Below are 72,089 nucleotides of genomic sequence, written 5' to 3'. Positions count from 1 at the left end.
TGTGCGTGCGCGCGTGACGTGCGTGCAGCACTGTTGTGTGTGTGCGCGTGACGTGAGCGCAGCACTGTTGTGTGTGGTGTGTGTGCGCGCAGCACTGTTGTGTGTGGTGCGCGCACGTGATGTGCGTACAGCACTGTTGTGTGTGGTGTATGTGCGCACGCGTGACGTGCGCGCAGCACTGTCGTGTGTGGCGTGCGTGACGTGCGCGCAGCACTGTCGTGTGTGGCGTGCGTGACATGCGCGCAGCACTGTCGTGTGTGGCGTGCATGCGTGACGTGCGCGCAGCCCTGTCGTGTGTGTGGGGTGCGTGACGTACGCGCAGCACTGTTGTGTGTGTGGCGTGCGTGACGTGCGCGCAGCACTGTCTTGTGTGTGGCGTGCGTGACGTGCGCGCAGCACTGTCGTGTGTGTGGCGTGCGTGACGTGCGCGCAGCACTGTCGTGTGTGTGGCGTGCGTGACGTGCGCGCAGCACTGTCGTGTGTGTGGCGTGCGTGACGTGCGCGCAGCACTGTCGTGTATGTGGCGTGCGTGACGTGCGCGCAGCACTGTTGTGTGTGGCGTGCGTGACGTGCACGCAGCACTGTCGTGTGTGGCGTGCGCGGCGTGCGCACAGCATTGTCGTGTGTGGCGTGCGTGACGTGTGCGCAGTACTGTCGTGTGTGGCGTGCGTGACGTGCTCACTACTGTCGTGTGTGGCGTGCGTGACGTGCGCGCAGCACTGTCGTGTGTGGCGTGCGTGATGTGCGCGCAGCACTGTCGTGTGTGGCGTGCATGCGTGCACATGACGTGCGTGCAGCACTGTTGTGTGTGGTGTGTGTGCGCGCGCGTGACGTGCGCGCAGAACTGTTGTGTGTGATGTGTGCACGCGTGTGACATGCGCGCAGAACTGTTGTGTTTGTTGTGCACGCGTGTGACGTGCGTGCAGCACTGTTGTGTGTGGTGTGTGTGCGCGTGACGTGCGCTCAGCACTGTTCTGTGTGTGCGCGCGCATGACGTGCGCGCAGCACTGTTGTGCGTGGTGTGCGTGCGCGCGTGACGTGCGCGCAGCACTGTCGTGTGTGGTGTGTGTGCGCGTGACGTGCGCACAGCACTGTTGTGTGTGGTGTGTATGCGCGAAGCACTGTTGTGTGTGGTGTGCGCACGTGATGTGCGTACAGCACTGTTGTGTGTGGTGTGTGTGCGCACGCGTGACGTGCGCGCAGCACTGTTGTGTGTGGTGTGTGTGTGTGCGCGCGTGACGTGCGCACAGCACTGTTGTGTGTGGTGTGTGTGCGCGCGCGCAGCACTGTTGTGTGTGGTGTCTGAGACATGCGCGCAGCACTGTTGTTTGTGGTGTGTGTACGCGCGCGCAGCAATGTTGTTTGTGGTGTGTGCGTGACGCTCAGCACTGTTGTGTGTGTGCGCGCGCGTGACGTGGGCGCAGCACTGATGTGTATTGTGTGTGCGTGACGTGCGCACAGCACTGTTGTGTGTGGTGTGTGTGGGTGTGACGTGCGCGCAGCACTGTTGTGTGTGTCGGTGTGTGTGTGAGAGATGTGTGTGAGATGTGCGCGCAGCACTGTTGTGTGTGTGTGTGTGTGTGTGTGTGGTGTGCGCGCAGCACTGTTGTGTATGGTGTGTGTGTGAGACGTGCGCGCAGCACTGTTGTGTGTGGTGTGTGTGACGTGCACTGTTGTGGGCAGACCCCAGTAACATTTCTGTAGCAAAAGTATAGGCGAACCCCTCAACATTTCTGTAGCAAGAGTATAGGCGAACACCTCAAACCATTCAGTAGAAAAAGTATAGGCAGAATGCAGTACCATTTCTGTAGCCACAGTATAGGCGCACCCCAGTAACATGTCTGTAGCAAAAGTATAGGAGGACCCCAGTGACTTTTCTGTAGCAAGAGTTTAGGTGAACCCCTCAAACCATTCAGTAGAAAAGGTATAGGCAGACCCCAGTAACATTTCTGTAGCAAGAGTATAGGCGGACCCCAGTAACATTTCTGTAGCAAGTGTATATGCGGACCTCAGTAACATTTCTGTAGCAAAAGTATAGGCAAACCCCTCCAACCATTCAGTAGAAACTGTATAGGCAGACCCCAGAAACATTTCTGCAACAAAAGTATAGGTGAACCCCTGTAGCATTTCTGTAGCAAGAGGATAGGCGAACCCCTCACACATTCAGTAGAAAAAGTATAGGCAGACCTCAGTAACATTTCTGTAGCAAAAGTATAGGCAGACCCCAGTAATATTTCTCTAGCAAGAGTATAGGCAATCCCCTCAAACCATTCATTAGAAAAGGTATAGGCAGAGCCCAGTAACATTTCTGTAGCAAAGGTATAAGCAAACCCCTCAAACCACTTAGTAGAAACTGTATAAGCTGACCCCAGTTACATTTTAGTACTCAAAGTATAAGCGGACCGCAGTATTATATCTGTACCAAGAGTAAAGCCGTACCCCTTTAACATTTCTGTAGCAAAAGTATAGGTAGACCCTAATAACATTTCTGTATCAAAAGTCTATGTGGACCCCAGTAACATTTCTGTAGCAAGAATATAGGCGGACCCCAGTAACATTTCTGTAGCAAGAGTATAGGTGGACCTCAGTAACATTTCTGAAGCAGGAGTATAGGCGAACCCCTCAAACCATTCAGTAGAAAAGGTATAGGCAGACCCCAGTAACATTTCGGTAGCAAAAGTATAGGCAGACCCCAGTAACCTTTCTGTAGCAAGAGTATAGGCGAACCCTTGTACCATTTCTGTAGCAAAAGTATAGGCGGACCCCAGTAACATTTCTGCAGCAAGAGTATAGGTGAACCCTTCAAACTATTCAGTAGAAAAGGTATAGGCAGACCCCAGTTACATTTCCGTAGCAAAAGTATAAGCAGACCGCAGTAACATTTCTGTAGCAAGAGTATGGGCGAACCCCAGTAACATTTCTGTAGCAAAAGTATAGGCGAACCCCTCAAACCAGTCAGTAAAAAAGGTATCGGCAGACCCCAGTAAAATTTCTGTAGCAAGAGTATAGGCAGACCCAAGAAACATTTCTGTAGCAAGAGTATAGGCGAACCCCTGTAACATTTCTGTAGCAAGAGTATAGGCGAACCCCTCAAACCATTTATTAGAAAAGGTATAGGCAGACCCCAGTAACATTTCTGTAGCAAAAGTATAGGCGAACCCCTGTAACATTTCTGTAGCAAAAGTATAGGCGAACCCCTCAAACCATTTAGTAGAAACTGTATAGGCGGACACCAGTAACATTTCAGTAGCCAAAGTATAGGCAGACCACAGTATTATTTCTGTACCAAGAGTATAGGCGGACCCCTGTAACATTTCTGTAGCAAAAGTATAGGCAGACCCCAATAACATTTCTGTATCAAAAGTCTAGGTGGACCCCAGAAACATTTCTGTTGCAAGAGTATAGGCGAACCCCTCAAACCATTCAGTAGAAAAGGTATAGGCAGACCCCAGTAACATTTCTGTAGAAAAAGTATAGGCGGACCCCAGTAACATTTCTGTAGCAGAAGTATAGGCGGACCCCAGTAACATTTCTGTAGCAAAAGTATAGGCGAACCCCTGTAACATTTCTGTAGCAAGAGTATAGGCGAACCCCTCAAACCATTTATTAGAAAAGGTATAGGCAGACCCCAGTAACATTTCTGTAGCAAAAGTAAGCATTTCTGCAGGCGGAGCACTCGGGGATTTTTTCCTGGGGCCTTCGCAGCTGACACATTCTACCCCTCTTCTACCCTCTATCTTTGCTTACCCCCTCCCACTCAGCGGTATTCAAGTTCCTCTCGCTCCTCTCTGGCTCCCACACGTACTGAGATCCCTCCAGCCAACAAACCTGGTCAAGAATTTGAACGTCTGTGTATTCAGGGATTGAATTGCTCACTTTCTTTTCTCTATCCTAGACTCGCAGGTTCAGCTACTGACACGTGAGACCGACGTCAACATGACATCCATTCGCTTTACATCATTCAACGTTCGAGGTCTAAATTCTCCGCGCAAGAGACACAGTGTGGCCCATCTCATAAAAAAATGTAACTAAAATCTTATTACTACAAGAGACACACTTTAAAAAGGATAGACAATTTCACCTCTCAGGGTTGGGGTTTCACCAATATTACCACAACACACATCCAAACACAGCCGCCAAAGGAGTAACCACAGTGTTTCACAAGTCGCTCCCATTTAAGCTTGACATGCAATTTCAGGATGGGGAGGGAAGAGTACTCTTTTTGAGGGGCTCTATCAATAATCTTAAACTTACAATCGCTAACCTCTATGCCCCAAACTCAGAACAGATTCCTTGGTTGATGAAACAGCTAGAAATTCTCAAACAATTTGCTATAGGACACATCATATTAGGTGGGGATCAGAACATTACCCTGAACCCTTTGCTGGACTCCTCAACAGGCCGCTCCCAGATATCACAGACAAAACTGAAAAGACTACATCGTTCGATGCAGGAGTTGGGGGTCCTGGATGCTTGGCGATCCTTACACCCCTCCTCCAGGGATTACTCCCATTTCTTCCAAGTCCATTCCTCCTTCCAGAGGATTGATTATTTCCTCGTCTCTCCAGCTTACTACCTCACCTGAAAAAAGCAAATATAGACTCTGTCACTGTCTCGGACCACGCCCCAAGACACCTAGATGTTAATTTACCACATCTTACCCCTGGGGAGTGGAGATGGAGGCTGAATGACTCCCTCTTCGACTCCCTAGATGAAAGGTCCAAAATAGGAGATCTCTTAGAGGAGTATTTTAAAAACAATTCTGACGGGAGTGTAGGACTGCCAACGGTGTGGGAGGCCCACAAAGCTTTTGTAAGGGGCCTGCTGATAGCACTTGGCTCGAGGGTAAAGAAGCAAAATCAGAAGGAAATTGACAAACTGCTAACCCAAATTGCTAAACTCGAATACGCCACAAAACAGTCACAGACTAAAAAGAACCTAGACGAGCTAACTACTTTGAGGCACCTGCTAAAATCCCGCCTAACAGACAAATTCAACAAAAAACATATGTACCTTAAGCAGGCTGCCTATGCCCACGGGAACTGAGGCAGTAAACTTATGACCTCGCTCCTTAAAAAGACCAGGAACAGAAACGCTATCCTCGCCATAAGAACACAGTCCGGGTCTCAAGCCTCATCCACGTTAGACATAACAAAGGAGTTCCAACTCTTCTACTCAAAGCTATATAATCTCAGAGAAACAGAGCACCCACCCTCCCAGCTGAACACTAAGGACAAAATAGATGCATTTCTAAGATCCCTAAAATTACCGGAGTTGGACAAAACGGAGGCAGCATCTCTACTGTCCCCGATCACTGAAAAGGAGATAGAGGAAGTAGTGAGCTCGTTCCCGCAGGGCAAAAGCCCAGGACCTGATAGTCTATCGCTAACCTATTACAAAGCCTTCAAAACGCAATTGCTCCCTAGACTTACCGAAACATTCAATGCACTCATAAAAGGAGCCGATTTACCCAGGCAAGCTCAAGGGGCCCACATCACCCTCATCATGAAGGGGGGTAAGGATCCCATACAGTGTAGTAGCTATAGGCCCATATCACTTATCAACTTAGATGTAAAGATCTGGGCCAAACTCTTAGCTAGAAGAATGGGTGAATTTGTCCCAGCATTGATAGACCCAGAACAGGCTGGCTTTGTTCGGGGCAGAGAGGGGAGGGGGAACTGCCTCAGGCTACTTCATGCAGCCAACTACGCCCAAATCCGTAAAATCCCTATGGCCTTCGTAAGCACTGATGCGGAGAAGGCTTTTGATAGGGTAGACTGGGCCTTCATGGAGAGAGCCTTGCTTTGCTTCAAATTCCCACCGGCCTTCATCGCAGCCATACTCACTCTGTATTCAAACCCACACGCTAGACTAAAAATAAATGACTCGCTCCCAACACCTTTCGAGATCAGAAATGGGACACGTCAGGGATGCCCCCTCTCCCCAATATTATTTATTCTCACTATAGAACCTCTTTTACAATGGGTAAGACAAGACCCGGTTATAAAGGTCCTGAGTGTTTATTCGCGCACTATGTTGGCTGCTGCATTCGCAGACGACGTTATGTTCATTATCACCAAGCCAGAGATGAGCCTGCCGAGATTAGTTTCAATCCTGCGAGACTTTGGCTCCTTATCAAACTTCAAAGTTAACTTTGATAAGTCCACGGTCCTCAACATCTCAATCCCGGAGAATTGCTGTGGACCACTGAGAGCCAGCTCCCCTTTCTCTTGGCCCGAGACAGCGGTAGATTATCTATATATATTAGAGATGAGCGAGCACCAAAATGCTCGGGTGCTCGTTACTCGGGACGAACTTTTCGCGATGCTCGAGGGTTCGTTTTGAGTAACGAACCCCATTGAAGTCAATGGGCGACCCGAGCATTTTTGTATTTCGCCGATGCTCGCTAAGGTTTCCTTGTGTGAAAATCTGGGCAATTCAAGAAAGTGATGGGAACGACACAGCAACGGATAGGGCAGGCGAGGGGATACATGTTGGGCTGCATCTCAAGTTCACAGGTCCCACTATTAAGCCAAAATAGCGGCAAGAGTGCCCCCCCCTCCCAAAAACTTTTACTTCTGAAAAGCCCTCATTAGCATGGCATACCTTAGCTAAGCACCACACTACCTCCAACAAAGCACAATCACTGCCTGCATGACACTCCACTGCCACTTCTCCTGGCTTACATGCTGCCCAACCGCCCCCCTCCCCCCCACAGCGCACACCACAGTGTCTCTGCGCAGCCTTCAGCTGCGCTAATGCCACACCACCCTCATGTCTATTTAGAAGTGCGTCTGCCATGAGGAGGAACCGCAGGCACACACTGCACAGGTTGACACGGCTAGGCAGCGACCCTCTTTAAAAGGGGCAGGGTGATAGCCCACAATGCTGTACAGAAGCAATGAGAAATAGAATCCTGTGCCACCGCCATCAGGAGCTGCACACGTGGGCATAGCAATGGGGAACCTATGTGCCACCCACTATTCATTCTGTCAAGGTGTCTCTGCATGCCCCAGTCAGACCGGGCTTTTTAATTCATAGACACAGGCAGGTACAACTCCCTATTGTGAAGTCCCTGTCGACCGACAGCATGGGTGGCTCCCTGGAACCCACCGGCGGTACATAAAAATATCCCATTGCAGTGCCCAACACAGCTGAGGTAGTAATGTCGTGCTTAATGCAGGTGGGCTTCGGCCCACACTGCATGCCCCAGTCAGACTGGGGTTCTTTACAAGTGGAAACAGATGCATTTATAATTCCCTGTGGACCCACAGCATGGGTGGGTGCCAGGAAGCCACCGGCGGTACATAGAAATATCCCATTGCAGTGCCCAACACAGCTGAGGTAGTAATGTCGTGCTTAATGCAGGTGGGCTTCGGCCCACACTGCATGCCCCAGTCGGACTGGGGTTCTTTACAAGTGGAAACAGATGCATTTATAATTCCCTGTGGACCCACAGCATGGGTGGCTCCCTGGAACCCACCGGCGGTACATAAAAATATCCCATTACATTGCCCAACACAGCGGATGTAACGTCAGCTGTAATGCAGGTGGGCTAAAAATTAATTTGATTACACTGTAGGCGAGGGCCCACAAAAATTGCTGTATCAACAGTACTAATGTACATCAGAAAAATTGGCCCTGGCCAACCAAGAGGGCAGGTGAAACCCATTAATCGCTTTGGTTAATGTGGCTTAAGTGGTAACTAGGCCTGGAGGCAGCCCAGTTTAACGAAAAATTGGTTCAAGTTAAAGTTTCAACGCTTTTAATAGCATTGAAACATATAAAAATTGTTTAGAAAAATTAGATGAGTGAGCCTTGTGGCCCTAAGAAAAATTGCCCGTTCAGCGTGATTACGTGAGGTTTCAGGAGGAGGAGCAGGAGGAGGAGGAGGAATATTAGACACAGATTGATGAAGCAGAAATGTCCCCGTTTTGGATGGTGAGAGAGAACGTAGCTTCCATCCGCGGGTGCAGCCTACGTATTGCTTACGTATCGCTGCTGTCCGCTGGTGGAGAAGAGAAGTCTGGGGAAATCCAGGCTTTGTTCATCTTGATGAGTGTTAGCCTGTCGGCACTGTCGGTTGACAGGCGGGTACGCTTATCTGTGATGATTCCCCCAGCCGCACTAAACACCCTCTCCGACAAGACGCTAGCCGCAGGACAAGCAAGCACCTCCAGGGCATACAGCGCTAGTTCAGGCCACGTGTCCAGCTTCGACACCCAGTAGTTGTAGGTGGCAGAGGCGTCACGGAGGACGGTCGTGCGATCCGCTACGTACTCCCTCACCATCCTTTTACAGTGCTCCCGCCAACTCAGCCTTGACTGGGGAGCGGTGACACAGTCTTGGTGGGGAGCCATAAAGCTGTCCAGGCCCTTAAAGACTGTTGCACTGCCTGGGCTGTACATGCTGCTCGATCTCCGCACCTCCCCTGCTACCTGGCCCTCAGAACTGCGCCTTCTGCCACTAGCGCTGTCGGATGGGAATTTTACCATCAGCTTGTCCGCCAGGGTCCTGTGGTATAGCAACACTCTCGAACCCCTTTCCTCTTCGGGAATGAGACTGGGAAGGTTCTCCTTATAGCGTGGGTCGAGCAGTGTGTACACCCAGTAATCTGTAGTGGCCAGAATGCGTGCAACGCGAGGGTCACGAGAAAGGCATCCTAACATGAAGTCAGCCATGTGTGCCAGGGTACCTGTACGCAACACATGGCTGTCTTCACTAGGAAGATCACTTTACGGATCCTCCTCCTCCTCATCCTCCTCAGGCCATACACGCTGAAAGGATGACAGGCAAGCAGCAGGGGCACCGTCAGCAGTGGGCCAAGCTGTCTCTTTCCCCTCCTCCTCATCCTCCTCATGCTCCTCCTCCTCCTGAATGCGCTGAGATATAGACAGGAGGGTGCTCTGACTATCCAGCGACATACTGTCTTCCCCCGCCTCCGTTTCCGAGCACAAAGCATCTGCCTTTATGGTTTGCAGAGAACTTCTCAAGATGCATAGCAGAGGAATGGTGACGCTAATGATTGCAGCATCGCCGCTCACCACCTGGGTAGACTGCTCAAAGTTTCCAAGGACCTGGCAGATGTCTGCCAACCAGGCCCACTCTTCTGAAAATAATTGAGGAGGCTGACTCCCACTGCGCCGCCCATGTTGGAGTTGGTATTCCACGATAGCTCTACGCTGCTCATAGAGCCTGGCCAACATGTGGAGCGTAGAGTTCCACCGTGTGGGCACGTCGCACAGCAGTCGGTGCACTGGCAGATTAAAGCGATGTTGCAGGGTGCGCAGGGTGGCAGCGTCCGTGTGGGACTTGCGGAAATGTGCGCAGAGCCGGCGCACCTTTACGAGCAGGTCTGACAAGCGTGGGTAGCTTTTCAGAAAGCGCTGAACCACCAAATTAAAGATGTGGGCCAGGCATGACACATGCGTGAGGCTGCCGAGCTGCAGAGCTGCCACCAGGTTACGGCCGTTGTCACACACGACCATGCCCGGTTGGAGGCTCAGCGGCGCAAGCCAGCGGTCGGTCTGCTCTGTCAGACCCTGCAGCAGTTCGTGGGCCGTGTGCCTCCTATCTCCTAAGCTGAGTAGTTTCAGCACGGCCTGCTGACGCTTGCCCACCACTGTGCTGCCACGCCGCGCGACACCGACTGCTGGCGACGTCCTGCTGCTGCTGACACATCTAGATTGCGAGACAGAGGTTGAGGAGGAGGAGGAGGAGGAGGGTGCTTTAGTGGAGGAAGCATACACCGCCGAACATACCACCACCGAGCTGGGGCCCGCAATTCTGGGGGTGGGTAGGACGTGAGCGGTCCCAGGCTCTGACTCTGTCCCAGCCTCCACTAAATTCACCCAATGTGCCGTCAGGGAGATGTAGTGGCCCTGCCCGCCTGTGCTTGTCCACGTGTCCGTAGTTAAGTGGACCTTGCCACTAACCGCATTGGTGAGGGCGCGTACAATGTTGCGGGAGACGTGGTCGTGCAGGGCTGGGACGGCACATCGGGAAAAGTAGTGGCGACTGGGAACTGAGTAGCGCGGGGCCGCCGCCATCATAGCTTTGAAAGCCTCCGTTCCCACAACCCTATACGGCAGCATCTCAAGGCTGATAAATTTGGCTATGTGGACGGTTAACGATTGAGCGTGCGGGTGCATGGCGGCGTACTTGCGCTTGCGCTCCAACACTTGCGCTAGCGACGGCTGGGCTGTGCGGTGCGAGACATTGGTGGATGGGGCCGAGGACAGCGGAGGTGAGGGTGTGGGTGCAGGCCATGAGACGGTAGTGCCTGTGTCCTGAGAGGGGGGTTGTATCTCAGTGGCAGGTTGGGGCACAGGGGGAGAGGCAGCGGTGCAAACCGGAGGCGGTGAACGGCCCTCGTCCCACCTTGTGGGGTGCTTGGCCATCATATGTCTGCGCATGCTGGTGGTGGTGAGGCTGTTGGTGGTGGCTCCCCGGCTGATCTTGGCGCGACAAAGGTTGCACACCACTGTTCGTCGGTCGTCAGGCGTCTCTGTGAAAAACTGCCAGACCTTAGAGCACCTCGGCCTCTGCAGGGTGGCATGGCGCGAGGGGGCGCTTTGGGAAACAGTTGGTGGATTATTCGGTCTGGCCCTGCCTCTACCCCTGGCCACCGCACTGCCTCTTGCAACCTGCCCTGCTGCTGCCCGTGCCTCCCCCTCTGAAGACCTGTCCTGTGTAGGCGTTGCACACCAGGTGGGGTCAGTCACCTCATCGTCCTGCTGCTCTTCCTCCGAATCCTCTCTGCGCTCCTTCCTCGGACTTACTGCCCTTACTACTACCTCACTGCAAGACAACTGTGTCTCATTGTCATCGTCCTCCTCACCCACAGAAAGTTCTTGAGACAGTTGGCGGAAGTCCCCAGCCTCATCCCCTGGACCCCGGGAACTTTCCAATGGTTGTGCATCAGTGACGATAAACTCCTCTGGTGGGAGAGGAACCACTGCTGCCCAATCTGAGCAGGGGCCCGAGAACAGTTCCTGGGAGTCTTCCCGCTCCTGAGCATGTGTCATTGTAGTGGAGTGAGGAGGCTGGGAGGAAGGAGGAGCAGCAGACAGAGGATTCGGATTTGCAGCAGTGGACGGCGCAGAACTGTGGCTGGACGATAGGTTGCTCGAAGCACTTTCTGCCATCCAGGACAGGACCTGCTCACACTGCTCATTTTCTAATAAAGGTCTCCCCCGTGGACCCATTAATTGGGCGATGAATGTGGGAACGCCAGAAACGTGCCTCTCTCCTAATCGCGCAGCAGTCGGCTGCGACACACCTGGATCAGGAGCTCGGCCTGTGCCCACACCCTCACTTGGCCCTCCGCGTCCTCGGCTGCGTCCACGTCCTCTAGGCCTACCCCTACCCCTCAGCATGCTGTATTACCAGTGATTTGATTTCAGAGGCAGGAAATAAATTGGCGCAAGCCTGCAGGCCAAATATCATTTTTTAACTTTTTTTAAAAAGGAAAGGCCCACTGCCTCTAGTGAATGAATAATAAGTTTAATAACTGTGTTGCGGCCCTGCAAAAGTGTCACAGAACTTTACTGTTGCAGAGTTATTAACTGTGGCAGAGCAGGTATTTCCCAGGCAGGAAAGAAATTGGCGCAAGGCTGCACTCAACCGTAGCTGGTTGCGTCTGATTTTTTTACGTTCTCCACGCAGCACACACGTACACAGAGCCCTGGCGGCTGTCAGAGGCAGGGCAAATATAATTTTTTCCCTTTTGTTTAAAAGGAAAGGCCCACTGTGCCTATTCAATGACTAATATAACTGTGTTGCGGCCCTGCAAAAGTGTCACAGAACTTTACTGTTGCAGAGTTATTTTCTGTGGCAGAGCAGGTATTTCCCAGGCAGAAAAGAAATTGGCGCAAGGCTGCACTCAACCGTAGCTGGTTGCGTCTGATTTTTTTATGTTCTCAACGCAGCACACACGTACACAGAGCCCTTAGGACTAACAGAGGCAGGGCAAATATACTTTTTTCCCTTTTGTTTAAAAGGAAAGGCCCACTGTGCCTATTCAATGACTAATAACTGTGTTGTGGCCCTGCCTACACAATTCTGTGCCTGTAGTATCAATGCAGGGTGCAATGCTCTGCACCGCCGATTTTGAGAAAAAAAAAAAAAAGCAACACAGCAAACAGCAGCCTGCACAGTACTCCACACAGTTAAATGTGGCCCTAGAAAGGACCGTTGAGGTTCTTGAAGGCTACACTCACTCCTAACACTCTCCCTGCCTAAGCACCACTTCTGTCCCTAATGCCGGGTGCAATGCTCTGCACTGCCGATTTTGAGAAGAAAAAAAAATTTATCCACTGCTAACAGCAGCCTGCACACACGTAGATGTGGCCCTAAGAAGGACCGTTGGGGTTCTTGAAGCCTACACTCACTACAAACACTCTCCCTACAGCAACTCCAATAGAACAGCACTGTCCCTCAGCTAACTCACAAGGCATGTGTGGCAAGCCGCGGGAGGGGCCGACTTTTATACTCGGGTGACATCTGATTGCCCCAGCCACTCACAGCAGGGGGGTGGTATAGGGCTTGAACGTCACAGGGGGAAGTTGTAATGCCTTCCCTGTCTTTCAATTGGCCAGAAAAGCGCACTAACGACTCAGAGAGGAAACTGAAAGTAACCCGAACACCGCGTGGTGCTCGTTACGAGTAACGAGCATCCCGAACACGCTAATATTCGCCCGAGCATCAAGCTCGGACGAGTACGTTCGCTCATCTCTAATATATATATAAAATTGAATATATGCGTGTCTGTCTGTCTGTCTGTCTGTGTGTCTGTTTGTCCTTTATGCGCTACTACACCATTCATCCGATCGCCATGAAACTTTGGGAACTTGTTGAGTACACTCCTGGGAAGATAATAGGCATAGTAAAACTATCCTACGATAAATGGTGCACGTGCGAGCGTCGTCGACAGTTACGCCCCCCCCCCCCCCACGTAGATCGTTTGATTTCCATCACTGCCAAAAATTCTCTCACTTCGCAATGTCGTAGAAACATCAAATTTGGCACGAGCATTGATTATGTCATAAATAGGAAAAGTTAATGGGTCCCAACTCAATTATTCAATTCTAAGCGCCAAAGAATTAGCGTCCAAATTTTACGTACGGAATCTGATTTTCTCGCTTCCCAATGTCATAGAAACTTGAAATTTGGCACGAGCATTGATTATGTCATAAATAGGAAAAGTTAGTAGGTCCCAAATCAATTATTCAATTCTAAGCACCAAAGAATTAGCGTCCAAATTTTACGTACGGAATCTAATTTTCTCACTTCCCAAGGTCATAGAAACTTGAAATTTGGCACGAGCATTGATTATGTCATAAATAGGAAAAGTTCAAGTGTCCCAACTCGATTATTCAATTCTAAGCGCCAAAGAATTAGCGTCCAAATTTTACGTACGGAATCTAATTCTCTCACTTCCCAATGTAATAGAAACTTGAAATTTGGCACGAGCTTTGATTATGTCATAAATAGGAAAAGCTAATGGGTCCCAACTCGATTATTCAATTCTAAGCGCCAAAGAATTAGCGTCCAAATTTTACGTACGGAATCTAATTTTCTCACTTTCTGATGTCATAGAAACTTGAAATTTGGCACGAGCATTGATTATGTCATAAATAGGAAAAGCTAATGGGTCCCAACTCAATCATTCAATTCTAAGCGCCAAAGAATTAGCGTCCAAATTTTACGTACGGAATCTAATTTTCTCACTTCCCAATGTAATTTGGCACGAGCATTGATTATATCATTAATAGGAAAAGCTAATGGGTCCCAACTCGATTATTCAATTCTAAGCGTCAAAGAATTAGCGTCCAAATTTTACGTACGGAATCTAATTTTCTCACTTTCTGATGTCATAGAAACTTGAAATTTGGCACGAGCATTGATTATGTCATAAATAGGAAAAGCTAATGGGCCCCAACTCGATTATTCAATTCTAAGCACCAAAGAATTAGCGTCCAAATTTTACGTACGGAATCTAATTTTCTCACTTTCTGATGTCATAGAAACTTGAAATTTGGCAGAAGCATTGATTATGTCATAAATAGGAAAAGTTCAAGGGTCCCAACTTGATTATTCAATTCTAAGCACCAAAGAATTAGCGTCCAAATTTTACGTACGGAATCTAATTTTTACACTTCCCAATGTCATAGAAACTTGAAATTTGGCACGAGCATTGATTATGTCATAAATAGGAAAAGCTAATGGGTCCCAACTCGATTATTCAATTATAAGCGCCAAAGAATTAGCGTCCAAATTTTACGTACGGAATCTAATTTTCTCACTTCCCAATGTCATAGAAACTTGAAATTTGGCACGAGCATGGATTATGTCATAAATAGGAAAAGCTAATGGGTCCCAACTTGATTATTCAATTCTAAGCACCAAAGAATTAGTGTCTGTTTTTCCTTTATGCATTACTACACTAGATTTATAAAAACGAATGTATGTCTGTCTGTCTTCGCAGCAACGCGCGACGGGTAAGCTAGTCTAGGAATAAAATTAACCAAAAAAATTGGGGAACTTTTCTCATACAATTTCCACCCATTAAACGCTCAAATTAAGACCCTGCTACGAAAATATGATCTACCATGCTTCTCATGGTTTGGACGAAAAAACATCTTGAAATCATATGTGTTCCCTATAGCCCTCTACAAACTGCGCATGATTCCAATACACCTACCACTTTCTTTCTTTAAATCTTTCTGAATAGTCTTCACAGGTTTTGTGTGGAGACAGAAGAGACCCAGACTGGCACACAGCCTAATGATCAAGAGGAGATCGGAGGGGGGGATGGACTTGCCGAGCATCCAGGACTACTACAAATCTATCCAACTTGGGTATTGGATGGATCTGACTCATCCCTCCAGAGACTCGCTGTTACATGATCTCGCAAGGGACTCACATGAGGAATCTCTCTGGGAGGACCTCTGGTTCCCAAAGAGGAGCGCATATTGTGCAAAGGGTTTCAATATCCTTATTAAGGGCCCTTGTGAAACCTGGGACAAGATCAAAGACTCACTGGCCCCAACCCCCTCCCCATTGACACCTATTCGCAGTCTGAGCAGATTACTAGAAATCCCCCTAGACCCTGCTCCTTAAGTTTGTGGAAGCAGCTCCAGGGAAGAAGAGCGGGTGATATCCAGACTCTGGCACACCAAACGCCGGAGGAAATCTTAAACACATTGGCCCCCAATAGTACATTATCATTCCTGCAACTAGCCCACATGAAAAAAGTTGTAAGCGAATTTCTAACCAAATATACATCCTCCAGACCAAAGACAAATTTTGAAAATGCTCTAGTGGAGGATAAACCCAGCGCCAGAAAAATTTCTAACATTAGGAGTAATTTTATAGCCCCACCATTATTTACCAAACCAAACTTCTTAATATCCTGGGAAAAGGAATTAAAGATCACACTGTCCACGGCAGATATTAAACTAATCCTAATATTGGCATATGGCCTGTCCCTATGTGTCTTAATGCAGGAAAGCCACCACAAATTATTAGTCAGGTGGTACAAAACCCCTAATGGCTTCATGCTTATAAACTAGCCCCCCACAACAGGTGCTGGAGATGCAATGCAGCTATAGGCTCATACCTACACATCTGGTGGGAATGCCCGGGTATCGCCCAATTCTGGAAGGAAGTAGAAAGAGACTTGAGAGTCTTTTCACCTAATCTTGCAATCTTGCCGGACACAGTCTTCCTATGGAAACCATCACCAAACTTCCATCCTTATAGAAACAAACTAATAGCATTCTCAATAGATGCAGCCAAAGCACTGATCCCCCTAAATTTGCTCCAACAAAACCCACCCTCCCTGCTTCAGTGGAGAGAAAAAGTCGACATGATCTGCAACTTGGAAGAATTAACAAGCTGGTCAAGGGGCACCCATGAAGATTTTCTCCTAACATGGTACCCCTGGAGGGAGGCAAGGAGGAAACATTAAGATCCTTCCCGCTTGCCCTATAACCTAGATATAAGATGACAAATTTACCCTGGGCAGTAGGATGACGGAGACTGCGGCTGGACGGGAACTGCGGCTGGATTGGACCTCGGACGTTGACGAAAGGAGTACAATATCTCCCCATTGCGAGATGGGTTTCGGGATGGAGGAGAGAGAGTGATCTCTATGAAATAAGAGCAATAGCCTTAACCCTCCCCATACTCCCAACTCAACCCCACCATCCCCCCTCCTCCCCCCCTCCCCTCCCCATTTTATTCCAAATAAGTTACTCGGTTTTCTCAATGTCATTCTCAGCAATTTGACAAGTTATAATGTTAGATCCCACTTCAAGACACACTGTTTAATTCTAATGACAATGCTGAGGCTAAAGGTTTCTCCCTAATTGCATCCACCAAGGCTTCGTAATAAATAGTTGAGCGTTCCCGAGGTGAATTTCATCGGGAAACAGCGGGTATCCTCCGGGTTGAGAGCTCATGGCCCTATTTTCCACAGGAGGATAGTTAATCTTGGTCAGTGTCCCCTAAAAACTAGGGAGTCTCGCCATGGAGCGCCTTGGGAGAAACCTTGGGCACATTATTTTGCGGTTTAGGCTGAGAACAATTTATTGCCTGTAATGTATATTACTTGAAAATTATAATGAAAAACACAATAAAAATTTGATTAAAAAAAAAAAGAATTAAAGTACCTTCGTGGTTGGAGAAGTTAATCATGCAGGATTCTACTGCGTCTGGGCTGCTAATGGCCACTATAGGATTTCTGCCACATTTTATGCGGTGGTAATCCGCAGCATTGTCCCGCAGCTATTAGGTTCTATTGAACCTAATAGCTCAATGTTTACGCTGCAGAATTCCACTGCGTAAAAATAAAACACGGCATGCTCTATTTGCCACGTGAATATGCGCGGCCGTCTTTCATTGTAGTCAATGAAAGCAGTCCGTCATGCTATATCATGTGAATACGCGTCCCCGCCCACCGCATCATCCAGCTGTCACGCGCTGTACTGCGCATTCGTATAGCTGATCCATAGTAGTGAGTGTGGGGTTTTGGTGGGCTGGGCACCATGGCGGACTCTGCTGCCATATTCCGCTGGTGAAGTCCGTCACGGCCGTGGGCATGAGACCCTACCTTAAGCAATTTTGATGTTAAACTCCTTATCTTGCATATTCAGTGTTTTTGTTTCTTTTGACCAATGTTAGTAAATTAATTATAATAGATTTGAATTACTGTAATTGAATGTGTGCCCCTATAAAAATTGATGCCTGTCAATCAATAAACAGGTTACTTTGATCATGCCAAGTGTTGTTGAGGTGGGAGTTAATCTTTTTTCCTCAACTTACCTCTAAGGCCTTAGTCAGTCGGGCGATTTTGCGCGCGATTTGCGCATGCGCCTGCGTCCGGCGATTTTATAAAACCATTGCTTTGCAATGGTATCGGACACATGAGCGCTTTTTATGCGCTTGTCCGATAAATTATAGAACAAAAAATCGCAGATCGCACCTATCTGCGATCTGCGATTCCTGTTCTCTTCTCTATATGCGCTCAATGGGGCCGGCGGCAGCAGCGCCGACCCCATTGAGAACATATAGAAGACAAATCATTCTTCTCTGCCACAGCTGTAACAGCTGTGACAGAGAAGAACGATGTTTGACCATTGAATTCAATGGAGCGGCAATACAGCCGCTCCATTGAAAGCAATGGGCTGCCGGCGTGCGCGGGGTGAATTGTCGGGAAGGGGTTAAATATATAAACCCTTCCCTGCAATTCATTCTAAAATGTGTTAAAATAAAAAAAAATTGTATACTCACCTTTCCGCTGCAGCCGGAGTCCAGCCGCGGCCGCTGTCAGTTCTCCTGAACTGCTTCTTGGCACTATTCAGCCGGCGGGGCTTTAAAATCCCCGCCTGCTGAATGATCTGCCTCTGATTGGTCACAGCCCTGACCAATCAGAGGCTGAAAACACTCACACACCCATTCATGAATTCATGAATGGGTGAGTGACTGCTGCCTCTCAGCGCTGAGCCAATCAGGGGCAGGTCTGACTCACATCCATTCATGAATTCATGAATGGGTGTGAGTGAGGCATGCCTCTGATTGGCTCAGCGCTGAGCCAATCAGGGGGCAGGTCTGACTCACACCCCCTTCACACCCACTGCAGGACGGCCACGCGGAGCTCCGGCTGCCGAGAGAAGGTGAGTATACAATTTTTTTTTATTTTAACACATTTTAGGATGGATTGCAGGGAAGGGCTTATATATTTAAGCCCTTACCGACAATTCATCCCGGGCTCGCCCGCAGCGCATTGCTTTCAATGGAGACGGCTGTATTGCCGTCTCCATTGAATGCAATGCGCTGGACAGCTCCGGCCCGTTTCTAATGAAACGCGGCTAGGAGCAGATTTTCGGGCGATTTGCGGGCGACTTGCGCGCACCGGTCACGCGATTTGCGGATGCGCATCCGTCATGCGATCCGCAAATCGCGCGAAAAATCGCCCGTCTGACTAAGGCCTAACTAAGAATCTGGACCCCAAAAGCATATTGTATAGCAAATATAGATTTTTTTTTCATTAACACATGGGATACTGAGTACAGTTCTAAACATCAGTACTCAGGATAGACATTGGAGTGCTTGAGGAAGTTCAAAGAAGTGCAACTAGATTAAGAAACAGAATGGAAGGATTAGAATACACAGAGAAGCTATTAAAGTTGGGACTATTCACCCTAGAAAAAAGACGGGTAAGGGGCAACCAAATTAGTATGTATAAATACAATAGGGGACAATACAAGGATCTCTTCCAGGATCTGTTTATACCTAGGACTATGATGGTAACAAGAGCATCCTCTATGTTTAGAAGAAAGAAGTTTTCGTCACTAACACAGAAGGGAATTCTTTACTGTAAGAACAGTGAGACTATGGAACTCTCTGCTGAGGACATGGTGATGGCAAAAAGCGACAGATAAGTTTAAGAGGGAACTGATAGTGGGTCTTCTGACTGCTGGACTTGGAGTCAGGAAGGAACCTTCTCTGAAGAGTATTGATCTAGAGAATATTCGCACTGCCACTATGAAGAACATTGGCCTCTTCTTATTGGTTTTTTTTTGCCTTTCTCTAGGTCAACATGGGGGAGTTAAGTGTGGGGGGGGGGGGGGGCGCAGAGGTGGAAACATGCTGAACTCGATGGATATTTGTTCTTTTCAACCTAAGAGCTTATTCACATAGGCATATATCGATCGGGTTTTCATGCCTGGCCGATATACGCTGCCCCTCTCTGCAAGGGGAGGAGGTGGAATAGGCCAGGTGCTAGTGCACTGAGGTCCCACCTCCTACCACTGTTTGCAATGGGAGGGTGCGGCACGGGACGGAAATTAAATAACACCAGAATTGTGTTCTTTTGCTCACCCCATCTCAAAGAAAAAAGAAAATGTAATAAAATGTTGTATGTACTCCAAAAATTGAACTAATAGAAACTATAGGACATCCGTCAAAAAATTAGCCCTTGTAGAAAGTATGTTGACAGAAAAATTAAAAAAAAGTATGGCTTCCAGACAATGGCGACAGAAAATTAAAACAAATGAAATATCTTTAGAAAAAATAAAACTACAGCACAAAGAAAAAAAAACTATAAAAAATTTGATATCGCAGTAATCCTACTGACCCATAGCAAAACGTTATCATGCCATTTTTGTTGCAGCATATACACTGTAGAAGCAAGATGCGCCTAAAGATGGCGTGATTTTATTTTCCCCATTTTATCACTTAGAATTTTTTAAAAATTCTCTGTACATCATAGGTACAGTAAATAGTATCTGTGAAAAATACAACTCGTCCTGCAAAAAACAAGCCCTTAGGCTGCATTCCCACGAACGTATATCGGCTCGGTTTTCACGCCGAGCCGATATACGTTGTCCTCGTGTGCAGGGGGGGAGGATGGAAGAGCCAGGAGCAGAAACTGAGCTCCCGTCCCCTCTCTGCCTCCTCTCCACCCCTCTGCACTATTTGCAATGAGAGGAGGTGGGGCAGAGGTGGGGGCTAAGTTTTGAGAATTAGCCCCGCCCTGTCCCGCCTCTCCCCATTGGAAATCGTGCAGAGGGGCGGAGAGGAGGCAGAGAGGGGGCGGGAGCTCAGTTCCTGCTCCTGGCTCTTCCATCCTCCCCCCCCCCTGCACACGAGGACGACGTATATCGGCTCGGCGTGAAAACCGAGCCGATATACGTTCGTGGGAATGCACCCTTAGACATATATGTCGATGGATAAATAAAAGAGTTATGATTTTTTTTAAGAGGGAAAGAGAAAAAAAAAAAGACCATGGAAAAAAAAAAGTCCATGTCCTTAAGGTGTTAAATACAAAATTCTAATCGTTATGCATTTATCCTCCCAATTATATACACACACATGTATTAGTGAGCTAGTGTTATCTTGGTAAGGCTAATCTCATATGGGCAATTGCAATATCGGGCTGTGAAACTCGGGTTGATATCACGCTCACGGAAGTGCAATTTCCCCCAGGATGTCAGGTGTTTGTGTTAAAAATGACAAGCATCACTTCAGGGACAGCCGTGGCAGAAGAACAGCAAGTGTTTCCCTTGTTTTCAATGGGAAACCTTGCATTGCACGTGCGTTCCTCGCATGCAGTGCAATTCTTTTCCGGACTCCATTGACAATGGGCTATGCATTCCAAGGAAACAACTGAAGATGAAACATGCTGTTGCAGGAAAAAAAATATCGCTAATGTATTTGACCCCATTCAAGAGAATCGGGTTCATATTCGTGCAAAATTCATGCGACTTATAATGTACAAATCTTGCACAATTTTGTGTAAAAGCGGCCTTAGAGTGCATTCAGACGACCATATATCGGCTGGGTTTTCACGCCCAGCCGATATACGGCGTCTCTCTCTGCAGGAGGAGGAGGCTGGAAGAGCCGGGAGCAGTGCTCTGATCTCCCGCCCACCTCTCTGCCTCCTCTCCACCCCCTGCACTATTTTCAATAAAGAGTGGCGGGACGGGGTATGCTAATTCCCGGAACTTAGCCCCGCCCCGTTCTACCTCCTCTCATTGCAAATAGGGCAGAGGGGCGGAGAGTGGGTGGAGAGGAGGCAGAAAGGGGGCTGGAGCTCAGAGCACTGCTCCTTGTTCTTCCAGCCTCCTCCCCTTGCAGAGAGAGACGCCGTATATCGGCTGGGCGTGAAAACCCAGCTGACATACGGTTGTCTGAATGCACCGTTAGTTATACCTTTCTATCTGAACCTCCTGGCCTCTTTGTCTTCAGATAGTCATATGATCTCACTTCTGACCTGCTCAGATTTGCTTTGAGTTCTGCTGTCTGAGGGTGACTACCCACTACAGTTCTTTTTCACTGTGAAATTCGCAGCGTTTTTTTTTCTCCAGGGGTCTATGGGACTTGTAATGTTAAAATTTCACGGTAAATTGTGATTTTGCCGCGATGCGTTTTTAACATTAGAAAGCCCCATAGACACCTGGAAAAAAAATGCAGCAAATTCGCAAACGCTAGTGGGTAGTCACCCTGAAACTAGTCAATTTTGGAGTTTGTGTGATGCCATTACCACAGAAACTGCTAAGATGGTGCATTATCGTCTATCACAGTAACTGAGCATGATCACATAGATCCCACCACACAGTTATAGCGGAGGGTGCTTGAAGAAAGGCAGCAATATATGGTGCAAAAATAAACATCCAGCAGGATGTAACTTTATTACTTCATTGGCATAAAAACAGGCGATGTTTCGACTCTGGAGTCTTTATCTTTTGGATTGTTCTAGAGATCATAACTAAAGATGAGCGAGTATACTCGGTAAAGGCAATTGCAGGGGAGAGCGGAGCGGAACGCAGGGGAGATCTCTCCCTCCCTCTCTCCTCCCCGCTCCCTCCTGCTGACTGCCGCTACTCACCGCTCCCCCGCGCCGCCACCTGAACATTTCATCTCGAGCTGGCAGGTACTCGGTAAAGGCAATGCTCGCTCGAGCAATTGCCTTTACCGAGTATACTCGCTCATCTGTAATCATAACTCATCCTCCTGACTGTATACCTATGGTCTGTAGCTTATTAAGACGAATAAAGAAGGCATTGATAATTAAACTGTTCCCCCAGAAGGCACAGATAGTATAGCCTTAGCTAATGCTGTTCTGTTGCATCATGTGATTAATTTGAAACTGCGAGCAAAAAAATCTCATCATCACGATTGTGCCTGATAAGCATCAGATTGGGGGCTGCACTGTATGGAAGTGACTGCAATATGCAGAGAAGACCAGAGTCAAAATTGAAAACTCTTGCACTTAGGTTCCCTGATGAAGCTACACATGTGGTTGTTTGTTTGTTTTTTATGTGGCACGTAAATGGATGAATATTTTGATTTTTTTTTTCACCTTAGGCTGGGTTCACACAGGGCGGATTTGCCGCTGAAATTCCGCGTGGAATTTCGCCGCGGCAAATCCGCCCGCGGCCACTAATCTCGGGATTAGCCAGCCATGTGGATGAGATTTCTCAGAAATCTCGTCCACACGGGACGGCCAATCCGCTGCGGTAAGTCCGGCCGAAACCGCGGCTGCGGCGGCCGCAGCCGCGGTTTCAGAATATGCAGTATGTCTGTTTATCTTTTCTTTCCGCCGCGGCCGCGCTCTCCTCTATGGGAGTGCCGGCCGCGGCGGAAAAGCGAGCGGCCGGGCTGCTTCAAAGCCGCCGCGGGTTTTTCCGCAGCGGTTCTCCCGGCGGAGATCTTGCGGTTTCGGCTGCGGCCAAACCACGGGATTTCTGACGGGAATACGCCCCATGTGAAGCCAGCCTTATTATCCCTTGCTCTGTTTTTCTAGCTTTCTTCATATGGCTCAGCACATCACATTGTCCTCTACTAGCACATATATAATTCTACAGGCATGTAAAGGCCACTTGGCATTATTTATATGTATGTAGCCTTATGAATGGGTTATGAAATGTAAAGTTTGGTTTGTCATCTCTTTGCTGATTACAATCCTCATGTCTTTTCTTCTAGAGGCATGATGGGATATGTCACCCAATTCCTTTAAACAATCAGGGATGTGTTGAATAAAATGCACCACACTCTTCCAAACTGTCCTCCAAACAGGACTAAAGGCCCATTTAGACAACGATTATCGCTCAAAATTCGTTCAAAAGCAGTCTTGAGCGATAATCGTTGTGTCTAACTGCACTGACATTGTGCAGTTTTTGTTAACCCATTGCTGATCATTGTCTTTCATACTCCACATGGAGCGCACAGCTGCATCTCAGCTAAGTGCTCCTGGAGCAGCCAGGGTATGGTGAACACAGCTGTCCGATAATCATTGTGTATAACAGCCGGGCGCCTCGAGCAGAGAACAGCTGGATGCAGAAGACAAGCGGCCATGCTTGTCTTCTGTATCCCCCGCTCGGAGCGCCTAGTGATTGATCAACGCTTGAGTGATCACCTTGCGCTGTAATGGCACACTTAGGGGAACTGCTGTGTACGTGCAAACAGACTCAACAGGTTAGATTTTTAAGGGCATTTTCCAGTAAAGTACTGAGACCTGTTTTAATCATAACTCTGGTCTACCTCTGCTTCCCTGTAAGTTGTAATAACTATATGAAGTAAAATGCTCAATGGACCTCAGAATAACCATTTAATATTATAATTCTTTTATTCTTATTTTTGACTTTTCAGACACAACCCAATCATATATTATAAACTTGCTAACATTTTGCATATATGTTTACACGTAAGAGCATGCAGGTACAGTATAGGCCAATCTCTAAAAAAAAAAAATGTACTGAAGAATTTGGCTTTAGTTTGGTTTACGGGCATGAATAAAATAGTGAGTTTGATAATCGGAAACATCCATCCATGTTTTATCAGTACGCGGTGTGTACACGGCTTTTTCAATTTGATAACCAGCTTCATTAAGAGCCCTTTCCAGATCTTCCTTTTCCGCAACCATTGAGGTAAAACACTTTTTACCAACATGATAATAAGTAGAATTCAGTCCACTTAAGAGTAAAAGGTGACCTCCAGGCTTGATCAAGTCCTGGAAATTTTTTAGAACCTCACAGAATGAGTTTGTGTCCTTACATGCAACTTCAAGACAGAGGCAAGACAGGAGGCAATCAACTGGTGGGACAACAACAGGATCATAAGGGTTTCTTTTTAGAGCGTCACATTTCAGGACTTCTTTCACCTTGCTGCGGAGTTTCTCAGCTTTTTTCTCCCAATCCTCCCTTAAAACACACAAGAATCAAATGTTAGATTATTTAGATATAGCTTTTGTACTCTAACTAACCTGTCTGAATGCACAACTTGATGTTCATTAGCGTAGATGGACTATAACAGCAGTGCAGTTACTGTCTAAGGCTGGATTCACACGATCGTATATCGGCTCGGTTTTCACGCCGAGCCGATATACGTCATCTCTCTTTGCAGGGGGGGGGAGGCTGGAAGAGCCAGGAGCAGTGCTCTGAGCTCCCGCCCCCTCTCTGCCTCCTCTCCGTCCCTCTGCACTATTTGCAATGGGCAGAGGCGAGTGGGGGGTGGGGCTAATTCGTGGAACTTAGCCCCGCCCCACCTCCTTTCATTGCAAATAGTGCAGAGGGGCGGAGAGAAGGCAGAGAGGGGGTGGGAGCTCAGTTCCTGCTCCTGGCTCTTCCATCCTCCCCCCCTGCAGATGAGGACGACGTACATCGGCTCCGCGTGAAAACCGAGCCGATATACATTTGTGTGAATCCAGCCTAAGAGAAACAAAAAGGGAAGACACCAATGCTCATTCGGATTGCTGAGCAGTGAAAAAGAAGCATCACTTGGTCAGACAAATCCAGATTTCTGTAGCTCCATGCTCAAGGGAGGGTCAGAATTTTGTTCAAACAGCATAATTTGATGAACCCTTCCTATCAGTTCTTAAGAGCATGTCAGCACTTCCATATAATTTGTGGCAACTACAAGAAGCTTCCTGTCCGTATGGGCCAATATTCCTGTTGAACGATTTTAATGTTCAAAGTAAAGAAAATTTACCAGAAAAGTAACAAACAAGTCAGAAAGTATTGGATGATAAAAACACAAGCAACGTTAGAGTTTAGTAAAAAAAACAGGTATTGGAAAAAAAAAAAACAAACATTCAAAAGTCCTTTGGAGGGCCAGTTAAAATGTTTCATAACCTGAGAAAAAGAAAAAATGAAAATAGAAAAAAATCCAAAGAGGGTTAAAGGGGGAATGGAAAGAAGGGGTAGGGGGAGCCATATTGTGACATTTCACCAGATCCAGTCATGTTGCCCAGAACCTATGCTTGCATAGCTGGTGACTATTAGATAAAGGGATCTTAGCCTGCCATATATTGCCATCAACTCCTCTATACTTGTTGTGTGATTAAGAAAGTCCACAAATTCTGTTCAGGAAAGGATCAAGTGTGACTTCTAATATCTGAGAAGCAGAACTCTAATAGCACCCGTGAAGTGATGGAGTAAGCCCATTTTCATTTTGGAGATGGGACCTGGTAAAAGTGAGAGTGAGATTACCATTGGGGGATGGTGCATTTTTGCTATCACACACTGGATTGCATAGATGAGCAGTTACCTTCCAGAAGGGCTGCAAGATTGGGCAGTCTTACTATATGTATTTATATGATGCAGTGTCAGAAGCAACATCAGCAAGAATCTGAAGTAGTGGGAAATATTTTGTTAAAGAGTCTCAGTCAGCAACTTTGAGCCCCATAAGCTAAGCAGATAATAGTGGGGAGCACACTTTGGTCCGGTTTTTCCTGTGTGCCGCCCCCTTCAGTCACGCGAATTTGTGAACGCATGTGTTATGTGCACAAAAATCTGTGTGTTAAAACGCTCGTGTGACTGAGCCCTAAATAGTATAATTGAAAAATCACAACTCGGCCCGCAAAAAACAAGCCCTCAGACAACTATGTAAATGCATAAATAAAAGAATGGATTTATATTTTTTTAAAAGGGTGGTGGTGGTGGTGAGGGGGTTAAAAAAAACAATGGGGGGAAAAAAGGGCTGCATCCTTAAGGGGTTAAATGGTTAGTTGAATTCATTTTACCACGGCACGTTGCCATCCACCCTGGAAAGTATCACTGCAGGAGCATGATGCATTCCTCTATGGAATGTGTGGCCACTGCCAGTCACTGCATGTAGGTGTCTGTTCCATGGTGTGGAGTAGCCTCATGCTTGGGTGGGCGGTGATGTGTGTGTTTCATCTTAGAGTGCTCCATCTTGTGATTACCAGTGATCCTGCTTCCGCCCATCAGCTGAGACTATGCCAGCTGCTGGATTATAGGGATGCTATCTATGCAAGTTAGGCCTGGTTTACATTGGTCAAGTAGATCAAGTAGACAGGGAACAAAATTCTGAGAGCTATAACTTCTAGAAGCAGATCATTTACATGTAGAGATAATTTATATGTATCAATTCATATAGATTTGCCAGACATTGAGACATTTTTGTAAATGGCCATCACCACGTGCTCCATGGTTAATACATATAACAATAGGCATCCTTAGTGGGTGCTATTGAAGATAGGAAAGGGTTCTGTCAGAGTTCCTTTATTACAGACCTGGACTGTAGGGGCGTTGTAAAGAGCTGTAAGTAAACAATGATTTCAAAACCTAGTGGAAATCGCTGCAGTTTGAAAGGCTAAAGGAGGTCCAATGGGCTACAAGATGGGTCTCTTTAACAAGGTGACCAATCAGTAAATTTGCTTGTGTGAGAACATATCAAGTTTGCAATATGAGAAAACTTTCACAAGATTCATGGAGGAAAATGGATGGCCACAAGTAATGCTATATTTAAGATTATTGCTGTTTTACCTTACTTATGCTCAGTGGGATTATAGTGGCTACATTGTACCACTCTGCACAAAACTCATCGCATATTGAGATGCTATACCTTACCAAATACACACAGTTATACATTAAGTTGGTGTGAACGTGAAAAAGGATTCAATACCCGTTTCCTTCCAGCTCACATACAAATTTGATAATGTGAGTCCAGTCAAAAGCATCTGGATCCTTCTTCAGCCATTTTTGGAATTCAGCTCGGTTCTGTTCAACGAAATCTGAGACTATGATGTTATCAAACACTTCACAAGCTGAGAGGAGTTGATAAATGGTGGGTCCAGTGCCAAAATCAAGCAGTGTATCCCCTCTTACTCCACCTTAAAAGAGAACATTTAAATATCTGGTTAGAAAGGACTATTACTAGGAATAAAAATATTACTGCACAAGCCAATCTTACAGAAAGGTGATGAGGATGTTCTCCTGGGTGAAAACCATTTTAATGATACGTGCTCAGATCTGGCAAGGCATATTTATCAACCAGTGGCTTCCATTTTAATTTTGCAATTTGTTTGACAAATGTGGCCCTGATGTAATAACTTGAGGACCATGACTGTGATGTGGAAGTGTTTTAGATCAGGATGTGATTGTTCCCAGCAAGAGAAACCACGTAATCTTGTAGATATGATACCTTTTAATGGCTAACAAAAATACATGATGTTACAGCGAGCTTCCGAACCAACGCAGGGTTCTTCTTCAGGCTAAATGGATTGGATCTGACGAGGCATGGACATTTATACACATTTATAACATACATACTTATGACAAGACACAGATATGGATGTAATTGGTTCGCACTTAAAAGGAATTCTGCAACAGAAAACAAACTTTTTTTGTCTAGGCACTGATAGCGGAGTGAAAGTTTTATGGTCCCTAAATTACTGTTGGGGGGAAAGGGGGGAGGTCGGTAGGGTAGAAATGCTGCAAGAGGTACACTGACATTTTTAACTAAACACTGATAAGGTAGTGAAAGTTCATGGTCCCTGAATTACTGTTGATGGGGGTCTTATCTGTGCAATAAATGTCTCACACTTCCCATTCACGCATAAATCCTGGGAACAATTTAACCCAGTATTCAGGGTGTCAAAGGTTGTTATCAATTTATATTTCCAAATTCTTCTGTGGTTTTGTGACTTGAAACCACCCTTTAATATCAAAACTCTCATATCTCCTATGTCATGTCCATGGTTAGAAAAGTGCTCGGCCACAGGTAATTCTCTTTTTCAGTGTTCAATCGTGTGGCGATGAGATCTTATCCTGGCATTCAGTTTCTGTCCTGTTTCTCCAACATAAAGATCCCCAACAGGACATTTACTGCACATGATCAGGTACACAACATTGGACGTGGAACATGTGAATGTCCCTGGGATCTTATAGTTCTGCTGTGTGTTGGGGATCCATATCCTGTCCGCAGTCAGTATATGTGAACAGGTCTTACAGCTCCTTACATTACAGGGATAAGTTCCTTTTTGTGTGTCAGAGGGCAATGCTCTCCTGATTATAAAGTTCCTTAAGTAAGGAGGTTGCCTGTAACACAGAAGCGGAGGGTCCGGGAATATGGTTTTCAGACGGTCATCCTTGTGTATGGTATGGTGGAGTTTCTTTGCGGTTTTCCTTAGTACCTCTAGTTGCGGATTGTAGGTCACTACTAGAGGCACACGATTGTTTCTTTCCTTCTCCTTGTATTGGAGTAATTGATTCCTGGGTTTCCTGGTGGCTCTGGTGATTTGGTCATCAATTGAGGTGGGATGGTAACCCTGATTTATAAATGTCCTTTTAAGATGGTACAAATGTTCCTCTCTGTCTGTTGGGTTGGAGCAGATCTGGTTATACCTGATGGCCTGGCTGTAGACAATGGACTTTTTGATGTGTTTAGGATGGAAACTGTCCCATCTGGGGTATGTAGGCCGATCAATCGGTTTTCGGTATAGGGATGTCTGTATTGAGTTGTTTAAAATCTTTATGATGGTATCCAAAAAGTTGATTTATGTATGCGAGTAGTTTAATGTCAGGTTTATGGTGGGGTGGCACGCATTGAATCTTTCATGGAATTTTATTAATTCTTGTTTGGTGTGGGTCCAGATGATCATGATGTCATCAATATAGCGAAAGTAGGCCAATGCTTTGCTGGGTCAGGAGGCCAGAAAGTCATTCTCCAGTTTTGCCATAAAAAGGTTGGCATATTGCGGTGCCATTATACTGCCTATGGCAGTCCCGGTGAGTTGCAGGAATATCTGTTGCGAAAGGAGAAATAATTGTGTGTGAGGATGAATCTTGTGAGTTGTAGCACTGCGTCAGAGGCGACCCCATTGGCCTCAAGGTGCACCTGGCAGGCAGTTAGTCCATCCTCGTGTGGGTTGTTGGAATACAAGGATTCCACATCCATAGTGGCCAGGATAGCGCCATTGGGGAGGGGACCTACGGTTGACCGTTTGTTCAGTAGGATCTCAGTGGCAGGTTGGGGCCCAGGGGGAGAGGCAGTGGTGCGACCCGGAGGCGGTGAACGGCCTTCGTCCCACTTTGTGGGGTGCTTGGCCATCATATGCCTGCGCATGCTGGTGGTGGGGAGGCTGGTACTGGTGGCTCCCGACTGATCATGGCGCGACACAGGTTGCAAACCACTGTTCATCGGTCTTCCGTGCTCTCACTGAAAAACATCCACACCTTTGAAGATCTAGGCCTCTGCACTGTGGCTTGGCGCGAGGGGGTGCTTTGGGAAACAGTTGGGGGAGTCTTAGCTCTGGCCCTGCCTCTACCCTTGGCCACCCCACTGCCTCTTCCAACCTGTCCTGCTGCTGCACTTGCCTCCCCCTCTGAAGACCTCTCCTCAGTTGACTTAGCGAACCAGGTGGGGTCAGTCACCTCATCGTCCAGCGGCTCTTCCTCCGAATCTTCTGTGTGCCTCCCTCGGACTTACTGCCCTTACTACTACCTCACAGATAGACAACTGTGTCTCATCATCATCGACCTCCTCACCCACTGAAAGCTCTTGAGACAGTTGCCGGAAGTCCCCAGCCTCATCACCTGGAACCCGGGAACTTTCCAAAGGTTGGGCATCAGTCACGATAAACTCCTCTGGTGAGAGAGGAACCATATTTTCCCAATCAAGGCAGGGGCCCGAGAACAGTTCCTGGGAGTCTGTCTGCTCATCAGAATGTGTCATTTTCATGGAGTGAGGAGTATGGGAGGAAGGAGGAGCAGCAGCCAGAGGATTCACAGTTGCAGCAGTGGACGGCGTAGAAGACTGGGTGGTCGATACATTGCTGGATGCATTTTCTGCCATCCACGACAGGACCTGCTCACAATGCTCAGTTTGTAATAAAGGTCAACCACGTGGACCCAAAAATTGTGATATGAAGCTGGGGACCCCAGAAACTTGCCTCTCTCCTAATCCCGCAGCAGCCGGCTGCGATTGACCTGGAGCAGGAACTCGGCCTGTGCCCACACCCTCATTTGGACCTCCGCGTCCTCCCCCGCGTCCACGGCATCTAGGCCTACCCCTCGGCATGGTGTATTACGAATAGAGCAGATACAGAGCGGTCTGAATAATTATGCAATTAGTGGCGTGCAGTTGGAGGCGGACAGCGGTTATGTTACACACACTGCACTCTGCAAAAAATTATATGCTAGGCTGCAAAAAGGCCTAGCTGGGTAATAGTGAGCCACTACAACTCCCAGCAGCCACGCAGTAATAATGCACACGGTCACAGGTAGCCCTAAGAAGGAGCTTTTTTTCAATTTTTTTTGAAAAAGCAAACAGCCTATATAGCATGTATATGTATTTCCCTCTATCAGGGGCTGTCACCGCACACTGTGCATGAAGTTGATGGGACACGCGATGGAGAAGAGGTCTGCGACATGTGAGGAGAGGAGGACGGCGCCATTTTGGAGGCATGTTGTGAATAGGGGTTGTGTCTTTTCCCCCCTAGCTGTGAGTGTGGCGGGGGAGTGTTAATTGCACTCACCCGACCATGCAGAGGATGTCTCGGTGGAGAGCCGTCAGATGTGATCGGGAGAGCCGCTTCTTTATCAGCAATCTCTGATACTGTGACGGGGAAAGCTGAGGAGCGTTCTGCTGGAGCGCGCCGGACCCCGGAGGATGAAAAGAAGTCGTCTAAGTGCTTCGGTTGTGAGCGGAAGGCTCTGCGTCGGGACATGGCAGATGGTTAAGGTAATCCTCCGACACTGCTGGGGAAGAGAGGGACCCGCTGTTTGCTATAATGTCGCTTCCAGTTGGGTTCCGGAGCAGAGCTGAAGATTTAAGCTGCCATCTCCTTGCTCTGCCAGGCCACGCCCCCGCTCACAGCGGTTATGTAACGTACACTGCAGTCCGCAAAAAATTATATGCTAGGCTGCAAAAAGGCCTAGTTGGGTAATAGTAAGCCACTAAAACTCCCAGCAGCCACGCAGTAAATGCACACGGTCACAGGTAGCCCTAAGAAGGAGCTTTTATTCATTTTTTTTTAAAAAGAAAACAGCCTATCTAGCGTGTATATGTCTTTCCCTCTATCAGGGGCTGTCGCCGCACACTGTGCGTGAAGTTGACAAGACACGCAGAGCGGTGTAAAAAATTATGCAATTATTGGCCTGCAGTTGGAGGCTCACAGTGGTTATGTAACGCATACTGCAGTCCGAAAAAAATTATACGCAAGGCTGCAAAAAGGCCTAGCTGGGTAATAGTGAGCCACTACAACTTCCAGCAACCACGCAGTAAAATGCACACGGTCACAGTTAGCCCTAAGGAGGACCGTTGGGGTACTTGTTGACAGGATTCTACACTACCGCTGTCTCTGCCTCACCAGTACTGCCTCTATACTCTGTATAAATGACTACAGACTGAGAACGCTATAGCCTGCACAGCCCAAGAAGAAAAAAAAAATTGTGAAAAACTGCTACCAGCAGCCACAACAGTAATGCACATGGTCAGATGTGGCCCTAAGAAGGACCATTGGGGTTCTTGAAGATGCTAACAGTAGCCGAACACTCTCCTTATAGCAGGAACAGCACTGTCCCTAACCTCTGCCAGCCTGTGTCTGAGGCGAGCCGTGGGCGGGACCACTTTAAATACTGGGCGGTCAGTTGATCTCACCAGCCACTCACTGCAGGGGGGTAGGATAGGGCTGGAACGTCACAGGAGGAAGTTGTAATGCCTTCCCTGCATGTCTATTGGCTAAAAAATGGTGCTAAACATGCAGGGAAGGAAATGGAATTGACTCGAGTACCGCGTGGTGCTCGTCTCGAGTAACGAGCATCTCGAGCACCCTAATGCTCGAGCGAGCATCAAGCTCGGACGAGTACGTTCGCTCATCTCTAGTCTTTATTAATAAATCCTTGATAAAGACCTTTTGGTTGAATTGTTGCTGTTACGTCCATGGAGGAATAAAGATGTTTAAATTTTGCAGCTTGAATGTACTACTAAAGTACCCTGCATTGTGCTGCTTAGTCCTTTGTTTTTATTCAGTCACACAGTGAAAACTGTTATTTACTCAATTTTAAATTGTAAAGGTACATTTAGACTGAAAGATAATCGCTCAAACTACAATTTGAGTGACAGTTTTGAGCAGTCATCTTTGCATTACTCTTAAGTAGATAATTAGCTACTTAAAGAGTTATGCAGGCAGAGTGGGACACCACTTTTAGTGCAAACAGCTGCTTTGTTCTAGCAGTCATCAGCGGTGTCCCGCTGAGCTGCTAGCTTCGAGAAACAGCAGGAGCGCCGACAGCTCCTTTTTTCTCGTGGGTTTCAGCTGGTATCCTACTGGGAAGTCCCATCGGAATACCAGCTGAAAGAGTGCCATCAGTGCCTGCTGCGAAAATCAGCTTGCAGCGCTGATAACAGTCGACGCTGATTTCTACCTTGCTAGAAATCCACGATGAATGAATAGTGCACGATGACAGTACATTTAGACAGAATGATTATTGCTCAAAAGATGGCTTTTGAGCAAATATCATTGTGTCTAAATGGGCCATTAGTTACATTCAATCTCACCCAAAATGTTAATCCAATTAGTTCCTCCAGCCAGCAGATAGAATTGCCTGCTAAATATTGCAGGTTCTATTAATATGAAATAACTTGACTACTCTACATACAGACTTGAGATGAACCTTATTGAACACCTTTAGGAGGAATTGGCATGCCGGTTAAGTGGCCCAGAACAATGGGCCCTCTCAAAAATGCATGCTATATGTAGTCTGTATTGTCTTGTATATTATCTTTGAATGTGGTATGATTCATCAAAGTGTATATTGGGAATGAATGAGTTAATGTCTGCAAATGAGCTGTCTGTCTGAAAATGTATCGTTTCGTGTTATGAGTTTGTGGTCATCTGACCATGCTTTATATTAATGTTTGCAGACTGTGAGTGCAAGTTAGTTTAGTCTGTCTGTTCTGAGCCAGTGCAAGGGTCTGCTTGGAGTTCTGCAGAGGAAGGCATGAGTGAGTCTTCTATGTTTTAGAAGAAACTGCCTTCACTTGCTGAGGCCCAAGATGGTAGAGGCCAAGATGATGGCCTGATGGTTCCCAGTGACTACTAGCCCCCTAAGTTCACAACTTTTGAGAGATCTAGAGTCGTCGCCAGTTAACTTGGATAGCATCAGGAACTGTGAGTGTGGAGAAACACAGACGCTACCCCATTTAATAGCCTGCCCTCGGTTCCTTAGGTTAATGCATAACGAAGGGTGGGAGACAGTAGAGCCCCGCGACAAGGCTCAAACTCTACTCTGCTGTCTCCGAGGCTGAGGGCTCGCTCCTCAGACTCTGGACTGGGTACAAGCCATGCTGGTTTACCCAACATGATTACTCTGTCACCATACTGTTTTTGTAACCCCTACATGCATTCTGCAAAAGTCAATTGTCCAGATAATGTATAAACACATATGCAAATGTTGCACAATTGCTATTCTTTACAAAAGCTTTAGGCGGGTGTGGAAAAAATTCTTTAAAGTAAGAACACTTTCAAAAATAGAAGTGTCATTTTTTGGTTCAATTAACAAAAATGCAAAGTGAATGAAGAAAAGAGAAATCGTTCAATTAATATCTGCTGCGAGCACTCTTTGCCTTCGAAACAGCATCAATTCTTCAACTAATAACAAATTTTCTGTAAAGGTAGATTTGTTCAAATCCTTCTGTCTCTTCATTTAATCCAGGAAAGACTTGATGCCGTGTAGATCAGGGCTCTATCGGGGACATATAAACACTTCTAGAACTCCTTGTTTTTTTACACTGAAGATAGTTGTTAATGACATTGGCTGTATGTTTTTGGTCATTGCCCTGCTGCAGAATAAATTTGAAAAAAAAAAATGAAAAAAATTATATATCTTACTTTGCAGCATTTTTCCCACCCCTGCCTAAAACGTTTACACACAGTACTGTATATTACCAGTTCTTTTTTACTGTACATACAGACATAATACATGTGGGTTGGAAGCTAAATAGGGATGTATGGCATATGTATCAGCTCAGCACACCAGGTACCGAAAGTAGTGAATAAGTTTGAGGATCATTGCTCATGCTGGTTGTAGACTAGTCGCTAATGACAGAAAGTAGGAAAATGATACAAAGTTTCTCGCTGTTAGACATCTTGAGAACAAGTTGAGGAAAATAGTGCAAGGCAAGTCACCAGGTTCTCGTCTTTTGCCTTAAATTTTAAACGATGTATACCCTAGTAGGAATGCACAGTACTAGCCAAGTCTAATTGTCAACACTTGCCAACAAAATTAGTTTTTTTAATTTCATATCCATTAAAGAATATCTTTAATGATGATATCCTGCCATGTTTAGGAGAAGCATATCAACATAAGGTAACACATGATTTCAGATTGAAGAGAATTTTAAATTTAGTAGAGCGAGCAAAATGCACTTTTACTTCATTTTATGAAAAAAAAAAACACCAGTGTAAACTAACAATTTAAAAATGACTGAATTACATACCTGTAGTGAAAGTTTCATGTAGATTTCGTAATGCAAAATCTGCCCATTCTCCTTGAAGGCGTCCTTCACCTGCTACATAGTATGTCTGTAAGTAATCTTTGGGGTTAAATTCATCAATGTAGGTTTGCTTTGATGTAAAAGGGACGGCCATGATGTTCTTTACTCAGGAATGTCCTCAGATTATTTGTTAGATGCTTCAGAATTAGACCTGATTACAAAATAATGCCATTAAGTCTTTACCAGAAACAAAACTCATAACAATCAAACAGTTTCCACCGTCTCCTGTAAATATAAGCCCTTGATATTTTCTCAAGTTTTTACTTATTCTGCTCAGCTAGTTGCTAAAATTTCTCTCATCACAGATAAATTCTTTGCTGTTTCCAGAAAGATGTGTCCTATACCAATACATAGCAGCAATTCAGAGGACGTTGGTTACATTTTGCACTTGCTCCATAGTCAGGTCTCCGTCATGCATTAACCTGCTACTTATTCTCTCTGCTGCGTACTAGAATATATATATTAGAGTGCAAAACACATAGCAGCTAATAGCACTGGACGAGACTCACAAGTCCCTATGATAGGTGATCACTCACTGGGGTTTCCTGGCATCTACAACTGAGGAACATGTATCATTAATAAGGTTTCCTTACAAGAACTCAATAGAATAAAGCTGGAAACCCCTTTAAAGTGGTTTTCAGAATGTTTTCTTTCCTTTCAAAGATGGCATCCCTGCTACCCACCATAAGCTAGTTGTTACATTCGTGGGGGCAAATAGGCACTAGACCCACATGAACAGGGATTAGGGACCACCAGCACAGTGTCAGGAAACTGACTCAGACTGGAGGTACTGGCAAAAGACACAAACTGGAACCGACTGACGACACACTCGCCATGCATAACTGTACACATAAGAAGATATAGCTATAAAAGTACATGGTATTGATTCATACATTGGCCAATAAACTCAAGCTACAAAACCACAACAAGGCTCCTCATGTCTTGTGTTCCCTACACTAGCAAGACACATCTACTAGAGGACCCTAAGGGACACCCTAGCGCAGAAAGTGCAAACAAAAAGTCAGCAGAACAAACTGACACAAAACTGACAGAAAATAAATGTACATGAACCAAAAACACACAACCTGCAATGGACAAGGATGCATGATCCAGCAGCACCAGACAATTCATACAGCAAGCAGCAACAACACAGATAGCAGTACAAAAGTCACACTGCAAGCTGCAACACAGAAATAAAAGGACTGCTCACCCAGGACACTGACAGGAGCTGGATATATATGTGAGCCCAGGGGATTGGTTAGCAGGAGATCACCACACCTAGCCAGCACAATCTTGCTGCACCTGTGGGCTTGTGCTGCTAGAAACCCTAGTACTACAGGTCCCAGCAGCACAACCTAACTATCTCCCCTTTAAAAAAGGGGCCTCTGGAACCATTAAGCATAAAAAAAGATGCATCTCCTCAAAAGGACACCACGCAGTACAGGACTTACCCTATGGGCTAGTACTGCCCGCAAATATGTCACAACCAGGATAGGCGTAGCGCAGGATTTACCCAACAGGCCTGGCACAAACACCCAACATATCCTGTCAAGGAGGGAGCAAACGTAACACTTAACATGTACGTTGCCAGAGGGGAAAACATGGCAACCTACTGACATAGCATGCACAGGACTTAACACTATGGGCCTGATGCGGACACCAGTCAGTCAGCAAGAAAAGTGAAAAAGCTCAGGTACATACCACACAGGGGTCTGCAGAAAACTGAAAAGCTGGTCCTTCAACATGTCCGCTCTGTGCACCTCACCGCAGGATGGACACTGGGACAGAATTCAGACTGCAAAATGCAGGACGGGTAACGGACAGAGCTGGAACTCAGAACCAGACAGGGAGACTGACCCTAGGCTGCAGACATACATGCCACTGTAGCTGCATGGAGCCACCACAGCTGTATGGAGCTGCCACAGCCACTGTACAAGGGAAGGAAAATCATGGCTGACATCACCTAACCTGCACCACACACAAGAAAATCAGATGTTTGGAGGCCACACCTGCTGAAGGAAGGGAAAAACCTGCAAGTGAAATGCACCTGTGCATTCACCGTACCGCACACTACTGGGTGCACCACCCCAGAACGGCAGGAGGGGAGGAACACCAGGAGTCCAAACCATCTGCAGGGAAAAACAGGGGAACTTGGTCTAACAGCCACATGCAACAACATAATCCAACATAACAACAAATGCATGACTAACATAGACTAACATAATGTATCTAACATAATGTTACAGTCATGTGGGCAACAGGGCACCAGGCCCACATGAACGTGCCCAACCAGGGGTTAGGGACCACCAGACTGGATGTACTGGCAAAAGACACATCTACTGGAGGACCCTAAGGGACACCCTAGCACAGAAATGGCAAACAAACTCAGCAGAACAAACGGACAGAAAATAAACATACATAAACCAATAACACACCAAACACACTACAATGTGCAACAGACAACAATACATGGTCCAGCAGCACCAGACACAGTTCACATTAGCTGCAGCAGTCACTTAGGCCCCCTGCAGACAGCCGGGTCGGATCCCCTGCGGGAATTCTCGCAGCAGGATCTGACCCACGTTCCTGCAGGGACAAGTGCGGCTCTCACCTGCTCCCAAGGCACGCTGGAGCATGCGCAGAGCGGAGACGGTGCCCCGGGAGTGACATGCCTTATATATACCAACATTTCATCACATATGCCCAGAGAGAACTGATCTGTATTTGCCCAGTAGAATATAAAATACACTTATTGTTAAAAAAATAAATAAAATAAAGCACCTAAAAGGAGTTGTCGTAATCAAATGAAACTTTATATGTATATGCGATTGTAACATTGATATAAGTAAGTCATTACAATATCAGAGCAAAACGATAATTTATTGTGGAAAACTGAACACTAGTTTGACTGCTTCTGGCTTTCAAGCAATATGTGGTTGGGCATGGAGGCATGCAGGTTCCATATAGTTTCCTGCGACATATCGGACCACATTTGCTGTAAGTGAGCTTCTAGATCTTGTAAACGCTAGGCTCAAAGTTGATGACCCACACATGTTCTATTTGCAATAATCTGGTGACCGGGCAGCCACGGAGGTGTAGCAATGTTGTAGAGACATTCCTGTGACACTCTTGCTGTGTGTGACTGAGCATTACCCTGCTGGGAAATGCCCCTTGGAAGCCCCGCCACGAGAGACAACACATGGGGCTGCAGGATGTCCTGTACATATCGCTGAGCCTATTTATTCTTTGTACCACTACCAGGGGTGACCGACTGTCATATACGATGATACCAAGGAAGCAACATCAAATCTCTTGAATACATACTTATAGATGTATTTGATTCACGACTTCATATTTGCCACACATTCAATGTTGATATGATATCCACTACAGTGGATAGTCATTGAATAGCAACATGATTTCATTAACAGTGATCTTGGGAAATTGTTTCTTGCAATCCCCGTCAGGAGTGTCTTTACAAAGTCGCACTCTGCATGGTCCATTAATATAGAATTTTTTTTATTTTTTAATTAAGATTCATTAAAGGGGTTGTCCCGCGCCGAAACGTTTTTTTTTTTTTTCCAATAGCCCCCCCGTTCGGCGCGAGACAAACCCGATGCAGGGATAAAAAAAAAAAACGGGTAGTACTTACCCGAATCCCCGCGCTCCGGTGACTTCTTACTTACCTTGTGAAGATGGCCGCCGGGATCTTCACCCTCGGTGGACCGCAGGTCTTCTGTGCGGTCCATTGCCGATTCCAGCCTCCTGATTGGCTGGAATCGGCACACGTGACGGGGCGGAGCTACGAGGAGCCGCTCTCTGGCACGAGCGGCCCCATTCAGAAGGGAGAAGACCGGACTGCGCAAGCGCATCTAATCGGGCGATTAGACGCTGAAGATTAGACGGCACCATGGAGACGAGGACGCTAGCAACGGAACAGGTAAGTGAATAACTTCTGTATGGCTCATAATTAATGCACAATGTACATTACAAAGTGCATTAACCCCTTGAGTGGCGGGTTTCCTACCACCCTGTCGTGCCCACCAGGGCAGGTTTTTTAAAATGGTCAAATCATTGAATTTCAACTAATTTTGCAGTTGCGTCTCAAGAGCCATAACTTTTTCATTTTTCCATTGACACAGCCATATAAGGGCTTGTTTTTTGCGGGACAAGTTGTGATTTTTTAAACAGGAGGGAGGAAAAAAAGAAATGGGGAAAAAAGAAAAAAAGGGGCCATGTCATTAAGGGGTTAAATAATGTATTAACTTCCTTCTCTGGGTCATTATGATGCATGGATACCACATGTGTGATTGTATTTTTGATTTTTACAAAGTAAAGGGAGTAAAGGGAGACAAGTGTTTTTATAAAAAAAAATTTATAATTTTTTTAATTTTTTTTTTTTGTCCCTTTAGGGGACTTCCACAGGGACCCATCAGGACCCCTGATCACATTCCAGGGGTCCGATGGTGACAGCCCTTTACATGCTGCAGTGACAGCCCTTTACATGCTGCAGTCACATAGACTGCAGCATGTAAAGGGTTAACACAGCAGAGCTCGGAGGTTTTCTCTGATCTCTGCTGTAAGAGCTAGTACCTAGCTGTCCTCTGACAGCCAAACACCAAGCTCTCCCTGCCACAGAGACCGTCGGCTTGCTTCTGACAAGCCCATGGTCTCTATGGCAACTTGTAAACAAAGCAGGAGGTTGCCGACATATCGGCAATATCTTCTGCTGGTTTTTCAAAGCCCTTGCTTTGTTCTCTGTGGGACTGTACAGGCAGAGCACACTGTCACAGCTTGTGGCATTGTGCTCTGCAGCTCCCATAGTGATACATAGCCCGGAAATCTTCCGGGCTATGTCACTATGAGCAGTGGAGCTCGTCCCGGAAAATTTCCGGGCGTGCCACTCAAGGGGTTAATATGGCCATACAGAAGTGTATAACCCCACTTTGTTTCGCGGGACAACCCCTTTAATATAGAACTTTGTCACAATTTCATATAGTTGGGGATTGTGTAGTGGATCTGGAATTTCAGTACAGATGTAATGATTGATGACCTAAGGACACCATGGGGCAAATTGCTGTTCAACAGTGATCAAAATATAAGCATGAGGAAAACAATGCTTTTGGAACTCAATGGTATACACGTACGCAACGCATGTACCAAAGAGTCCATCTTTGAGTTTGTTTAAGAAGTCGTGGAGTTTGATGCTGAAGATACGATTGACGATGTTTGGTCTTTGCCAATGATCTTCAAAATGTAGTGCCACCAAGCAAAATTTGGGCCAGTTTGGATTTGCAGGTAATGTGATGAAATAATGTGGCGCTTCCTTTTGTCCAAACATCATCATTGCATCAAGGCACATCTGACAGATGTATTTTTGTGACCAAGTGAATATAGATGGCAATAGCTGTGGCAGCAGTATGTCTTTGGGGTTCACCCTGGCGACGAATTTTATCATTTAGTGTGTGATAATACTGAGCCTTGATGTCTCTTTGATGGAACCAGACCCACTGCAATCTTTGGGACTCAATACGAAAAACTGTCCCGCGATACCACAATGGAACTTGGATATACTCTTCAAAGGATATAAAAGACAGTGAACTGTTGTAACATAGTAGCATGGTATTTTAGGCTGAATGAAGACAATGTCCATCTAGTTCAGCCTGTTTTAACCTCCCCCTTGTTGGTCCAGAGGAAGGCAATAAAAACCCAGCGAGCCAATTAGTTCCTATGGAGGAAAAATTTCCTTCCTGACTCTATAATGGCAGCCCAAGTAATCCCTGGAACAACATTTGAGATAATCAACCCCGCTTATCCCTAATGTCTATATCCTGTAATATCGTAGCGCTCTAGAAAGACATCTAGTCTTTGATGGCGACATCATCAAATGTCCTGTGATCAAATGGCTGCTATCATGCTCCAGGACCTGTGATGACACCGCCAGCATGTGTTCAGGGTAGGAGCATAAGAAGCACCCACACAAAAACACACATACATACAAACAGACAAGTAGTCGTTAGTAGTTTGATAACGGCGATCACGTGACCAGGGACCGCTCACCTCAGTAAAAGCTCCAGGCTACCTTTAGGAGCCAGGAGCAAGGAAATTTTTTAATTTCCCAGGCACTCCCCAGCTTTTGCGTTTGTGTCCGCCATTTTGACAATGGGCACATGCACCGAAGCTAAGGAAAGGTCCGTGGATAAATATCCCGTCAAGGTGCATTGCCAGAGACCTTAGACCAGTAATTTCATTTGCCCTCACGTGTCAAATCTGTAATGGCAAGTGAAAGTTTAACTATTTTTAGTTTTACGCGATCAGTGTTATCCATTGGATAACGGTGATCACATGGCCGAGGATTGCATACCGTGGCCCCCATGAAATCTCCAGGTTCTTGGCTTCATTTGGTAGCCAGGAGCAGGGAAATTTTAAATTACCCTGGGAATCCGCGGCTTTTGCGCATACTTTAGTGACAGGCATGTGCACAGAAGTCAGGGTAAGGTCTGCAAAAAAATCCGGGGGGCCCTTAGGTACGTAATTTTATCTCCCCTCATAAATATCATCCATAAGGGGAGATAAAACTTAAACTTTTTAAACTTTTTTTTTTACTTTACATGTTTGACGTTATCCATTGGATAACTGTGATCATCTGACTAGGAACTACATATAGCAATGCCCGGTGATATCTCCCTGCTCGCAGATACTCATGCTAGTTGGGAGCAGGGTGTTAAGCCGGAACGGAAATAAGACTGGGAGTCCGTGAAAACCACCCACACCTCTGACTCTACCCACTATCCTCGCCCTGGCTAACCCCAGGGGAGCATCTGGGTGACAGTTCCTATACTGTCTAGAGATACCACCGCAGAAATGAATTCTTTCAATAAAGTCTTGTAGAACACCTTATGGACTCTCCAGGTTTTGGGTAAATCTAACTCATAGGCCATCGGGTTGATGACCTGAGTAACAGCAAATGGTCCCCAAAACCGAGGCATGAACTTAGAGGAAGGTACTTTTAATTTAAGGTTCTTGGTAGACAAGTACACCAATTGACCCACCGAAAAAGGCTGAGAAATAGTACACCACTTTCTGCTACGATCTTGCATGTCATTACATGCCTTTTCAATATTAATACGCACATTATTCCAAATCTTTTGAAATTCCAGAATATGATCCTCTATCGCTGGAACGTTCGACTCAAGAGAATTGAAAACTGAGAACCGGGGGTGCAGACCGAAATTACAGAAAAAACGAGTCTTCTTAGTAGCAGAATGATTGTTAATGGTGAATTCTCCCAGCGTCAAGAATTCTGCCTAACGACTGGGATTGTCACCCACAAACAACCTACGGTATTGGCGTAGTTCCTGATTCATCCGTTCATTCTGCCCATTAGATTCAGGATAGAAGGCAGAGGAGAAAGATAAATAAATACTGCTCCTCTTACAAAATGTTTGCCAAAATTGAGCTACGAATTGCCCATCACAGTCCGAAACAATGTTGGTGGGAATGCCGTGTAACCGAACAATCTCCTTAATGAAAATGGTGGCCAACTCAGAAGCAGTAGGTAGTTTTTTGAGAGGAACGAAGTGAGTCATCTTAGTAAACCTGTCGACTACAACTAGAATGACGGAGTTACCTAACGATGCTGGTAAGTCCATGATAAAATCCATAGAAAGGTGCGACCACGGTTTGTTTGATATCGGTAAAGGCAGAAGCGGACCCTCCAGACGTCTGCGAACAGCCTTCCATCAGGTGCGAACTGAACAGACCCCTAACAAACATCCTCACATCCCATGACATTTGCGACCACCAATAAAGACATGAACATAAATTCAGGGTTCCTCAAATACCTGAGTGCCCTGCTAATCTTGACGAATGTACTTCCTCCAGAACCATTAATCTCAATGCACAGGGAACAAATAACCTCCCGTCCGGAAGACCTTTCGGTACTGTCTGTTGATTAACTTGAAGTTGAGTTGCCAAGCTAGAAGAGAGAGTTGCCACTACCGTGCCTGGTTGTAAAATATTTACCGGTTGGCACTTCACAAAATCTGGTGCCTCAAAACTGCATGACAGGGCATCAGCCTTGACATTCTTAGTACCCGGAATGTACGTAACCATAAAGTTGAATCGAGAAAAGAAAAGTGTCCATCTGGCTTGTCGGGCATTAAGACGTTTAGCCGTTTCTAAGTAAATTAAATTCTTATGATCTGAAAGTACTGTAATTGTATGAGGGGCACCCTCAAGAAAATGTTGCCACTCAAAGGCCCATTTTATGGCCAATAACTCTGTATTGCCAATATCATAATTTCGCTCGGCTGGGTTGAATTTCTTAGAGAAGAAAGCACAAGGCTGCAAGCCAGAACCACCTTGGAACTCCTGAGATAAAACTGCACCCATGCCATGCTCTGAAACATCAACCTCAACTACAAATGGCCAATTATAATTGGGTTCAGCAAGAACTGGCACCAAAGGAAAGGACTTCTTCAGCTGAATAAAGGCTAGACTGCCTCTACCGACCAAGCGCTAGCGTCCGCCCCTTTCTTAGTCATATCTGTTAACGGTTTGGCTATAGTAGAAAAATTCCTTATGAATTTACCATAAAAGTTCGTAAACCCTAAAAACCGTTGTAAGGCTTTCAAGTTAGTGGGTTGCACCCATTCAGAAATAGCCTTGAACTTGTCAGAATCCATTAGAATGTAGCAGTAATTGCATACCCTAAAAAGGAAATCTTTTGAACCCCAAAAATACACTTCCTAAATTTAGCAAATAAGTTCTGAGTGCGACGATGAGATAACACAATATGTAAGTGTTTAACATGTGTTTCCCAGTCAGGGAAAAAAATCAGTATATTATCAAGATAGACCACCAAAAAGGACCTGCAAATCTCATGAAAGATAGAATTAATGAAACCCTGAAACACGACGGGAGCATTACACAACCGAAAAGGCAAGGCCAGACACTCAAAATGACCTAAGGATGTATTAAATGCAGTTTTCCACTCATCACCTTCTTTTATACGAATCATGTTGTATGCTCCTCGAAGATCTAATTTGGAAAACCACTGGGTTCCTACAATCTGATTGAGCAAATCGGGAATAAGTGGCAACAAGCACTGGTTCTTAATCGTGATCTCATTTAGAGATCTCGTTTAGTCCACGCAGGGACGGAGAGAGACATCCTTTTTTTCAACAAAAAATAATCCCGCCCCAGCGGGTGATTTAGAGGGCCAGATGTGTCCCTTATTCAGACTCTCAGTAATGTATTCCTTCATAGCACTATGTTCGGGAACCAACAAGTTATAAATCCCTCCCTTGGGGATCTTGCTACCTGGAATGAGCTCGATCTTGCAATCCCACTCTCGATGTGGAGGCAAAGACTCAGACAATCATTTAGAGAACACATCCGCAAATTCTTTTAAGTATGAGGGTAGGCAAACTTCAGTAGCAGAGATGGGAGGAAAAAGTACATAAGCCAAATGATCTTGACAAGAAACACCCCAGCGTACTAACTCAGAATTTACCCGATCAATTTTGGAGCTTTAACCAGGGTAAACCCAAAACTACATCGACGGATAATTTATCCATAAAAAAACAACACATCTCTGTGTGTAAAGTCCCAACAGAAAATAAAACTTTAGGAGTCTTTTTAGTAATGAATCCAGCCTGCAGAGGTGTTGAGTCGATCCCAGAAAACCGGCAAAATCGGCATTGACAAAATTTGCGGCTGCCCCCGAATCTATGAAGGCTGTCACCTCTAACTTGAAAGTTTTAAATGAAATAACGCAAGGAACAAACAATTTAGAAAATCTCGGAAGTACCTGTTCTCCTAGATGATCCTTCCGCAAATCGCGTAGGAGTTGGAGTTTTCCTGATGTCTCCTCTTATAGCATGCGGCTATCCCATGACCTGGTTTGCCGCAGTACAGACATAGATGATTCTTGACGCGAAACTCTTTGCGCTCTAGAGGGGGACATAGAATCCACATCCATAGGTTCAGCTGTGGACGAAGGAGAATCCTAGGACTCCTTTCGCTGAGGTGTAACGACCAGACCCCTAGGAGGCTTGCATCTAGCATGAAGATGACGGTCAGCCATGACTGTTAACGTCATGGCCTGTTCCTGAGTTTTAGACTTTGGGTGAGACAAAAGCAAATCCTTTAGTGACTCTGACAATCCGATGAGAAACAGATCTTGAAGAGCGTGATCATTCCACCCAGATTCCACCGAATATTGCCTAAACAGAGAACAATAGTCCTCTTCAGAACGTCTATTTTTGATGCAAATCTAAACCTTTTGATGCAAATCTAAAACAGGCACGATCAGGCTCATCATAGATGTGACCGAGGTCTTTAAAAAAATTATCAACCAACAAAACAGCGGGAGAATCAGACAGCAAAGAAAAAGCCCAATTCTGTGGACCCCCTGTTAACCTAGACATAGCAAGACCTACTCTCTGTGCTTCCGTACCTGAAGAATGGGGCCGCAACTTAAAGTACAACTTGCACCCTTCCTGAAATGAAAAAAAGTTTGCTGGTCCCGAGAAAAAAAACATCTGGCAAATGAATCTTAGGTTCAATAATCGGACTGGGCATCGTAGAGATAGTCTGTTCCTGAAGAACAACTCTGCTGGACAATTCTTGTACCACACAAGTTAATTTTCTAACCTGCTCGGCAAGAGTGGAAAGCACATCCATACTAAATAAAAAATGGAGCAATGAAAGCCAGAAAAAAAATCTGTTAGGCTGGTACGAAAATAAGACTAGGAGTCCCTTAAAACCACCCACACCTCTGACCCTACCTACTTGCCTCGCCCTGGCTAACCGCAGGGGAGCAACTGGGCGACAGTCCCTATACTGTCTAGGGATAGCCTGATATAATGATGGGAAAAAATGGAGCACAAAACTAAGGGAGAAACTACCACGGAGATACAAAAAAGGCTAAACAAAACTACCAAAAAGGAAGGCAAGAAGAAGACCTGCCCACTAACATCAGAAAAGGCTCCCAGAGCCAAGCGGCCACCCTAAGGGAAACGCTGCCGGATCTGTAAGGAAGAACGCCGTGCCTGAACCCCCGCAGCTGGACCGGCGTGCTGCCTAGACCCGACCGCACTCCTGGTAAGTTTCCTCCTAACACAATGAGTTTTTAAATCTCCTGAGCTCTCCAGTCTCCTGCACATGTAGCTGACGCCTGGCTTGCATGCACAGATGCCAATGTAAAGCCCTGGAAGGACCAGAACCCCGTGGGACATTGTGGAGAACGGGGGTGAGTACTTTCAGATCCCCTCATGGATCCGATCTGTGAAGGGAGCTTAAACTTTTACTTTTTTTTCACTTTCAATCTACTTTTATGTGATCGTCGTTATCCATTGTATAACCACAATCATGTGGCTGGGGTTCAGATATCCCACGCCCTCATGACAGCTCCAGGTTGTCGATTACCTTCAGCAGCTGACAGCAGGGAGCTGTCACATCCACAGCCCCCACAGCTTTAATCCTAAGGGCGATCGTGTTTTTTATGGCCCTGAGGATTAAAGCCCAGAAAGCCAAGATGTAAAAAGGCAATGGGGCTGTCAGTAAGGGGTTAATAGCTGCCTACAAATATCTAAAAGGCTGTCACAGAGCAAAAGGGATCAGTCCTATTTTTCATTTGCACAAGGAAGGACTAGAAGCAATGGGATGAAACTGAAAGGGAGGACACACAGATTAGATATTAAAAAAAAACCTTTTTGACAGTGAGGGTGATCAATGAGTGGAAAAGGTTGTCGCTGAGGCAGCGTATTCTCCTACTATGGAAGTCTTCAAACAGAAGCTGAAAAGATACCTATCTGTGATTATTTAGTTAATCCTGCATTGAGCATGGGGTTGGAACCAATGCCTTCCAACTCTACCATTCTATTATTCTATGAATTAAGAAATGCAGAATTCAGTTCATACATCAAAACTTACCAACATCAGAATCTTAGCTGTAAAGATATTATCATTAAACAAATGGTAGGGTCATTAATAATTTGGACAAATACAATAAATAATGTTGCAATTCACTGATGTCAAATCGAAAACCCACGAATATGTTTTAGTGTGGGGATCAAGATATAATCAGAGTTTTTATTTTTAAAATATAGACAAATAGTACACTGAACTCCGCCATAGAGGAGAAGGTTCCAACACATAAGGCCCAAACAACAAGCCTAGTAGAGGTTAATGAGAAGCACTCAACCATGCAGTGATCAAATGATTAGCACAGTGTTTCCCAACCTTTTTAGCCTTGGGGCACCCTTAGGAAAAAATTTTTACGATGCGGCACCCCTACCAAAAGGGAGTGTGGCTTATTACAACTTATGTTTTTTACCTCCATCGGTACAAAAAAAGACAGGGCTGTTAAAAAAAATAAAAAAGGAAGAGCGCTGGATGAACTATTTATATACATTATATTTAAAGTTAACATGCTGCGGAATTAAATCCTGCACCTCATATCATTGTCCACAAGGGTTTTGTGCAGATTGTTTCCACACAGTGTGGATGATTTTCACTATCTCATTTACTTTGCTGCTACAGCTGTTTTAGATTCCATAACTAAGCTGCCCCGTTTAGTAATAGTGTTTCCACCCCCCCCCCCCCATGTTGGTGGCCCTGGTAGTAATAGCTACCCCCACAGTGACCTCGGTAGTAATAGGTGACCCCTATTGCGGCCCCAATAGTGACAGCCGCCCCGTATTGTGACCCCAATACTGACAGCAGCCCCAATAGTTATAGCGACCCTACAGTAGCCCCAGCAAAAATATTAATGCTCCCCCCTCCTCTCCCCAGTAATAACAGATACTGGTGCATCTTGATACTTTTTGCTTGGGCTGGAGTTTACCTCCAGGGCAGGCAAAAAGCCATACAGTGTGAATCCCTTGGCTGGCCAAGACACCGAGGTCTGCAGTGAGCTATGCGCGACAAGTGTAGCTGTCGCTCACCCCCGGGCTCTGCGTGCTGCTGTCACCGTTCCAGCACTGACCCAGGCCCTCTGCCTGCTCCCTTGTTCTGACTCACCCCTAGCGCTCAGCCTGCTGCCCTCGGTGCTCCACCGCTGCCAGTGTCGCCATGCACTTGATCCTCCTGCTGCCCACCAGGTATCCACCGCTCCCACTGTCGATGCCTCTCTTCTCTTGTGCCCCAGCTGTGTCAGGCACCCCGACCACCGGCTCTCTGGATTGAACATGCCCCCAGCCAATCAGAAGCAGGCGCTAATTTTTCCTCAAAGCTGTATTACGTCGCCACCCCTAATATCCGGTGGCGACATAATACAGACAAAATGACCATGTACGGCTGCAAGAGGAAACGCTGGCACCCGGCTGGTAAGTAACTGAGCTGCAAGGGGCACGGCCAAGCACACCTACTGACAGCCAATCGGAAGGTAGGGGTGTGACAGAGCCAATCCTCTATCTAAGCCCTGTCACACCCCTACTTTCCAACTTGATTTCCAGCCAGAGAGCCGCGGCACCCCTGGCAGCCTCTCGCGGCACACCAAGGTGCCGCAGCACCCCGGTTGGGAATCACTGGATTAGCATCACATGCTGAACAATGATTTCTCTGCTGCTGCTACATTGCCTGCACTAATAACTATATGAATAAAAATGGAATTGTTGTGTATGTCCTTCCTCAATAATCTAGTAATGGCTTCTCATCATTCTCTTAACCCCTTAACAACCGCCGATACGCCCTTTTGGTGGCCTGTAGCTGCAGGACATATATGAAGGGAGATCGTGTGGCAATCTCCCTCCATACAACGGGGGCGCTGGTTGTTTCTTACAACAGACACCTGTCAGCAACTGCTCCAATCAGCCACACGGCTCATCAGAGCCGTTAACCCTTTAAATGCCACTAAGTTCCACCTGCCCCGCCCCCTCCCATTGCAAACAGTGGCGAGGGACGGAAAGAGGGCGGAGAGGGGGCGAGAGCTCAGGCCAGGCCCACCTCCTCCCCTTGCAGAGAGGGACAGCGTATATTGGCTGGGCGTGAAAACTCAACCGATATACGCCTTTCTGAAAAAGACCTTAGTTTGGTGTCATAGCAATCGTACTGGCCCATAGAATAACTTTTTCATGCCATTTTTGTTGCAGTTTGTGCACTGTAAAAAGAAGACGCACGGGAAGATGGGTGAATGTCGTTTCCCCCCCCCCCCCCCCCATTTATCCACTTTTTTCTCCATTTTTAAAAAAAGTTTTTAAGTACATTATATGGTACATTAAATAGTACAATTGAAAAAGACAACTTGTCCGGCAAAAAACAAGCCCTCATACAGCTATGTCGATGGATAAATAAAGTAGTTTTATGTCAAATGGCTCGATAACAAAAAGCAAAGTAAACAATTGGTGCTTGTTTTTAGAGGTTATGGCACAAGTACTACAGGTTTATAGTTTTACACTCAGGCAGGTCGTCTGAACAGCAACCTACACAAACATATATTTATTGCAAAAGGGGAGAATATGAACCCAAGACCAGACACAAAGATCACCAAACAGAGCAAACGAGAACCAAATTAAGAGAAAGCCGGATTCACTAAATCTGACGGAGTTCAGACCAGACAGACATAAATCAAACAGGGCAACCAAATACTTACCAATATGCTAATACTAAAAGGCAGATAAAATTACCAATAAATACGAAATATTGGTTAACGTTTGGCCAAAATACTGAAGTTCACAAGCCCACATCAAGGATCCTCGTTATTTAGTGAGATGTGGGCTTGTGAACTTCTGTATTTTGGCCAAACGTTAACCAATATTTCGTATTTATTGGTAATTTTATCTGCCTTTTAGTATTAGCATATTAAAGATCACAGAAAATTGTATCCTGTCTAAAAGTGGGGCAATCATCCTCATAAGGATCGCCTCAAACAGGGACCTAGGCTAAACCTGACTCACACTAGATGGAAATAGGGAGCACCAGTCAGGGTCAGAGTAAATTAAAATACAGCAAATACAACCAGGCCATCTTTCACACCAGGCATCTGCACACCTACAGATGGAGGGGTAAACAAACAACCGCTCACCTAAGGACTGGACGGGTTAAACCAAACAGAACAGTATGCAACCATGCATATACTCAGCAGCATTTTGCAAGGAGAAAATGACCAGCACCCTCTACCAAGAGGGGCTCGTATTTATGTGCACAGACCACAGATGATTGCCTGCCTAGATGAATACACACAATCAGCCAGCCAAATCAAGCACACATGCAGCTATATGGTCCTGGTAATATTCCGAAAATAAGCCCTACCCCCATTTTCATGGTTGAGCCTAAATATAAGCTATCCCCTGAAAATAAGTCCTAGCTACACTAGGTTAAAAAAAAAGCAATACTGGGGGCGTGGCCTAGATGCAGACAGCGACAGTCGCATAACCCGGAGCTCTGCTCACATTCAGCCTGCAAAGCGACTTAAAGCTTTTCCAGCCTCAGTAAAAATACATTAAAGCGGATCGGAGACCTTCTGCCAGAGGATGCCGAAGAGAAGGAGCACAAAAACCCTGCTAAACAAGGTATGGGACTTCTTCATTGCCAGCGGCCTGAGGAGACTGGGACCGCTGAGTAAAGACGTTTTTTAAAGACCCCCCCCAATTAAAGACCTCCTGGGCGCAATTTCAGACCATTATTGCTATGAAAAAATATACGCAAAATTCAACAACTGTCTCTCTAATTTTAACAGCACTTGGAATAAATGGCAGCAATTCGAGTTGAAGAACAAGTTTTGATATGTTTAAAAATGTTTTGTTGATCTCTTTCTCTTACTGCTCAAATACAAAGAGAAAATTATCATATCTATAGCATATATCGCTGCACAAACTGTCAATTTTAAAATGCTTATCGACACAGAAGAAATTTGTAACAATGTATACAACTACTATAAATATACGTAATGTTTTGTACGTGCTCATGCTTTACTAAAAAATCCAATAAAAATTATTTGTTAAAAAAAAAAAAAAAAAAAGCAATACTCACCTAGCCGCCGGCATGTGTCCCTTGCACTGCAGCAGGCTGCAGTCCTTAGCACTGAAAGGATTTTTCTTCTGGTGACGGGACTTTGAATACCCCACCTCTGGTAAGAGAGCACTGTGATTGGATCGAGCGATAGAGAATCCTGTCAGTGCGAGAGACACAGACGCTGGCGGCTAAGTGAGTATAAGACAACCCCCAAAAATAAGACACTGTGCCTCTTCTGAGGCAAAAATTAATATGAGACAGTGTCTTATTTTGGTGAAAACATGGTAGTAATACAAGCCCCAGTAGCACAAGGTAACATATGAATAGAGATGAGCGAACGTACTCGTCCGAACTTGATGCTCGTTCGAGTATTAGGGTGTTCGAGATGCTCGTTACTCGAGACGAGCACCACGCGATGTTCGAGTTACTTTCACTTTCATCTCTGAGACATTTGCGCGCTTTTCTGGCCAATAGAAAGACAGGGAAGGCATTACAACTTCCTCCTGTGATGTTCCAGCCCTATACCACCCCCCTGCAGTGAGTGGCTGGGGAGATCAGGTGTCACCGGAGTATTTAAATCTGGCTCGCCACAGATGCATTCTGACAGAGATCAGGGACAGTGCTGCTGATGCTGCTGCTGCTACAGAGAGAGCGTTAGGAGTTATTTTAGGCTTGAAGAACCCCAACGGTCCTTCTTAGGGCCACATCTGACCGTGTGCAGTACTGTTGAGGCGGCTTTTAGCAGTGTTGCACAATTTATTTTTTTTTTGCATATCGGGCGTGCAGAGCATTGTGTCCTCAGTCTGCAGTCATTGTACATAGTATAGGGCCAGTACTGGTGAGGCAGGGACAGTGGGAAAGGTGAAAGAGATATACTGTCTATATAGGCAGTGGGCTTTTTCAAACAAATTTGGGAAAAATACTATCTTTGGGCTGCCTGTAACCGTCTTGAGTGTACTGCGTGTCTGCTGGGGGTAGTAGTCCTAATTAATACGCAGCTAAGTGTTACAGCAGGCTTGCGCAAAATTGTTTCCTGGCTCTGCGTTGCCCGTTACATCACCGCCGTCATCCCGTCCAGAGGGAAACAGTCTGCAGTAATTTTACATAGTATAGGGACAGTACTGGTGAGGCAGGGACAGTGGGAAAGCTGAAAGAGATATACTGTCTATATAGGCAGTGGGCTTTTTCAAACAAATTAGGGAAAAAAAATACTATCTTTGGGCTGCCTGTGACCGTCTTGAGTGTACTGCGTGTCTGCTAGGGGTTGTAGTCCTAATTAATACGCAGCTAAGTGTTACAGCAGGCTTGCGCAAAATTGTTTCCTGGCTCTGCGTTGCCCGTTACATCACCGCCGTCATCCCGTCCAGAGGGAAACAGTCTGCAGTAATTTTACATAGTATAGGGACAGTACTGGTGAGGCAGGGACAGTGGGAAAGGTGAAAGAGATATACTGTCTATATAGGCAGTGGGCTTTTTCAAACAAATTTGGGAAAAATACTATCTTTGGGCTGCCTGTGACCGTCTTGAGTGTACTGCGTGTCTGCTGGGGATAGTAGTCCTAATTAATACGCAGCTAAGTGTTACAGCAGGCTTGCGCAAAATTGTTTCCTGGCTCTGCGTTGCCCGTTACATCACCGCCGTCATCCCGCCCAGAGGGAAACAGTATACATATATACGCTGCCTACAGTATCTGTCTGCTGTATCAGCTCAGCCTTTAAAAAAATAGAAGCAAAATACTTAAGGCCTACTAGTGGCCTTTGGACACTTGACTGCTTCTGCGCTGTGAATTCCTCTAGCTCAGTCATACGCACCTACGTCTCACTACAGGCTTGCGCAAAATTCTTTCCTGGCTCTGCTGCCCGTTCTGTAAGCGAAGTCAGCCTCCAACCACAGGCCAATAAGCGGCACATTTAATTACAGTGTTCTGTTTCTGCACTACTGGTAATACACCATGCTGAGGGGTAGGGGTAGGCCTAGAGGACGTGGACGCGGGCAAGGACGCGGAGGCCCAAATCAGGGTGTGGGCACAGGTCGGGCTCCTGATCCAGGTGTATCGCAGCCGACTCCTGTGGGATTAGGAGAGAGGCACGTTTCTGGCGTCCCCAGATTAATCTCACAATTAATGGGTCCACGCGGTAGACCTTTATTAGAAAATGAGCAGTGTGAGCAGGTCCTGTCGTGGATGGCAGAAAGTGCATCCAGCAATCTATCGACCACCCAGAGTTCTACGCCACCCACTGCTGCAACTCAGAATCCTCTGGCTGCTGCTCCTCCTTCCTCCCAGACTCCTCACTCCATTACAATAACACATTCTGAGGAGCAGGCAGACTCCCAGGAACTGTTCTTGGGCCCCTGCCCAGAATGGGCAGCAATGGTTCCTCTCCCACCTGAGGAGTTTGTCGTGACCGATGCCCAACCTTTGGAAAGTTCCCGGGGTCCGGGGGATGAGGCTGGGGACTTCCGGCAACTGTCTCAAGAGCTTTCAGTGGGTGAGGAGGACGACGACGATGAGACACAGTTGTCTATCACTCAGGTAGTAGTAATTGCAGTAAGTCCGAGGGAGGAGCGCACGGAGGATTCGGAGGAAGAGCAGCAGGACGATGAGGTGACTGACCCCACCTGGTTTGCTAAGCCTACTGAGGACAGGTCTTCAGAGGGGAAGGCAAGTGCAGCAGCAGGGCAGGTAGGAAGAGGCAGTGTGGTGGCCAGGGGTAGAGGCAGGGTCAGACCGAATAATCCACCAACTGTTTCCCAAAGCGCCCCCTCGCGCCATGCCACCCTGCAGAGGCCGAGGTGCTCAAAGGTGTGGCAGTTTTTCACTGAGAGTGCAGACAACCGACGAACTGTGGTGTGCAAGGTTGTCGCGCTAAGATCAGCCGTGGAGCCACTACCACCAGCCTCACCACCACCAGCATACGCAGACATATGATGGCCAAGCACCCCACAAGGTGGGACGAAGGCCGTTCACCGCCTCCGGTTTGCACCACTGCCTCTCCCCCTGGGCCCCAACCTGCCACTGAGATCCAACCCCCCTCTCAGGACACAGGCACTACCGTCTTCCGGACTGCACCCACACCCTCACCTCCGCTGTCCTCGGCCCCATCCAGCAATGTCTCTCAGCGCACCGTCCAGCCGTCGCTAGTGCAAGTGTTTGAGCGCAAGCGCAAGTACGCAGCCACGCACCCGCACGCTCAAGCGTTAAACGTGCACATAGCCAAATTGATCAGCCTGGAGATGCTGCCGTATAGGGTTGTGGAAACGGAGGCTTTCAAAAACATGATGGCGGCGGCGGCCCCGCGCTACTCGGTTCCCAGTCGCCACTACTTTTCCCGATGTGCCGTCCCAGCCCTGCACGACCACGTCTCCCGCAACATTGCACGCTCCCTCACCAACGCGGTTACTGCCAAGGTCCACTTAACAACGGACATGTGGACAAGCACAGGCGGGCAGGGCCACTATATCTCCCTGACGGCACATTGGGTGAATTTAGTGGAGGCTGGGACCGAGTCAGAGCCTGGGACCGCTCACGTCCTACCCACCCCCAGAATTGCGGGCCCCAGCTCGGTGGTGGTATCTGCGGCGGTGTATGCTTCCTCCTCCAAACCACCCTCCTCCTCCTCCTACGCAACCTCTGTCTCGCAATCAAGATGTGTCAGCAGCAGCATGTCGCCAGCAGTCGGTGTCACGCGGCGTGGCAGCACAGCGGTGGGCAAGCGTCAGCAGGCCGTGCTGAAACTACTCAGCTTAGGAGAGAAGAGGCAGACGGCCCACGAACTGCTGCAGGGTCTGACAGAGCAGACCGACCGCTGGCTTTCGCTGCTGAGCCTCCAACCGGGCATGGTCGTGTGTGACAACGGCCGTAACCTGGTGGCGGCTCGGCAGCTCGGCAGCCTCACGCACGTGCCATGCCTGGCCCACGTCTTTAATTTGGTGGTTCAGCACTTTCTGAAAAGCTACCTATGCTTGTCAGACCTGCTCGGAAAGGTGCGCCGGCTCAGCGCACATTTCCGCAAGTCCCACACGGACGCTGCCACCCTGCGCACCCTGCAACATCGGTTTAATCTGCCAGTGCACCGACTGCTGTGCGACGTGCCCACATGGTGGAACTCTACGCTCCACGAGCAGCGTAGAGCTATAGTGGAATACCAATTCCAACATGGGCGGCGTAGTGGGAGTCAGCCTCCTCAATTCTTTACAGAAGAGTGGGCCTGGTTGGCAGACATCTGCCAGGTCCTTGGAAACTTTGAGGAGTCTACCCAGATGGTGAGCGGTGATGCTGCAATCATTAGCGTCACCATTCCTCTGCTATGCCTCTTGAGAAGTTCCCTGCAAAGCATAAAGGCAGACGCTTTGCGCTCGGAAGCGGAGGCGGGGGAAGACAGTATGTCGCTGGATAGTCAGAGCACCCTCATGTCTATATCTCAGCGCGTTGAGGAGGAGGACGGGGAGGAGCATGAGGGGGAGGGGGAAGAGACAGCTTGGCCCACTGCTGAGGATACTCATGCTGCTTGCCTGTCATCCTTTCAGCGTGTATGGTCAGAGGAGGAGGAGGAAGAGGAGGATCCTGAAAGTGATCTTCCGAGTGAGGACAGCCATGTGTTGCGTACAGGTACCCTGGCACACATGGCTGACTTCATGTTAGGATGCCTTTCTCGTGACCCTCACGTTACATGCATTCTGGCCACTACGGATTACTGGGTGTACACACTGCTCGACCCACGGTATAAGGAAAACCTTTCCACTCTCATACCCGAAGAGGAAAGGGGTTCGAGAGTGATGCTATACCACAGGACCATGGCGGACAAACTGATGGTAAAATTCCCATCCGACAGCGCTAGTGGCAGAAGGCGCAGTTCCGAGGGCCAGTTAGCAGGGGAGGCGCGGAGATCAGGCAGCATGTACAGCACAGGCAGGGGAACACTATCCAAGGCCTTTGACAGCTTTATGGCTCCCCAGCAAGACTGTGTCACCGCTTCCCAGTCAAGGCTGAGTCGGCGGGTGCACTGTAAAAGGATGGTGAGGGAGTACGTAGCCGATCGCACGACCGTCCTCTGTGACGCCTCTGCCCCCTACAACTACTGGGTGTCAAAGCTGGACACGTGGCCTGAACTCGCGCTGTATGCCCTGGAGGTGCTTGCTTGTCCTGTGGCTAGCGTCTTGTCAGAGAGGGTGTTTAGTGCGGCTGGGGGAATCATCACGGATAAGCGTACCCGCCTGTCAACCGACAGTGCCGACAGGCTTACAATCATAAAGATGAACAAAGCCTGGATTTCCCCAGAGTTCTCTTCTCCACCAGCGGACAGCAGCGATACCTAACGGCTGCACCCACGGATGGAAGCATCGTTCTCTTATCACCATAAAAAACGGGGACCTTTTAGCTTCATCAATTTGTGTATTATATTCATCCTCCTCCTCCTGCTCCTCCTCCTGAAACTTCACGTAATCACGCTGAACGGGCAATTTTTCTTAGGCCCACAAGGCTCAGTCATATAACTTTTGTAAACAATGTTTATACGTTTCAATTCTCAATTCAATAAAGCGTTGAAACTTGCACCTAAACCAATTTTTATTTTAACTGGGCGGCCTACAGGCTTAGTTACAAATTAAGCCACATTAACCAAAGTGATTAATGGGTTTCACCTGCCCTCTTGGTTGGGCATGGGCAATTTTTCTGAAGTACATTTGTACTGTTGGTACACCAATTTTTTTTGGCCCTCGCCTACATTGTAATCCTAGTAATTTTTAGCCCACCTGCATTAAAGCTGACGTTACCTCAGCTGTGCTGGGCACTGCAATGGGATATATTTATGTACCGCCGGTGGGTTCCAGGGAGCCACCCATGCTGTGGGTCCACACAGAGTTGTAACTCCATGTGTCCACTTCTAAAGCACCCTAGTCTGACTGGGGCATGCAGTGTGGGACGAAGACCACCTGCATTAAACCTGACGTTACCTCAGCTGTGATGGGCAATGCAATGGGATATATTTATGTACCGCCGGTGGGTTCCAGGGAGCCACCCATGCTGTGGGTCCACAGGGACTTAACATTAGGGATTTGTACCTGCCAGTGTCTATGTTTTAAAAACCCCGGTCAGACTGGGGCATGCAGTGTGGGCCGAAGCCCACCTGCATTAAACCTGACGTTACCTCAGCTGTGCTGGGCACTGCAATGGGATACATTTATGTACAGCCAGTGGGTTCCAGGGAGCCACCCATGCTGTGGGTGCACACGGAATTCCCATTGCGGAGTTGTACCTGCCTGTGACTATTTGTAAAAAACCGCGGTCTGACTGGGGCATGCAGACACCTTGACAGAATGAATAGTGTGTGGCACATGGGTTCCCCATTGCTATGCCCACGTTTGCAGCTCCTGATGAAGGTGGCACAGGATTGCATTTCTGATTGCTTCTGTACAGCATTATGGGCTATCGCCCTGCCCCTTTTAAAGAGGGTCGCTGCCTGGCCGTGCCAATCCTCTGCAGTGTGTGCCTGCGGTTCCTCCTCATGGCAGACACACTTATAAATAGACATGAGGGTGGTGTGGCATGAGGGCAGCTGAAGGCTGCGCAGGGACACTTTGGTGTGCGCTGTGGACACTGGGTTGTGCGGGGGGATTGGGCAGCATGTAACCCAGGAGAAGTGGCAGCGGAGTGTCATGCAGGCAGTGATTGTGCTTTTTTGGAGGTAGTGTGGTGCTTAGCTAAGGTATGCCTTGCTAATGAGGGTTTTTCAGAAGTAAAAATTGTTGGGGGGGGGCACTCTTGCCGCTATTGTGGCTTAAGAGTGGGACCTGGGAACTTGAGATGCAGCCCAACATGTAGCCCCTCGCCTGCCCTATCTGTTGCTATGTCGTTCCCATCACTTTCTTGAATTGCCCCGATTTTCACAAATGAAAACCTTAGCGAGCATCGGCGATATACAAAAATGCTCGAGTCGCCCATTGACTTCAATGGGGTTCGTTACTCGAAACGAACCCTCGAGCATCGCCAAAATTTCGTCTCGAGTAACGAGCACCCGAGCATTTTGGTGCTCGCTCATCTCTACATGTGAATGTATATTTTTTCACAAGCCTTCGTGACATAAATTGGTGTAATCTTTGTCTGCTGGTACTGTAACATGACAATTCTACATGAAGATTAAAAGAAATTGCACAGAGCACAGAGCGGAAAACAACACTTTTTGCGTTTGCTAAAACCCTTTCATCAGGTCGAAATTATTTCTGATTTTACTTTTATTATAAAAAACATTGTATTGGAACTCCTTCTGTGCTCTGAGTGAATTCTCCAATCTTCTTATGTCATTTCATGTCATGTTCTATACTGATAGGATAATAATTGCGCATTTGTATAGGAGTATAACCGTGGAATAGCTGCCAAGCTACAAATGTAACACTAACAGTAAAATATTATCTCTCATTTTGTGGCTAGCCTTCTAGTAGGACTGAAGTATATAATATGTAGCAAACATCTGTAGGCTTTTTTCGTGTCAGAAGGTTAAAGACGTATTATTAGTAATAATTTCTTAGAGTCTCTTACCTCTGCTCCTCCGCTTTCCCAGGTCTGTGCAGATTAAGTATTACACTAGTTCAGGGGGTGTCATATCTGTTATTGGACTTTCCCTTTTACCTTCTTGATTCGCTAAATGAATCCTCCCTTAAGACTGTATTATTTGTTCCATTGCTTGCCAAAGAAATTTGGATGGATAAATGCCCAGTTTCATACATGCTTGCATAATTTGGTCTCTGAGCAAACAAGTTTCTAAACTCTACAAACTGTTGAACTGTAGATTTTGGAATTGTTCTCATGTAAAGGGGTAAATAACTTTGTGCAGTCTGAAGAAAGTTCACTGTTCATTTCTGTATAGTGGTAAGAGGGGTAATTTGAAGTTCCCGCACATGGAAGGGGTAACTTGAATTTCCTGAACTGATTCAATATTTGTGACAGGGCCTCCACTTATCATGTGCCAATATAGATATATATATATATATATATATATATATGTATGTCTCTGTGTGTGTGTGTCTGTTTGTCCTTTATGCGCTACTACACCATTCATCCGATCGCCATGAAACTTTATGAAGTTGTTGAGTACACTCCTGGGAAGATTATAGGCATAGTGCAACTATCCTATGATAAATGGCGCGCGTAGATCGTTCGATTTCCATCATTGCCACCAATTCTCTGACTTCCCAATGTCGTAGAAACATTAAATTTGGCACGAGCATTGATTATGTCATAAATAGGAAAAGCTAATGGGTCCCAACTCGATTATTCAATTCTAAGCGCAAAAGAATTAGAGTCAAAATTTTACGTATGGAATTTAATTCTGTAACTTCCCGATGTCTTAAAAACTTGAAATTTGGCACGAGCATTGATTATGTCATGAATAGGAAAAGCTAATAGGTCCCAACTCGATAGTTCAATTCTAAGCGCCAAAGAATTAGCATCCAAATTTTACGTATAGAATCTAATTTTTTTACTTTCCAATGTCATAGAAACTTGAAATTTGGCACGAGCATTGATTATGTCATAAATAGGAAAATTTAATGGGTCCCAACTCGATTATTCAATTCTAAGCGCAAAAGAATTAGCGTCCAAATTTTATGTACGGAATCTAATTCTCTCACTTTGCAATGTCATAGAAACTTGAAATTTGGAGCGAGCATTGATGTCAGAAATAGGAAAATTTAATAGGTCCCAACTCAATTATTCAATTCTAAGAGCAAAAGAATTAGCGTCCAAATTTTACATAGGGAATTTAATTCTCTCACTTCCCAAAGTCATAGAAACTTGAAATTTTGCACGAGCATTGATTATGTAATAAATAGGAAAAGCTAATGGGTCCCAACTTGATTATAGAATTCTAAGCGCCAAAGAATTAGCGTCCAAATTTTACCTACGGAATCCAATTTTCTCACTTCTCGATGTCATAGAAACATGAAATTTGGCATAAGCATTGATTATGTCCTGAGTAGGAAAAGCTAATGGGTCCCAACTCGATTATTTAATTCTAAGCGCTAAAGAATTAGTGTTCAAATTTTACGTACGGAATCTAATTTTCTCACTTTCCAATATGATAGAAACTTAAAATTTGGCACGAGCATTGATTATGTCAAAAATAGGAAAAAAGTTAATAGGTCCCAACTCGATTATTCGTTTCTAAGCGCAAAAGAATTAGCATCCAAATTTTACGTACGGAATGTAATTTTCTCACTTCGCGATGTCATAGAAACATGAAATTTGGCACGAGCATTGATTATGTCATGAATAGGAAAAGTTAATCGGTCCCAACTCGATTATGTATTTCCAAGCGCAAAAGACTTAGCGTCCAAATTTTACATACGGAATCTAATTCTCTCACTTCCAAATGTCATAAAAATTTGAAATTTGACACGAGCATTGATCATGTCATAAATAGGAAAAGCTAATGGGTTCAACCTTGATTATTCAATTCTAAGTGCAAAAGAATTAGCGTCCAAATTTTACTTATGGAATCTAATTCTCTCACTTCCTGATGTCATCTATATATATAAAGATGAAAACACTCACTGACTCACTGACTGACTCGCCAAAAGTTCTCCAACTTCCCGATGTCGTAGAAACATGAATTTTGGCGCAAGCATAGATTATCTCCAAAATAGGAAAAGTAATTAGGTGCCAACTCGATTATTCAATTCTAGCGCAAAAGAATTAGCGTTGAAATTTAACGAACCGAATCTAAATCTCTCACTTCCCAGTGTCATAGAAACTTAAAACTTGGCACGGGCATTGAATATGTCATAAAAAGGAAAAGTTAATAGGTCCGAACTTGATTATTTAATTCTATGCGCAAAAGAATTAGCGTCCAAATTTTACGTACGGAATCTATTTCTCTCACTTCCCGGTGTCATAGAAACTCGAAATTTGGCAGGAGCATTGATTATGTCATAAATAGGAAAAGCGAATGGGTCCCAACTCGATTATTCAATTCTATGTGCAAAAGAATTAGCGTCTAAATTTTACGTACGGAATGTATTTTTCTTACTTTCCAATGCCATAGAAACTTAAAATTTGGCACGGGCATTGAATATGTCATAAATAGGAAAAGCTAATGGGTCCCAACTCGATTATTCACTTCTATGCGCAAAAGAATTAGCATCCAAATTTTACGTACGGAATGTAAATTTCTCACATAGAAACTTAAAATTTGGAAAGGGGAATTAAGCATGTCATAAATAGGAAAAGTTAATAGGTCCCAACTCGATTATTCAATTCTATGCGCAAAAGAATTAGCATCCAAATTTTACGTACGGAATGTAATTTTCTCACTTTCCGGTGTCATAGAAACGTGAAATTTGGCACGAGCATTGATTATGTCATAAATAGGAAAAGCTAAGGGGTCATAACTTGAATATTCAATTCTAGCGCAAAAAAAATTAGCGTTCAAATTTTACGTACGGAATGTAATTTTCTCACATAGAAACTTAAAATTTGGAAAGGGGAATTAAGCATGTCATAAATAGGAAAAGTTAATAGGTCCCAACTCGATTATTCAATTCTATGCGCAAAAGAATTAGCGTCCAAATTTTAAGTACGGAATGTAATTTTCTCACTTTCCGGTGTCATAGAAACGTGAAATTTGGCACGAGCATTGATTATGTCATAAATTGGAAAAACTAATGGGTCCCAACTCGATTATTCAATTCTATGTGCAAAAGAATTAGCGTCCGAATTTTACATACGGAATGTAATTTTCTCACTTTCTGTTGTCATAGAAACGTGAAATTTGGCACGAGCATTGATTATGTCATAAATAGGAAAAGCTAAGGGGTCGTAACTTGAATATTCAATTCTAGCGCAAAAAAATTAGCGTTCAAATTTTACGTACGGAATGTAATTTTCTCACTTCCCGGTGTCATAGAAATGTGAAATTTGGCACGAGCATTGATTATGTCACAAATAGGAAAAGCTAATGAGTCCCAACTCGATTATTCAGTTCTGTGCGCAAAAGAATTAGCATCCAAATTTTACGTACGGAATGTAATTTTCTCACTTTCCGGTGTCATAAAAACGTGAAATTTGGCACGAGCATTGATTATGTCATAAAAAGGAAAAGCTAAGGGGTCGTAACTTGAATATTCAATTCTAGCGCAAAAAAATTAGCGTTCAAATTTTACGTACGGAATGTAATTTTCTCACTTTCCGGTGTCATAGAAATGTGAAATTTGGCACGAGCATTGATTATGTCACAAATAGGAAAAGCTAATGAGTCCCAACTCGATTATTCAGTTCTGTGCGCAAAAGAATTAGCATCCAAATTTTACGTACGGAATGTAATTTTCTCACTTTCCGGTGTCATAAAAACGTGAAATTTGGTACGAGCATTGATTATGTCATAAATAGGAAAAGCTAATCGGTCCCAACTTGATTATTCAATTCTATGCGCAAAAGAATTAGCGTCCAAATTTTACATACGGAAGGTAATTTTCTCACTTTCCAGTGTAATAGAAACATGAAATTTGGCACGGGCATTGATTATGTCATAAATATGAAAAGTTAATGGGTCCCAACTCGATTATTCAATTCTAAGTGCAAAAGAATTAGTGTCCAAATTTTACGTATGGAATCTAATTCTCTCACTTCCCCGTGGTATTTCCTGGGTAACGCAGAGAACTATGCAAAATGGTGAACATATGTTTTTCCGGTATTTCTAAAGTAACCACGACTTCATAAGATTTTCCGCGTGAACACCAGATAAACACCAGTACCAAATTATCTCGGGCGAAGCCGGGTATATCAGCTAGTCTATATATATATATATATATATATATATATATATATATATATATATATATATATATATATATATATATGTCTGTCTGTCTGTCCTTTATGCATTACTACACCATTCATCCAATGAAACTTTGAGAAGTTGTTGAGTACACTTCTGGGAAGATAACTGGCATAGTACAACTATACTACAATAGGTGGCGCGCTTGCGAGCATCGTCGACAGTTATGCCCCCAGACAAAGATCGTTTTATTTCTATCTCAAGCACGAAAGCAAAAGGCATTACGAGCATGCATGTTCAACTACAAAATGATGCATCCGCCGAACGTTTCGCTTGACAATTGCTGGATATTGAGAATGCTGAGGTAAAATGAAAGCTGTGCTGTGATTGGTTGCTATTTCTTATACTGCTGAGGTAGCATGAAAGCTGTGCTGTGATTGGTTGCTATATATTATACTGCTGAGGCAACATGAAAGCTGTGCTGTGATTGGTTGCTATATATTATACTGCTGAGGTAACACGAAAGCTGCACTGCGATTGGTTGTTATATATTATACCACTGAGGTAACTTGAAAGCTGCGCTGTGATTGGTTGTTATCTAGATATATAAAAACGAATGTATGTCAGTTTTCACAGCAACCCGCGACTGGTAAGCTAGTCTAATATAAAAAAGCCTATAGGCTTTTTCTTGCACCACTCTTTGACCACTGTACTAGACCTCTGGTGGCGGATTTTGGTGTTAGTGGATTTGTAACATCCGCACCACTGCCATGAAATCCTAAACTTGAGGCTGGATTCAGACGACCATAAATCGGCTCGGTTTTCACGCCGATCCGATATACGGTGTTCTCATCTGCAGGGGGGGAGGATGGAAGAGCCAGGAGCAGAACTGAGCTCCCGCCCCCTCTCTGCCTCCTCTCCACCCCCTCTGCACTATTTGCAATGGAAGGAGCCGGGCCGGGGCTAAGTGCCGCAAATTAGCCCCGCCCCCATCCTGCCTCTCCCCATTGCAAATAGTGCAGAGGGGTGGAGAGGAGGCAGAGAGGGGGCGGGAGCTCAGAGCACTGCTCCTGGCTCTTCCAGGCTCCCCCCTGCAGAGAGAGATGACGTATATCGGCTGGGCATGAAAACCGAGCCAGTATACGGTCGTCTGAATCCAGCCTCAGGGTGCATTGACACGAACGCATATTGGCTCGGTTTTCACAGTATACCCCTGTAATATTCCTGTAGCAAAGGTATAAGCGGACCCCAGTAACACTTATGTTGCAGAAGTCTAGGGATACCCCATTAAGATTTCTGTAGTAACAATATGGACAGACCTCAGTAACATTTCATTAGCCGAAGTATAGGCAGACCCCTGTAACATTTATTTAGCAGCAGTATTGGAAGACCCCTGTAACATTTGTGTAGTAGCCGTTTATGCAAACCCCTGTAACATTTCAGTAGCAGCAGTACAGGCGGAGCCCAGTATTTGTAACATTTCAGTAGTAACAGTATAGGCTGACCCCAGTAACATTTATGTAGCAGCAGTATAGGCAGACCCCTGTAACCTTTTTGTTGCAGAAGCACAGGAAGACCCCAGTAACATGTCTGTAGTAGAGGTATAAGCAGACCCCAGTAACATTTCTGTAGCAGCAGCATAAGCAGGAGTGGGAGAAGTATAGGCAGACCCCAGTAACATTCTTGTAGCAGAAGTATAGGCAGACTCCTGAAACATTTAAGTGGCAGCAGCATAGGAAGACCTCTGTAACATTTATGTGGCAGAAGTATAGGCAGACCCCAGTAGCAGTTATGTGGCAGCAGTATAGGCAGACCCCTGTAACATTTCTGAGCAGCAGTATAAGCAGACCCCTGTAACATTTATATAGCAGAAGCATAGGCAGACCCCTGTAACATGTCTGTAGTAGAAGTATAGGCAGACCCCAGTAACATTTCTGTTGCAGCAATATAAGCAGACCCCTGAAACATTTATGTAGCAGAAGCATAGGCAGACCCCAGTACCATTTTTGTAGCAGAAGTATACGCAGAGCCCCTGTAACATTTACATTACAGAAGTCTAGGCAGACCCCAGTAACATTCTTGTAGCAGAAGTATAGGCAGACCCCTTTAACATTTATGTGGCAGACGTATAGGCAGACCCCAGTAACAGTTATGTATCAGCAGTATCGGCAGACCCCAGTATAATTTCTGTAGTAATAGTATAGGCCAACCTCTGAAACATTGGGATACCAGGAGCATAGGCGAAGGCCGGAAAAATTAGTTGGATAATAGAGTAGGAGTGGGCCCCAAAAATTAGCGCGTGCCGCCATCATGTTTTTGAAAGCCAGCGTTTCCACAAGCCTGTATGGCAGCATCTCCAGGCTGATTAATTTGGCAATGTGCATGTTTAATGCTTGAGCGTGCGGGTGTGTGGCGGCGTATTTGCGCTGGCGCTCCAATGCTTGCGCTAGCAGCAGCTGGATGCTGCGCTGAGAGACATTGCTCGATGGGGCCGAGGACAGCGGAGGTGAGGGTGTGGGTGCAGGCCGGGAGGCGCTCGTGCGTGTGTCCTGAGAGTGGGGTTGGATCTGAGTGGCAGGTTGGGGCACAGGGGGAGAGGCAGTGGTGTGACCCGGAGGCGGTGAACGGCTTTCGTCCCACCTTGTGGGGTGATTGGCTATCATATGCCTGCGCATGCTAGTGGTGGTGAGGCTGGTAGTGGTGGCTCCCCGGCTGATCTTGGTGCGACACAGGTTGCACACCACTGTTCGTCAGTCGTCCGCGCTCTCACTGAAAAACATCCACACCTTTGAAGACCTAGGCCTCTGCAGGGTGGCTTGGCGCAAGGGGGTGCTTTGGGAAACAGTTGGGGGAGTCTTCACTCTGTCCCTGCCTCTACCCCTGGCCACCCCACTGCTCTTCCAACCGGTCCTGCTGCTGCACTTTCCTCCCCCTCTGAAGACCTCTCCTCAGTTGGCTTAGCGAACCAGGTGGGGTCAGTCACCTCATCGTCCAGTGGCTCTTCCTCTGAATCCTCCCTCGGACTTATTGCGCTTACTACTACCTGTGTCTCATCATCATCGACCTCCTCACCCACTGAAAGCTCTTGAGACAGTTGCCGGAAGTCCCCAGCCTCATCACCCAGACCCCGGGAACTTTCCAAAGGTTGGGCATCGGTTACGACAAACTCCTCAGGTGGGAGAGGAACCATTTTTTCCCAATCAAGGCAGGGGCCCGAGAACAGTTCCTGAGAATTTGTCTGCTCATCAGAATGTGTCATTGTCATTGAGTGAGGAGGCTGGGAGGAAGGAGGAGCAGCAGCCAGAGGACTCAGAGTTGCAGCAGTAGACGGCGTAGAAGACTGGGTGGTCGATACATTGCTGGATGCATTTTCTGCCATCCACGACAGGACCTGCTCACACTGCTCTGTTTGTAATAAAGGTCTACGACGTGGACCCAAAACATGGGACATGAAACTGGGGAGCACAGAAACTTGCCTCTCTCCTAATCCCGCAGCAGCCAGCTGCGATTCACCAGGACCAGGAACTCGGCCTGTGCCCACACACTCACTTGGACGCGTCCACGGCCACGTCCTCTAGGCCTAACCCTCAGCATGGTGTATTACGAATAGAGCAGACACAGAGCGGTCTGAATAATTATGCAATTAGTGGCGTTCAGTTGGAGGCTGACAGTGGTTATGTTACACACACTGCAGTCCGCAAAAAATTATACGCTAGGCTGCAAAAAGGCCTAGCTGGGTAATAGTGAGCCACTACAACTCCCAGCAGCCACACAGTAAAATGCACACGGTTACAGGTAGCCCTAAGAAGGAGCTTTTTTTCAAATTTTTTGAAAAAGCAAACAGCCTAGATAGCATGTATATGTCTTTCCCTCTATCAGGGGCTGTCGCCGCACGCTGTGCGTGAAGTTGACGGGATGCACAGAGAGATGTAACAAATTAAGAAATTATTGGCCTGCAGTTGGAGGATCACAGCGGTTATGTAACGCACACTGCAGTACGAAAAAAATTATACGCAAGGCTGCAAAAAGGCCTAGCTGGGTAATAGTGAGCCACTACAACTCCCAGCAGTCACGCAGTAAAATGCACACGGTCGCAGGTAGCCCAAAGCAGGACCGTTGGGATACTTGTTGACAGGATTCTACACTACCACTGTCCCTGCCTCACCAGTACTGCCCCTATACTCTGTATAATTGACTTCAGACTGAGAACTCTGTAGTTTGCACAGCCCAAGATGGAAAAAAAAAATTGTGCAAAACTGCTCCCAGCAGCCACAACAGTAATGCACACGATCAGATGTGGCACTAAGAAGGACTGTTGGGGTACTTTAAGACGCTAACACTCTTCCTATAGCAGCAGCAGCACTGTCCCTAATCTCTGCCAGCGTGGGTCTGAGGCGAGAAGCAGGCGGTACTGCTTTAAATACTCGGCGGTCACTTGATCTCCCCAGCCACTCACTGCAGGGGGGTGAAATAGGGCTGGAACGTCACAGGAGGAAGTTGTAATGCCTTCCCTGCATGTCTATTGGCCAGAAAATGGCGCAAAACATGCAGGGGAGGAAATGGAATTGACTCGAGTACCGCGTGGTGCTCGTCTCGAGTAACGAGCATCTCGAGCACCCAAATACTCAAGCGAGCATCAAGCTCGGACGAGTACGTTCGCTCATCTCTATCTATAACTCCATGTTTACCCACTGCTCTGGCAGTTTTCTTGCCTTCTGCTCGTGTTCTGTGTCCTCCATTCGTGTATCCAGCAGTCTGTTATCCTCGTGAGTCATATATAAATACAAATTTTGATTCTAATTTGGATATATTTTTCTATATACTGCATATAGTTCATTACTAAATTTATATTGAGATTAACATGGGCGTTTTTGATTAATGTATTATTAATATTTAATTAGCACATATTTACAACCATCCATATTGTTATTCTTTTCAACTATATATTGGAAGAATGTCTTTATATCCATCCTATTCAGTTCTGCAGGCTCTCTCTCCACTGCGATATGTTTTTAGCTATTGTGGGCATTGAGCATGCGCAATCGCTATTTTAGCCTTTGCCATCTGTATGTATGGCGGAGTACTCATGGGATCTAAGGATGTTGCGCATGCGCAGGATGTTTTATGCCGTCTTTGATAGTGCTGTTACTGTGCATGCTCTATTTATATAGAGGTGCGTTCCACCAGGAACTCGCAGTGATATGTGCATTATTGTGCATTCTTGAGCCTACAGCTGGATGCCGCAGGGGGGAGCAGAACATGGATCTCAGCACTTTACTAGGAAAGTAATTTATATGACATACCTGTTATGTTTCTGTATGTAATTATGCGATGGGCGGATACTTGATGCCCATTTGCTGTTTGTCATGTTTTTTTTTTTTGTATTTAATGATGGAGTATAATACTGTTTATGGGTGATCAGGCTTGAGAAAGCCCTTTCAGGTCGAAACATTGCCGGTTTATCTTTTTGAATATGGAACAATAAAGGTTTGGATATTTTTTTTAATATATATTCTTTATTTTTCAATTTTAGTAGAATGGGGGGAGGTGTTACAACAAAAACTAAGGTATATCAGTGGATAATCACATTACAAATCAAATTAAATTTGTAAACAACAAAGAGACAATGAAGCTCTGTTGAAAATACCCTGAAAACGTCAGAAAAGGAATAAAGATACAATGCGTAAAACAGTTATGTCTTGTGATCACATAGTGAATGCAAACAATCCAATGGTTACAGGGACATCAATTGTTTATGGTAGTCAGCCAGGGACTCTGCGTAGGACTGTAAGCCTTATTTCTGTGACCTCCTGCGCTTGTGCACCTTCTCAAAGATCACTATCTGAATCTGAAACTAGTAGTGATGAAGATTTATCTTCTTCTACAAAGTTCCTTGTTCTTGTCGGTTTTGAGATGTCTGGTGAGGTTTTTTTGAGAAGTTTTTCATTTTGTAGATGTCTGTTGGGGGTTTTAATATGCTTGTTCATCTTGAAGTTGGCAATTTTGGATTCTTCCCTATTGTGTCTGCTTTCAAAATGTAACTACGCTGGGAGGAATATTGTAAGGTTTGTTTTTTCACATTAGTAAATTATTATCTTTTTAAGGTGTAGAAGGACCATGTAATATAAGATGAGTTAGAATTTGGTCACATCAGTGCTGTTAATTTTGGTTTGGGGTTTGTTTATAAGCGCCAGAATTCCTTTTTATGGTGACTTAGAATAAGTCAGCAGAAATACTCAATGAAAAATCGATATGTAATGAGTTACAGCACTTTTCACTTTTTGGCCACTGGGTGGTGCTAGAGTCAATTAGTTAGATGGCGTTAATGTGAGAATTGTATGTAAACAGACTAGCTGATAAACCCAGCTTCGCCCGAGTTAATTTGGTACTGGTGTCAAATTTCCCGTTTCTATGACACCGGAAAGTGAAAAAATTACATTCCGTACGTAAAATTTGGACGCTAATTCTTTTGTGCATAGAATTGAATAATTGAGTTGGAACCCATTAGCTTTTCCTATTTATGACATAATCAATGCTCGTGCCAAATTTCACATTTCTATGACACCGGAAAGGGAAAAAATTACATTCTGCACGTAAAAATTCGACGCCAATTCTTTTGCGCTAGAATTTAATAATCGAGTTTGGACCCATTAGCTTTTCCTATGTATGACATAATCAATGCTCGTGCCAAATTTCCAGTTTCTATGACACCGGAAAGTGAAAAAATTACATTCCGTACGTAAAATTTCGACACCAATTCTTTTGTGCTAGAATTGAATAATGGAGTTGGGACCCATTAGCTTTTCCTATTTCTGACATAATCAATGCCTGTGACAAATTTCACGTTTCTATGACACCGGAAAGTAAAAAAATTACATTCCGCACGTAAAATTTGGACGCTAATTCTTTTGCGCATAAAATTGAATAATGGAGTTGGGACCCATTAGCTTTTCCTATTTATGACATAATCAATGCCTGTGCCAAATTTCCCGTTTCTATGACACCGGAAAGTGAAAAAAATGACATTCCATATGTAAAATTTGGACGCTAATTCTTTTGCGCATAGAATTGAATAATCGAGTTGGGACCCATTAGCTTTTCCTATTTATAACATAATCAATGCCCGTGCCAAATTTCCTGTTTCTATGACACCGGAAAGTGAAAAAATTACATTCCGTACGTAAAATTTGGACGCTAATTCTTTTGCGCATAGAATTGAATAATGGAGTTGGGACCCATTAGCTTTTCTTATTTATGACATAATCAATGCTCGTGCCAAATTTCCTGTTTCTATGACACCGGAAAGGGAAGAAATTACATTCCGTACGTAAAATTTTGATGCCAATTCTTTTGCGCATAGAATTGAATAATTGAGTTGGGACCTATGAACTTTTCCTATTTATGGCATAATCAATGCTCCTGCCAAATTTCCTGTTTCTATGACACCGGAAAGTGAGAAAAATAGATTCCGTACGTAAAATTTGGACGCTAATTCTTTTGCGCATAGAATTGAATAATTGAGTTGGGACCCATTAGCTTTTCCTATTTATGTCATAATCAATGCCCGTGCCAAATTTTAAGTTTCTAAGGCATTGGGAAGTGAGAGATTTAGATTATGTACGTAAAATTTTGACGCCAATTCTTTTGCGCTAGAATTGAATAATCGAGCTGGGACCCAATTACTTTTCCTATTTTGGAGATAATCTATGCTTGTGCCAAAATTCATGTTTCTACGATATCGGGAAGTTGGAGAACTTTTGGCGAGTCAGTCAGTCAGTCAGTCAGTGAGGGCTTTCAGCTTTATATATATAGATTTGAGAGAGTTGCTGCTGCTCCCGCATACATTAGGAAATTTTGGAATAGCACCAAATAATATTTTCAGTCTCTTTTGCCTAGCAGATATTTTGTTTTATTAGTTATTCTTTATTAGTTGACTCCTTGGATCTGTGCAGCTGCAGATGTATATTATGTGGTCACAGTAAAGGAGCTTTAGGTTGTAGGCTGTGGGGACTCTTTCTGTGTAGGCTGGTGGGCTTTACTCTCCCAGGACCCAGCTAAAATTCCCAAAAAGCAGGCCAGAAGGGGTTAATTTATGGGGCTTTCTGTCCTCTTCACACAGGCTGGATCTCACAGCAGGGAAGCTCTGCTGTAGAGACTCTCCCTGCCATCAGAGATGGCCAAGATAGTAGCTACTGCAATTCCAGGACCCTCCATTGCCTCCTTTGTCACGAAAAAATACCGGCCATGGTAAAAAAGGGGCATGTCTTGGGGGCGTGTCTTATTGCTGCATTTTTTTCTCCTTTATTATTCCAGTCCCTGTGTGACTGACATCTATTGGACCGGTATAGAATGACAGGTATAGTAGTGTGACTGACACCTATGGGACAGTCAGTGTTAGGACTGGCTAGGGACACATTACACGGTTACCTCTCACTGCAGTCCTGGCTCCGCAGTAAAACCTTCATCTTCCGGCTGAGCAGCTCCTGAGCCATCCTGTCAGGGGGTTTGGTGGTTGGGTCCTCTGGAGCTGCCTGCACTGGAGGATACCCCCGAGGAGCCCCTCCCCTCCAGCACTGCACACTCGGGCGCCGGCCACACTCGGTTTGTCGTGGTACAAATTCCAAATTAACCGCCTGCTGCGTCCTCTGCATATTGACGTCACAACGCATCCAACTGTATGACGTCGCAGAACATCAGGTGTGGGCATGTGACGTGCTGTTCCCTAATCATCCATGTTTGTTATGGTTAAAGAGGGACCCTCTACTAAGCCAAAGGGAACCTAGTCCACGTCTTCTGCAGGATGGGATGGAGGGGCAGAACGAGCAGACAGCCGTGGGCATGGCTGCGGGACCGCTGCCGGGGAGGTGTGCTCACTTTGTACAGAGGAAGAAGCGCTATTGTAAGATGATCGCAGACGGTGCCCAACTAAAATCTCAACATGTAAAATGGCCAGTAAAAAAAAAATACCAGCACCGACCTGGCAGGAAAAATACCGGCCAGGCTGGTGAATTACCGGCTGGGTGGCAATCCTACCTGACAGAGCCCAGGGACTTACACAGTGGGGGTTGGGGTCTCTGACAGGGTGCTCCGACTCCCCAGTGGCAGATGGAAGCACCGCTATTTCCTCTGACAGGGGACCTGCGGATCGGAAGTGGAGCCCCGCTAGGACAGCGTCTCAGAACAGCCTGCAACCTCTGGCTGTGAGTAGGCCACAGCGCTCTAGCGCTGCCTCGGGACACCGGCAGGCACCTTGCAAGCACCTCTCTTCACTAGGTGCTCCGGGCAGTCACTAACTCTAACTTTCTCTAACTTTCCCTGGTAATTTTCACAGTCCTCTGTGGGTGACCCTATAACTGGAGCGCGTTGAAGGTTGGATTTAGGGTTTTCAAGGGGGTGTAGGACTTGTCCACTCCTTCTGGGGATGCATCCAGCAACTTCATTGTGGGAGCGGCTTTTTTCAACGGCAGTTTAACTGGCCTTCCGGACACAGGGGATAATACAGCAGACTAGAACGGAAAAGATAATCAGTACATATACAACAGCAATTATGAA

General features: G+C 45.9%; 1 protein-coding gene across 3 annotated transcripts; it reads right to left on the bottom strand.

Moving 5' to 3' along the window:
* Positions 1-23,610: 23,610 nt before the first annotated feature.
* On the bottom strand, positions 23,611-58,439 carry LOC136632209 (indolethylamine N-methyltransferase-like). 3 transcript variants are annotated; one of them, XM_066606938.1, is made up of 5 exons: positions 58,304-58,391; positions 44,624-45,038; positions 34,753-34,960; positions 26,935-27,142; positions 23,611-24,209 (listed from the first exon to the last, which is right to left on the bottom strand). In XM_066606938.1, exons 3-5 carry the CDS (start codon positions 34,901-34,903, stop codon positions 23,780-23,782), a joined length of 789 nt encoding a protein of 262 aa, XP_066463035.1. In that variant the 5' UTR covers positions 34,904-34,960; positions 44,624-45,038; positions 58,304-58,391; the 3' UTR covers positions 23,611-23,779. The 3 variants fall into 3 exon arrangements, with proteins under 3 accessions (XP_066463035.1, XP_066463036.1, XP_066463033.1); XM_066606939.1 differs by having other exon boundaries at positions 44,624-44,935; positions 58,304-58,322; XM_066606936.1 differs by lacking the exon at positions 44,624-45,038 and having other exon boundaries at positions 58,304-58,439.
* Positions 58,440-72,089: the final 13,650 nt, after the last annotated feature.

This window comes from Eleutherodactylus coqui, chromosome 6 (assembly GCF_035609145.1).
Source record: "Eleutherodactylus coqui strain aEleCoq1 chromosome 6, aEleCoq1.hap1, whole genome shotgun sequence".
NCBI classification, from domain to species: Eukaryota; Metazoa; Chordata; class Amphibia; order Anura; family Eleutherodactylidae; genus Eleutherodactylus; species Eleutherodactylus coqui.
Note: the sequence above shows the minus strand (reverse complement) of the source record. Positions and strands in the feature narration are given on the sequence as shown.

Excerpts from the sequence above, each read along its gene's own strand:
- LOC136632209 (XM_066606936.1), bottom strand. The coding sequence starts at position 34,903 with ATGGCCGTCCCTTTTACATCAAAGCAAACCTACATTGATGAATTTAAC. Across the intron at positions 27,143-34,752 it reads ACATGAAACTTTCACTACAG|GTGGAGTAAGAGGGGATACA; the intron begins GTATGTAATTCA and ends TTCTCTTTTAAG. Across the intron at positions 24,210-26,934 it reads TGTGAGCTGGAAGGAAACGG|GGAGGATTGGGAGAAAAAAG; the intron begins GTATTGAATCCT and ends GTGTGTTTTAAG.